The sequence below is a fragment of the Gopherus flavomarginatus genome, chromosome 2 (assembly GCF_025201925.1).
Source record: "Gopherus flavomarginatus isolate rGopFla2 chromosome 2, rGopFla2.mat.asm, whole genome shotgun sequence".
NCBI classification, from domain to species: Eukaryota; Metazoa; Chordata; order Testudines; family Testudinidae; genus Gopherus; species Gopherus flavomarginatus.
The window spans coordinates 256,779,644-256,851,732 of NC_066618.1; the positions used below are offsets into that span (position 1 = coordinate 256,779,644).

Sequence of the window (72,089 nt, forward strand, 5' to 3'; positions counted from 1 at the left end):
GTGGTACGGGTCGGGGGAGGAGTCGCACGGCCCTTTCCTCCCACGTGCAGCTCCCTGCAATTCCTAAGAGGAAGAACCCGCCGTGAACTGTTTCGGCCCCTCTGGCTGGCCGTAGCCGGGACTGTTCTTTATTCGTCGGGGAGGCGGGGCTAGCCAATCATCGCGGGGGGGCGGGGTCGGGAGGTTGCTGGGAGCTGAGTAGCCATGGCGACGATGGGGCGCTGTGGCGCCGCTGCTCTGCTGCTGCTGCTCAGCGTGCGATTCTCGGCTGGGCAAAGCTTCTCCCTGCCTCTGCGCCAGCCGCAGGACTGCGGCGGTGCCCGTTACTTCGATATCTCCAGCCTGGCGTGCGGCCAGTGCGGGCCACACCAGGAGCGGAGCGCCTGGGGTGAGAGCGAGCGAGGGGCCCAGCCGCGATGCGGGCCGGGGGAGTCCTGCCTCCTAGCGGGCGGGGTGGGGTGTGCAAGGAGCCTGACCTGTCCCCCGCGCTCTCTGACTAGGCTCAGGGGGTGGGGAGCTGTTCTGGGAGGCTCCGCTCCGTCACGGGCTGGCAGAGCCCCTGGGCTGAGGGGGCTGCGCCGTGTTACGGCCCGCCCCTGCCTGCGGGCTGCGTTCACAAAGTCCCTTTAGAGCCGTGGTTGTGGTAGTCCTTGGGAGCTGAGCGGTGCGTCACCCCAATCAGGGACAGACCGGGGGGGTGTTCAACCTGTGGCTCTTACGACACTGAAGCGTTTGTTTTAATTCATCTTTTGCATGTCAGAAACCGGGATGTTCGCTCATTGCACGTGAACTATCTGCGAAATGCTGGCATGTCTCCAGCGATCAAACATGGCTAGTGGGGCACTGATGCTGCCAGGGGGAAGTGGTGATGTAGAGAATTTTGTCCTAAGACTTTCTGTTTTTTTTTCAGAATAGCATAGGTGGGTTGAATTTGCAGTACGTTCACCATCCCAGGGCAACAACTTCACCTTGTGGAAACTTTGCAAGACAAATTTCTCATTTCTGTAGTGGTTAGTTTGTTGGTGGTTTGGGGTTTGTTTTTAAGAATAGGATTAAACCTGAAATGAAGGTCTTATTTTTATTGACTAGTTCTACTACAATAAGACTGCTAAGGTAGAAATTCAGTCTCCTTGGCTTGTGTGAATCTTGGACAGATATGAGGCAGAGAAAGGTTAAAATATATATATATATTTTGACCAGCTAAATGTCATTCTGACATGATCAGCTTTTTCATTTCATGTAACAATTGCCCCAAGCCACAGCCTAGAAATGAGAGAACAATGTTTATTTGGGCTAGTCTACAGTCGCAATGTTGTGCTTTAATGTGGCTTGGGTGGTTGCGGCACAGTGCTGTAAAAAAACCCACTTCCACGAAGGGTGTAGCTACCAGCACTGGGAGCATGGTCTATACTGGCACTTTACAGTGCTGAAACTTGCTGCTCTCGGGGGGTGTTTTTTCACACCCTTGAGTTGGAAAGTTGCAGTGCTGTAAATTGCCGGTGTAGACAAGCCCGTAGTCTTTTTTCTTTGTGTGTTAAATATAGATGAATGTGCTGCTCATTAACTGAAGAGTTAATAACCTTGATTAAAAACTCTTTCCACAATGCGTGGCTGATATATGATAATGTTTATAAGTATTTCTGGGTCTTTGACGTTTGTAAATTTCTACAAACATTTACTTGATCAGATAGGTCTAGTACAGTAAAGACTCAAATATATGAACATCACAGTTACTGACTAAATGGTCAACTGGACAGTATGGGGAATTGGAAGTAACCAATCAGGCAGCAGCAGAGACTAAAAGAAAAAAGCAAATACTGTACTGTGCCTGTATCTTAAAGGTAGGCACATATGGACTGCCTGTCCCCCACCACCGGGCAGCCACTTACGAGTGTTGGTTTTCCTGTCTCCTTCCCCTTCAGGTGGGAATGTAAGCTGCTGGAGATAAAGCCTGAGCTCTGGAGAAGCAGCTCAGTTTTAAAAGACCACAGCCTGCACCACGCACCCACTGGCACTGCAGTGCCCCAGGGTGCCTCACTCATCACCTTTGCAGCTGGGGACAAAAAACCAGCTACCTGTCGCCTCCCTCACTAACTGGGCAGCCACTTAGGGTGACCAGACAGCAAGTGTGAAAAATTGAGACGGGGTGGGGGGTAATAGGAGCCTATATAAGAAAAAGACCTAAAAAATCAGGACTGTCCCTATAAAACCATGATATCTGGTCACCCTGCAGCCACTGCAGAGCTGTGAGCCCCTGCTCTGAGCAGTCTGCTCTTAGGAGCATCCAATAAAGGCTTCTTCAGCTTTTGTTTTGTAATAGAAATAGCAAAAAATGTAAACAATTAGTGGCCCATTCCTGTGTGGCATGGTGTGCCCTGAACTTTCACAGCTGAAACCAGTGGAAGTTGCAAGCACTACACACTTCACAGCATCAAGCCCATGGAATAGTATAGGTTATTTTACTATTCATGTTTGAATAAAGGAAAAAGTATTAAAAGTATTGAATTTAAAATAGCTTATAAAATAACTTTGAAGCTCTTTGCACACAAAAAAGACAGTTTTCCTTGGTTATTTAATCTATCAGAGTAATTCTACTTTTGAAGGGTAAAAAGTAAACTCTAGCATGAACATTCTAAAAGGAATGTTTTTACTGTGGTTCTTATTCAAACATCGTACTTGTTTAAGCAGGAGATTGAGTGTCTTCATTTAAGAGCTGCAGCCATTGCTCTACAATAGAGTTGGGTTTTTTTATTTGTATAAATTGAGGTGAAAAACAAAATATTTACTTTTTAGGTATTTCATGTGCATGTCTACCAGGATTCAAGATGGTTTCTAATAATGGTGGACCTTCTGTTATTTGTGAAAAATGCCCAGAGAATATGGTAGGTATAAGCTTTACATGTTGTGATGTGATGATACATTTTTGCAGTTTTATAGGTCTTCATGTTTCGATTTAAAAAATTACAAAAAAGTTTAATTTACTGTTTTATCAGCTGTATTTTTTATTTAGAACTATTCAAAATTTGTATTCAGGTATAGGTAAAAGTGCCATTTATGAAGCTTGTAATTCATCTTACAACAGTTTTAGCTGTCTATGACAAATGTGGGGAGCTTCCTTTGAATGCAAGATGGAAAAAAAATGTTCAGTTTTTGTGGGAAAATTTGACTTTAAAGGCTGTAAATTTTTTGTTTGCAAAAGTGAGCTATTGCCAAGAAATTTTCAAGTGAGGCTAGAATAAGGATAATGAAATAAACAGTAATAACGAATGTAAATAAGTCGATAGGCAAGTGTAAATCTGCCTAGAATAACTTCTTGGTTTGCTCGAGCTCATACAACCAAATACTTTTCTAATCAAACAAGTTGTAGAACACACAGGTTGTTTAAAAGCTGACCAATTTAAGCATGATTCAAGAAAAAAAAAAATCTATAAAATGTCATGAGTGAGCAAACAACTTAAAGGTATTCTAAATATTGGTTTAATCTCTTATTAGTCCTCGCTTTCTTCCATTTATGTTATATTCTTATCTTTATGGCTATGTCTACACCGCACTTTCATCGATAAAACTTTTGTTGGTCAGGGGTTGGGGGAGGGGGGAAACACACCCCAACAGACAAAAGTTTTACAGACAAAAAGCACCATTGTGGACAGTGCAAGATGCTCTGCTGACAACAAAGTTACCATCCTTTGTGGGGGCGGAGGGTGGTTTTATTTTTTTGGCAGGAGAGCAGCTACACTGCATACCTTACAACAGCAGGGTAAGGTGTGCAGTGTAGACATAGCTATCAGTCACTTAGGCTCTCTCTCTACACAAAGACTACTCCTTTATGAAGTCCCTGGGCTCAGTTGTTTTGCTTCTTTTTTCTTGCCTATTTTTTAGTATTTGGTTGGAAGCCTATGGGGGGGAGGGTCATGGTATTGCCACACTTACTTCTATGCTGCCTTCAGAGCTGTGCAGCTGGAGAGCAGTGGCTGCTGGCCAGGAGCTCAGCTCTGAAAGCAGAGCCACCGCCAGCAGTAGCGCAGAAGTAAGGGTGGCATGGTATGGTATTGCCATCCTTCGGTGCTGCTGCATGAAGAGCTGGGCCTTCAGTCAGCAGTCACTACTCTCCAACCCCCCAGTTCTGAAGGCAGCAGCCCAGAAGAAAGAGGTATGGTATTGCCAACCTTACTTCTGCGCTGCTGCTGGCAGGGTGCTGCCCTCAGAACTGGGTGCCTGGCTAACGGCTGCCGCTCTTCTGCTAGCAGCAGTGCAGAAGTAATAACAATTATAGCATTGTGAAATTTCACATTTAAATAGCTGAAATTTATTATTTTTAAAATCCAGTGACTGTGAAATTGACCAAAATGGACCATGAATTTGGTAGGGCCCTACCTATAGTCACTTCTGCATTGATGATAAGTTGTCAAAATCCATAGCATTTTTTTTATGTTGTTAGATGTTACTCCATTTCTATTGTAAAACAAGCACTTTTAAACAGTTTAGTTCCAAGATGGCATAAATGGATTTCAACTAATGCTTTAAAAAAAAAAAAACAACTAACTAAAAAATCCTCTTATACTCTAACTAGGTACTGTATTGTGGCCCCAAACCTCTGAAAAGATCAGTCAGATCTTTAAGTCTGAATGAAGCCCCACTGAATATATTGATGGTTCTCCTTGCTACGGACTTTAGTATGTTCTTCAGACAGCTTTGTGAATGTTACGCATTTTAGAATACCTGAATAATTTCTATTTTAAATAATGTATTTCAGTTTTAGAGCACTTTTATGAAGGATTTTACAAATATTTTAAACTTTAGAGTGGCGTTACTGAAGATGGGTGGAGTTGTATTACTTGTCCTAAAGGCTTAACTACAGAAGGAAAATGTAAATGCACCATTAATGAAATTTTAGGTAAGTAATCTATAAGCAATATGAAATTATGTTCTTAAATATCTGAGTTTATCATAACAACATTGTGTATTACCACAGCAAGCCAAAGTTATCAAAGTATTGATGTTTATAGTTCTAATGTAAAAAAGTATTCTTGTTTTTTAAACCCATCTTCCCCCCACCCCTACCCCACAAACCTGTAGCAGACAAAACTGTGTCCTCTAGCCATAATTCCTTGCATTTGAAAGTAGCAAAAACCAAAAGACAGATTATTCTTACCGGACCCCTTCTGCCTACTCCTGGCAAGCGTAGAATGATCTCTGTATATCCTGATTTTTATAGACCTGCTTGAAGCATAAAAGGCTTCTGTCAATTTGGTATATTTAAGATCTTTCTCATTGCTGCAAGGTAGCACAGTTCTGAAAAAACTATTAACAGGAATTATTGTAACTGAATCATATGTCTCCCATTTCAAACCCTTTTGGATGTAGAGAAGCCAGATTATTATTCATCTTACTCTGAAAATAAGAGCAATACAAGATGCAATGTTATCCTCATCTCATAGCTTGCTTTCTGGCTACATACAGGCTCAGGAACTTGCTGTAGAAATGTTTTACTATTGGTTATCCAAAATGTTTAAAAACAAACAAACAAACAGAAACCAGATGTCTTTGTACTAGGTTCATTCTTCCTGATCATTGCTTTAAGTCTTAAAAAATGTGACCGAAGGTGACTTTAAGATACATCCAACTGTCATTTAACGTTAGAAAAAGAATACCAGTTTAAGAACCAGAATGTTTTTAAGCTGAAACATCTCCCTTTAAGCATCATGAGAGTTAAAAGATACATTTCTTATCCCCATAGCAAATAATCTAAAGTGTTTATTAAAAAAAAAAAAACCAATCCCAAAGAGCTTTGGAGGAAAAAAAAAACTTGCATTTGTGATATGTTCACATGTGCATCATCTTTGCACAGCATCTGTAATTTAGTTCTTTAACACTATTAATCTGTGGTTTTATTAGTTGCTTTAGAAAAGCTTAAATTTCAAAATTTAAGCTATCTTGTGCCATAAAAATCATAATTACTGCTGTTCAAAAAGAATTACTACTTATGCCAAAGTTTTGCAATTTAGTTACAAATATCCTGTTGTTTTGAATATAAATTCCTCTTTAACACAAGTGCAGAGAAACTTGCTTCATTTTTGCCCCTAGCTTATAATTAAAACTACTAGGGTGTATGTATTACTTACACAGGATATTTGTCAGTTGTGACTCAGGAGTTTTAGAAAATGCAGACTGATTTTGTATTAATGTCTGAGCCAGATTTTCCTAGATATGTCCTTACAAACATAATGCTTTAAAATCAGCTTTATAACCTATGCGAAATACTCTATAGCATGTTATTGTTCACATTTACATTCCCCCCCCCCCCCCCTTAGTGGAAAGAGATGTTAATGGCAAGTTGTTGAATGAAGCATTGTGTATACGCTGTGATGCAAATGAACCATCATTCTCTGCTTCAAATGTCTTGGGAGATAGGTAAGTATTCTTGCTTCTTCTAAATTTATGTATTCAGATCTGCTTTGTATGGGTCCTGATGATGATGTGATTTAAATGGAACGCTCCCCGGGAACAAACTATCTGTTGAATAAAATATGAATACTTCTAGTTAATTAAGGCATTCTCTCTTGCATATACTATAGATGTCCCTATTGCTTTGTGGCAATCTAAATAGCAGTAAGACCAGAGGTTTCAACTCATGTTCAAGTCAGCAGGAGTAGAGGTTGCTAAGCTAACGCCACCCCCCCCACGGCAGCTAACTCAGCCCCCCACCTGGGGGGCCCCTCCACCCCCGGCAGCAGCTACCCCCCACCACCACCACGACAGCTAACCCCTCTCCACCCCATCCCCCCACTGCAACTAATCCTGCCTGGGGAGACTCTCCCCCATCCCCCCGTGGCAACTAACCCTGATTGGGGAGACCTGACCTCCCCCGCCACGGCAGCTGACCTTGCCTGGGGTGTCATAAACAGATAGTTAAGGGTTAATGTCTCTTTTACCTGTAAAGGGTTAACAAACAGGGAACCAAACACCTGACCAGGGAATCAATCAGGAGACAAGATACTTTCAAATCTCGGTGAAGGGAAGCCTTTGTGTTTTTTGGGTTTGGCTTTGTTCTCTCTGGGTCCTGGAAGGGACTAGACGTGCAACCAGGTTTCTTGCCAATCTCCCTGCCACAGTCTCTTATATATTCAGAATAGTGAGTATTTAGTAAGAAAGGCGGTTATAGTCTTTTGATTGTTTTCTGTATTTGCAAATGTGTATTTGGCTGGAAGTATTTTAAATTGTATTTTTGCTGGAGGAGGCTTTTTCTCCAGTTTCTATAAGCTGACAGACCCTGTAACTTTTACCATCTAAATTACAGAGAACTTTTACCTTTTTCCTTTTTTTTTTATTAAAAGTTTTGTTTTTAAGACCTGTTTGATTTTTTCCCCTTGTTGAGGCTCAAGGGAATTGAGTCTGTACTTAACAGGGAAGGGGAAGGGAGAGGAGAAGGGGGAATCCCTTTGTTTTAAGATTCAAGGGGTTGGAATCACTGTAATCTTCCAGGGTAACCCAGGGAGGGGAGGTCTGGGAGAGGCAACGGTAAGGAAAGGGGTTTACTTTCCTTGTGTTAAGATCCAGGGGGTCTGGGTCTTGGGGGTCCCCAGGGAAGGTTTTGGGGGGACCAGAGTGTATCAGGCACTGGAATTCCTGATTGGTGGCAGCTTATCAGATCTAAGCAGGTAATTAAGCTTAGAGGAATTCATGCTGGTACCGCAACTTTTGGACTCTAAGGTTCAGATTGGGGAAAGATACGATGACATGGGGAGACTCCCCACCGCCACGGCAGCTAACCCTGCCTGGGTTTTCCCCCATCCAGCTCACCTCGGCTCCGCCTCCTCCACTGAGCACACTGGCACCGCTCTAATTGTCCTCCCCGCGCAGGCGTGCGGCGCCAATTGAAGGAGACTTAGAGTGGGGGCTGTGCGCTCAGTGGAGGAGGCAGAGTGGAGGTGAGCTGGGGCGGGAAGTTGTTCCCCTGTGCGCCTCCCCCGCCCCCCGTTACTGCAGGCAGCCCTCCCCATGCGCCCCCCCCCAGCTCACCTCCACTCCATCTACTTGCCTCAGGAGACTTTTAGGCGCCCCCAATCACTAGGCGCCCTAAGCGGCCGCCTAGTTTGCCTAAATGGTTGCACCAGCCCTGAGGGCCAGTATCCTAAATTTGCAACTCCAGTCTTTCTTCTGACTGATGGTAGAGTAGGAATATCGTGTTCTTATATTAATATGTACTGCTTTATTTGTTGCTAATTGAATAATAGTGGAAATGAGCTGGTAAAACTAATTTTTGTCCAGCTCCTATTAGTCTCAGGCCTCTAATAAACATTGTGTTATGAACACAGAAGGGAAAAAAACCTCTGTGTACTTGAGCTGAAATGTGATCCCAGGACTTAATTTGAAGTTTTGAACATAAGAATAGCCATACTGGATTAGACCAATGGTCCATCTAGCTCAGTATCCTGTCTTCCAACTGTGACAAGTGCTAGATGCTTCAGAGAGAAAGAAGAGAATAGGACAATTGTTGAGTGATCCATTCGCTGTCATCTACTCTGAGCTTCTATCAGTCCCAGATTTAGGAACAACCAGAGCATGGGGTTGTGTTTCTGACCATCTTGGCTAATAGCAATTGATGGACCTGCAGTGTTGTAGCTCTGTTTGTCCCAGGATATTAGAGAGACATGATGAGTGAGGCAATATCTTCTGTTGGATCAACTTCTGTTGGTGAGAAAGACAAGCTTTCAAGCTTACACAGAGCTGAAGGAGAGCTTTGTGTAAGCTTGTCTTTCTCACCAACTGAAGTTGGTCTCTCTTCTAGGGTTAACAGCCTTAGTCTTTTCTTAATCTCTCCTCATATGCAGTCTGTTCCACACCCCCACCCATTTTTGTTGCCCTTCTCTGTACCTCTTCCAATATATCTTTTTTGAGATGGGTGACCAAATCCGCATGCAGTATTCAAGATGTGGGCATACCATGAATTTATATAATTGCATTATAGTATTTTCTGTTTTATTATCTATCCCTTTCCTAATGGTTCCTAACATTGTTAGCTTTTTTTTCTTTTTTTTTTTTTGACACTGCTCATTGCGTGGATGTTTTCAGAGAACTATTTACAGCTGACTGCAAGATCTTTGAGTGGTAGCAGCTAATTTAGAACCCATCCATTTTCTATGTATAGTTTAGGATTTTTTTCTAGTGTGCATTAAACAGCACTTACCAACAATGAATTTAATCAGGCATTTTGTTGCCCAATCACCCAGTTTTGTGAGATCCCTTTGTATTTCTTCATGACTGGCTTTTGACTAAACCAGTGTTTTTGAAACCATGGGTCGCGACCCAGTACTGAGTCACAGCGTGTAAGGCACTGAGTTGCCTTCCTCTGGTCAGCGCCACCAACCAGGACATTAAAAGTCCCATCAGCAGTGCTGCCCAGCTAAGACAGGCTAGTGTCTACCTTCTCTAACACCATGCTGCGCCCTGGAAGTGGCCAGTAGTGGGTCTGGCTTGTAGGCAGGGTGGCCACAGGGCTCTGCCTCCTGCCCCCTGCCCCCCCACCTTGAGCACCCGCTCTGCATTCCCATTGGCAAGAAACTGGCCAATGGGAGCTGTGATAGAGGAGCATGGTGCCTGTGGGTGAGAGTTGTGCCTCCGCCTAGGAGCCAGACCTGTTGCTGACTGCTTCCGGGGTGCAGCATGGTCTCTGGTGCCGGGACAGGCAGGAAGCCTGCCTCTGCACCGCTGACTGGGAGCCACTGGGCCCTAATCCTTGCCCCAGCCCTGAGCCCCCCCCCAAACCCAGAACCCCTTCCTGCACCCCAGCCCCCCAAGCCCCACCCCAGAGCCTATGCCCTCATCCCAGAGCCCTGACTCCCTCCTGCACCCAACACCCTGCCTCAGCCCAAAGCCCCCTCCACACCCTGAACCCCTAATTCCCAGCACCACTCCGCAAGCCCTCACCCTTGCACCCCAACCCTTTGCCCCAGCCCTGAGCCTCTCCCAAATCCCTCATCCCCAGCACTGTTGGGTTGCGGGCATCAATAATTTTCTTCAGATGGGTTCCCAGAAAAAAAAATTTGAAAGCTACTGGACTAAACTATCTTGAGTAATTTTGTATTGTCTGCAAATGTTGCAACTGACTGCACCGCTCCTAAAGGAGGGGGAATGTTGTCTGGGCTTGTCGAGGGAAGGCAGCTGTGCTTTATGGTTGGGGCGGGGGATGAGGTTGGAAACTGCAGCAAAATATGAACGGTGGTCAGTTTTGCCGTGCTGACTCACCCCCCAGGAATGTCAGGTCTGATGGCTAATAAAGGTAGGCATTGGAAGCCCCTTTTTCCAAGCAGCAGACAAGGCAGCACCTACCCTCCTTCCCCTAGAGATGGCAAATATCTGATGGGGTTAGGACCTGCTGTGGGCATTGTGCTAGTCACTCCTTTTTAAGCGGGGCTGGAAAGGAATTTTTCCTGCACCAGATTGGCTTCAGTGAAATGGGTGTTTTTTCCTCCAACCTTCCCCACAGCAGGTGTCAGGGAGGACCTTTTCTGGTAAGAAGAAAAGGTGGTAGGCCATATGTCACAACTTATTTTGTAAGTGTGAGGCAGATGTCCAGTGCAGGTACTCCATAGGGAAGGCATCAAGTGATCAGATAAATGACCTGGTAAAGCACTTAAAAGAAGGTGCAGGATAAAGGAACAGAACAGGGGAAAGGGGTTGGAGTCTCCTATGATTAGTACAGCAGGGAACCAACCATGCTCCCCCTCCCCCTCATTCTTATAGTCTACCTTAATCATACTATGAGGGGGGTGGATGGTAAGGTCCGAGCCATGGGTTGGCTGGGAGCACGTAGGTGGAAAATGAAATGGGGCTGATGGAAGCCCTGGGTAATGATTTGAAGCAGCATGAATTTGCCTGCACTGTACAGTTTCTGCTGGGTAGTCCCAGACATCTATATAATAAAGTTGCAGCCTGATTAAAATCCATATCAGGTGTCTCCTGTCCTCTTTTCAGTATACCCAGACAACTGTTTTACTCCTTTTTCCATATCATTTAATAATATGTTGAACAGCACTGGTCCCAATACAGATCCCTGCTATTTACCATTTTCCATTATGAAATTGGACCATTTATTCCTACTCTTTGTTTCCTACTTCAACTACTTACTGATCCATGAGAGGACCTTCCCTTTTATCTCATGTCTGCTTACTTTGCTTAAGAGCCTTTGGTGAGGGACCTGGTCAAAGGCTTTCTGAAAATCCAAGTAAACTATATCCACTGGATCACTCTTGTCCATATGCTTGTTGATCCCCTCAAATAATTCTAATAGATGGGCGAGGCATGATTTCTCTTTACAAAAGCTGTGCTGATTCTTCCCCAACATATCATATTAATCTTTTGTGGTTCTTGCTACACGTTACACTCTCTGTAATTGAACAAACTTGTTCTAATCTAATGTTTGAAGAGAATAGCTTGCTTAACATTATAAAGTCTTATAGTTAATGCAATTTTAAGTGTTTTCTTCATGTTTATATATTCATGTGTGTGCAATTCATAGGTGTATAAGATGTGAACAAACATTCATCAATATAAGCGAGTCTTGTGACTGTTCGGACCCAAATATTTTGGTAAGTGAAACAGTTTATTTCAGAGCGTAAAGGAAAAAAGTTATGTTGTAAAGTGGGTTTTTTGTGTGTGTATGTATGTGTGATAAAAATTTAACTGGAATTGGTCTTAATTTTATCTTTTCAGACTGGAGGGTTATGCTTCAGTAACAGCAGAAACTTCCCCTCAAAGGCAGTTGCAACTGTACGTTATGGACAGCTAGTAAGTGTTTTTGTTCTTAACATTATCAAGCTTCATGTTATATATTATGAATAGGTTTTTTGTACTGAAATGTTTTAAGAGCATTTTCTCATACCTGGTATTATTTCAGTTTTTCCATTTACTTATGTATCTTGCAAGTCAGATTCTTATCTTCCATGCTTTACCCCAATCTGCTGCACATACAGTAGTCTCTCAGTGAGATGGCTTATGTGAGGAAGTACTTATCTATCAAGGAAATAGCATGGTCAATTGGTTTAATTAGGGCCTGAAGTCTAGAGGCCAGGGTAGTAGTCCTGATTCTGTAAATAACTTGGTGTGACCTTGGACAAATCACCTAAATTTTCAATGGCTCCATTTCTCTGTGTTTATTAAAAGAAAATACAAAACAAAACTTGCTTACCTTTTGAAAAGTACTTTGAAATGCTGGGATATAAAGCACTACATAAATGAAGGGTAGTGTAGACATGCAGACTCACCCCTGCAGCGCCTCCTGCTGGTGCCTTCTGGGAATTAGCTCTTTTTCCAGCCAGGAGCGCCCTCTGCTGTCCGGTGATCCGCCTGTCCTGTGGCCGTATCCCTCCCTGGACTTGATGCCCTTTTACCTGGGGTGCTGCCCCCTGGCAGTAACCCCTTTAGCTTCAGGGTCTCCTCCTCCCAAGGGAACCCCCACCCACTATCCTCACCTCACCTCAGTATATGGCTACTGCCAGTCATGGTCTAGCCCCTGTGCCCTGGGGCAGACTGCAGTACCAGCCTGCTCATCACTGGCAAGGTTGGGTTTGGACCTGCTGCTTTGACCTACCCCAGGGCTGCCCTCTGCAACCCCCAGTACCTGTTGACCTTGTGCTAGGCCACAGCCTGGGGCTTTCCAGGCTGGAGCTCCCCAGCTCCTCTGCCTTTCCCCTGCCCTGCTTCACTCAGGTACCCGGTCTCTAGCTCCCTGCAGCCAGGCCTTTCTCCCTCTACAGCCAGAGGGAGACTGACTAGGCTTCTGGCTCCCAGTCTCTTATAGGGGCCAGCTGGGCCTGATTGGGGCATGGCCCCAGCTAAGCCTACTTTCCCCAATCAGCCCAGGCTTCTTGCCCCACCTACAGCCCTCTCCTGGGCTGTTTTAAGCCCTTCAGGGCAGGAGCGGGGGACCACCCCGCTACAGGTAGTTTTCCAGCATCACTCAATACTGAGCGTCAAGGAGTGTTTAAAGTCAGCCAGGAAACCCCTCTCTAACTTAGAGAAGAAGAAGAAGAAGAAAAGATCTTTAAGCTTTAGTGATAGTTATAATGACCAGCAAAACTACTTTGACTGGTGCAGTTGGACATCAGCCCACTAATAAGAAAGTGCTAGAGACAACAGATCTATGCAGACTTGATAACAAAACAAGTCTGAGTAAAACTGAATTGAGTGTTGATCTCTCTCCAATAGGCTTTAAAAGTGTATGTTTGTGTGAACACAAAATAGGTTTCAGCCTGAAGTCAGTGCCAATGTTTGAGGGCAATTATCGAGTAATTCACTATGTCATCTACTAGCTCCTGGCCATCACTGGTCTAGGGAGACAGACCATGGGGTTGCATCCTGACTATCTTGGTTAATAGACATTGACGGATGTATCCTCCATGAACTTGTCTAATTCTTTTTTGAACCTAAGTTATACTTTTGGCCTTCATAACATCCTCTGGCAAAGAGTTCCACAGGTTGACTGTGCATTGTTTGCAGTACCTCCTTATGTTTTTATTAAATCTGCTGCCTATTAAATTTCATTGGGTGACACCTAGTTCTTGGGTTATGTGAAGAGGTAAATAACATTTCCCTATTCACTTTCTCCATACCAGTCATGGTTTTATAGACCTCTGTTGTATCCTTCCCCCTTTAGGTAGTCTCTTTTCTAAGATGACCAATCCCTGTTTTGTTTTTTTTTAAACTCTCCTCATATGGATGCTGTTCCATATCCCTAATTTTGTTGCCCTTCTCTGTGCCTTTTCCAATTAATACATCTTTTGAGATGGGGGACCAGATATGCACACAGTATTAAAGGTATGAATAGACCATGGATTTATACAGTGGCATATATTTCTATTCCTTTTTTAATGGTTGCTATATTGTTAGCTTTTTTGACTGCCACTGCATACTGTGCAGGTGTTTTCAGAGAACTATCCACAATGAGTCCAAGGGTTTTCTTGAATGGTAACAGCTAATTTAGACCCCATCACTTTATATGTATCGTTGGGATGTTTTCCAATGTACATCATTTTGCATTTATCAACATAAAAATTTCATTGCCCGGTCACCCAGTTTTGTGAGATCCCTTTGTAATTCTTTGCAGTCAGCTTTGAACATAACTATCTTAAGTTATTTTGTATCATCTGCAAGCTCTGCCTACCCCTTTTTCCAGATAATTTATGAATATTCTGAACAGCATATGTCCCAGTACAGATCTTTGGGGGACTCTGCTGTTTACCTATCGCCACTGCAAAAACAAACCATTTATTCCTATCCTTTGTTTTAACCAGATCCATGAGAGGACCTTCTCTCATCCCATGACTGCTTACTTTGCTTAAGAGCCTTTGGTGAGGAACTTTGTCAAAAGCTTTCTGAAAGTCCAAGTACACTATATCTGCCGGATCACTCATGTCCATATACTTGCTGACACTCTCAAAGAATTCTAACAGATTGAGGTATAATTTCCCTTCACAAAAACCACATTGACTCTAACCCAAAAAACAGTATCTCTCATCCTAGTTCTCCTTTTAAGGCTTTGTAGGCTGGTTATCAACATCACCATGTAGATCAGTGCAGAATTGGTTCAAGGCATCTGCAAGATTTGTCAGATTGATTATCGCATCATGAGGATAAAGTTTGTCACTTTTTACCCTTTCTGTGGCCCTGCACCCAGTAGCTACCTTTTACCTGTGCAGAGATGTGAGCTAATTCATATACAATTACACTAAACAGATGATAGCCACTCCACCCTCAAACAGTTGAGGGTTAACTCAGTTTTCTTTAGGTTGGAGGAAGATACACGTAAGAACTATTTGCAAGATTATTGCAAATATCATTAGAAATATGCAGATTAAATACTGTATTGCTTCAGTTGGAAGCAGGCTTCAAAAAAGCTGTTAGTGTCAATTTGTATCCAAGATTGGAAAGGGTTGCAGACTATGTTGAAATTGTACCAACATTCTGTGTAATATGATTTGTCAGCTGTGGATTCATACAAATAGTTGAAGTGATTTTTAAAATATACTTTCAAACAATTGCTACACTAAGTTTTTCACTCTGAGTCTGGCCTGGTAATTCAAGGGGATAAGTGTGTGCCATAGTTCAGGGACTTGGACACCTAGGTGCTGCAAGCATAAACTGAGGTAGCATGTTCAGCTTTCATTTTCTCCAATTCCCCCTTATCCCTACTGAACTCATGTGATATCCTTGATAGTCTTCTGTTGAGGGAAGATTGATACAACACAGGTCTTGCAAAGGAGTGATGCAGTAAAATGGTAGTTTGCGTTATAACAGGGGAAGGCAACCTATGGCACATGTGCGGAAGGCGGCACGCGAGCTGATTTTCAGTGACACTCACACTGCCCGGGTCCTGGCCACTGGTCTGGGGGGCTCTGCATTTTAATTTAATTTTAAATAAAGCTTCTTAAAACATTTTAAAAATCTTATTTACTTTACATACAACAATAGTTTAGTTATATATTATAGACTCATAGACTTTAGGGTCAGAAGGGACCAATATGATCATCTAGTCTGACCTCCTGCACAAAGCAGGCCACAGAATCCTACCCATCCACTTCTATAACAAACCCCTAACCTATGTCTGAGTTATTGAAGTCTTCAAATTGTGGTTTGAAGACCTCAAGCTGCAGAGAATCCACCAGCAAGTGACCCATGAACCACGCTGCAGAGGAAGGCAAAAAACCTCCAGGGCCTCTGCCAATCTGCCCCGGAGGAAAATTCCTTCCCGACCCCAAATATGGCGATCAGCTAAACCCTGAGCATGTGGGCAAGACTCACCAGCCAGCACTCAGGAAAGAATTCTCTGCAGTAACTCAGATCCCATCCCATCTAACATCCCATCACAGACCACTGATTATCAGCAGGTAAGTATGCCCAAAGATCAGTTGCCAAAATTAAGCTATCCCATCATACCATCCCTTCCATAAACTTATCAAGCTTAGTCTTAAAGCCAGATATGTCTTTTGCCCCCAATGCTCCCCTTGGAAGGCTGTTCCAGAACTTCACTCCTCTAATGGTTAAAAACTTTGGTCTAATTTCAAGTCTAAACTTCCTAGTGTCCAGTTTATACCCATTTGTTCTTGTGTCTACATTGGTACTAAGCTTAAATAATTCCTCTCCCTCCCTAATATTAATCCCTCTGATATATTTATAAAGAGCAAGCATATCCCCCCTCAACCTTCTTTTGGTTAGGCTAAACAAGACAAGCTCTTTGAGTCTCCTTTCATAAGACAGGTTTTCCATTTCTCGGATCATCCTAGTAGCCCGTCTCTGAACCTGTTCCAATTTGAATTCATCCTTCTTAAACATGGGAGACCAGAACTGCACACAGTATTCCAGATGAGGTCTCACCTGTGCCTTATATAACGGTACTAACACCTCCTTATCTTTGCTGAAAATACCTCACCTGATGCATCCTAAAACTGCATTAGCCTTTTTAACGGCCATATCACATTGGCGGCTCAAAGTCATCCTGTGATCAACCAATACTCCAAGGTCCTTCTCCTCCTCTGTTGCTTCCAACTGATGTGTCCCCAATTTATAACTAAAATTCTTATTATTAATCCCTAAATGCATGATCTTGCACTTTTCACTATTAAATTTCATCCTATTACTATTACTCCAGTTTACAAGGTTTAGTTTATATAGGTTTAGTTATATATTATAAACTTATAGAAAGAGCCCTTCTAAAAACAATAAAATGTATTAGTGGCACACGAAACCTTTAATTAGAGTGAATAAATGAAGACTCGGCACACCACTTCCGAAAGGTTGCCGACCCCTGGGTTATAAGAAGGGTTTGGAGACACCATTTGGGGAACACTTATTCTCACTCTTCCAGAAAACAGTAAAATAAAACTATAATTAAAAAGAGAGGGCCAGGCTTCAAAACTGTGTTCACTTTCTTCTCTTATAAACCACAGAGATTTTGTAATTCAGTTGCCCTCTTTCTACATCAGTCTTTATCCTTTTCTAGACTGTGTACACTGAGATGTCCAACTTTTCCTGGAGAAACATGTATTCTTCTCTAAATTATGATCTATGGGCAAATTAAGCATTTAAGACTGTATACTTCCCTGAATCCAAAGTGGATCTCCCACTGATATAAGTTGGAAGTTTGAACAAAGATCCAGAGTAGAATGCTTTTCTGTGGTAACTAAAAATTGTTATCACTATTTGTTCAGTGCATTATTTAGCGTCATTCAGTGAGAAAATTTAAGACTAACATTATCCTATCTTCCTGTCTCCGTTTTTATCTCCATCTCCTCTTTGTGCTTCCTCTCTGTCCTTCCCTCCTTATTTCTTTCATGTACTAATGTGTAATTACCCTTTCCATGTGCTTAAATCCTGACTAGAACTGAATGAATTACTGATTTTTTTTGTTTAGTAGTTGAACTGAAACTGAATTGTCATCTTGATAAAATTATTTCAGTTTTTAGTTTTATTTCAGTCAAACAAAATGTTTAGAATGTTGATTCAAAACAAAATATCAAACCAAAAATGTTGATTCAAAATGAAATGTCAAAATGGTTCGTTGACATTTCTGAAGTAGTAAACTTTTCGTCTGAAACTAATGTAGGGTGACCAGATGTCCCGATTTTATAGGAACAGTCCCGATTTTTGGGTCTTTCTTATATAGGCTCCTATTAACCCCTACCCTCTGTCTCAGTTTTTTATGTTTGCTGTTTGGTCACCCTAAACTAATGTCAAATTTGACCTGATTTCACAAATTTTGATACCCCAAAAGTTACATTTTTAGCAAGTTTATAATTTGCTAAAAAAGCCTGCATATTCTCCTAACCCTTTCTCAATCCATTAGCAGCTGTGTAGTTAGTTTACTTAATTCTCATCATTAGTCTTTAGCATTAAGACTTCAATAAAATTAATGAGCAGTGGAGGAGTTCACACCTCTCAGCTCTTTTTTTCAGGCTGTCTGCAGGCTCAATATCAGCTCTATTTACACTCAATTCATGTTTGGAAGATTTCTTGCAACCATGAGGGTAGAAACTTAAACATTTAAAAAAATATGAAATGAAAAACTAGAGTGTGAAAACTGAATGAGTCATGAAAACCACAAATATATCAGGGTGACCACGTATTGACTATGTGATAAATGTTAAGGTAAACTACATGGAACATCAGCTGCTTGTCAGAAGCTGCTGTGAAATCAGATATTCTATAAATGGCTGTATGATAGACTATAGTGTTGGTAATCTCCACATTTTCAGTTTTTAATATGTTTAAGTATATACAAGAATAAATATGTACTGTAATAATTGTAATATTTATTAAATTTTTTTTTTCAATTTAAATGAGGCTGCTGCAGAATTTCTAAGCTGCTACACCAATGCACCACAGAAACCAGAGGCCTTCCAAAGAGTTTATAGCCAATTTGCTGCAGAGTTCATGGGGAGCCTTGGACTTCTTGGTCTAATATTTAATAGTTTAAGACAACTAGCTGACAGGGTCTAGAAGGATCAAAGGGCACTGATTAACCATGTCCATCATCAGTCTATTAGTGTGACTAAAGGGAAATGGGCACAAATAAGATTTGAAGTTTTCTGCAAAAATGCTGGATATACACACAAAGATGTGGTTAATGATGGAAGAAAAATCTTTTTTGTGCATGAATCATTGAATATCAGGGTTGGAAGGGACCTCAGGAAGTCATCTAGTCCAACCCCCTGCTCAAAGCAGGACCAATTCTCAACTAAATTATCCCAGCTAGGGCTTTGTCAAGCCTGACCTTAAAAACCTCATGAGAATATATGCTTCCTCAAAATGCCAAAGCTAGTGAATGTATATTATTGGTGGAAACCTGCTCAAATTTTAGCTGTTTGAAAAAGCAGCAGTAGGATCCAGACTTGAAACTAAGGAATGTTGCCAGTTGGTTGACTTAGTTTTTCATAGATTAAAGCATAGATTAATGTCAATAGACATTTTGGAACAAATTGACAAATTAAATAGTCATAAGTCAACAGGACCAGATGGTATTCAGCCAAGAGTTCTGAAGGAACTCAAACTCAAAATTGGAACTACTAGCTGTGATATATAACCTATCATTTAAATCAGCTTCTGTACCAGATGATTGGAGGAAGCTAATGTGAAGCCACTTTTTAAAAAAAAGGCTCCAGAGGTGATCCTGGCAATTACAGGCCAGTAAACTAACTTCAGTACCAGGAAAATTGTTTGAAACTATAGTAAAAAAACCCAACAGAATTATAAGAAAGATGAACACAATTTGTTAGGATGTAGAGGGGGAGAGTAAGAATGGCTTTTGTAATCATGCCTCACTAATCTATTAGAATTCTTTGAGGGAGTCATCAAACATGTGGACATGGTGGTCCAGTTAATATAGTGTACTTGGACTTTCAGAAAGCTTTCACAAGCTTTTCACCAAAGGCTCTGAAAGTAAGCAGACCTGATATAAGCAGGAAGTTTCTCTCATGGATCAGTAACTGGTTAAGACAGGTGTGACAGCATGACCTACCACTGCAGTGCCTCCTGCTGGCTGTCCTAGGAATTAGCACTGTACCCTCTCCTGGTGGTGTCTCGCCCACAGTCATCTCTGGTCCTGGACTCACATCACTCCCAGGATTGCAATGTCCTCTTCAGTGACACTGCCCTCCAGCTGTGCCACATTTATGTTCCCCCACCCCCTTCCTGGGGGACTTGCAGTCTATTGTCCAGCCAGTCCCTTCAGTAGCAGACTGCAGTACACGGTCTAGCCACTTCCCACATGGCACGAGCACCTTCTTTGCCTTTGCATCAGGGCCTCAGTCTGCAGATCCCTGCAGCCTGCCAGGAGCTGCCTTTAGCTCTCTGGGTATCTGCCTGCAGCACTGCGCTGTCCAGGGTGCTTGCTGTCCTTTGCCTGCAGGGCAGCCTGTCTTCATCCCTTCTCAAACTCTGGGAAGTGACTGAAACTGCTCAGTTCTGGAGCCTTTCTTATATGGGCCAGTCCAGCCCTGTTTGGCTGTTCCTATAAGCCCTTCTGTGATTGGCTGCCTCCTGCAAAGCCTCCCTATGGCTGCCTTTAACCCCTTTTCTGCAAGTGTGGGGCAGACACCCCATCACAACAGGAAACAAAGGGTAGGAATAAATGGTCAGTTTTTAGAATGGAGAGAAGTAAGTGGTGGTGTCACCCAGGGATCTGTATTGGGACCAGTGCTGTTGAACATATTCCTAAATGATCTGGAAAAGGGGTAAATGGTGAGGTGACACAGTTTGCAGTCAGTACTAAATTACTGAAGATAGTTATGTCCAAAGCATACTGTGAAAAGTTAAGAAGAGATCTCACAAATCTGGGTGACTGGGCAGATGAAATTCAATATTGATAAATGTGAAGTAGTGCATACTTGAAAATTATAATTCCAAGTATACATACAAAATGATGGTCTTGTAGCAGTTCAGACTCACCGCTGTGGCTGGTTGTACTGGGAAATAGCTCTCTTGGACCAACAAGGTGCCTTTTCTTAGCGGTGTCTCACTCCCCATTACTCCCACTGTCTCAACCCACACTTCTCCTGGACCACAGAGTCCTCTTCAGGATACAGCCCTCCAGCTGTGCCCCAGCCTGCTATCTCCCCCCTTTCAGGGGACAGGCAGTCCTGAGTCCTTCCACTTACCTCAGCAGCCAGCTGCAGTCACTAGTATAGCCTCTGGGGCAAATTGCAGTCTGGACTAGGCCACTCTCCTTATTGGCAAGTAGGGGTAAAAGAGAGCAGGGGGGACCAGACCCACCTGCTACCCTGGGTCCCATACGAGGGACCCTGTAGCTGGCAGCCACTTACTGTCCCTCTTCCTATTCCCTCTGCCTACGTTCCCTAGGCCTCTTCCCCTGTAGCCCTAGCACCTTCCCTGCCCTTGCTTCCAGGCCTCAGTCTGGCCATGGTCAGCCAGGAGCTCCCCTATTGCTCTGCTACTCTGCCCAGCACTGCAGTATCTCCAGTGCTCCTCAGCAGACAGTCCTTCTCCTTTGCCCTCCAGGGAAAGACTTCTCCTTGCTCTGCTGAGCAGCCGTTTATATATGTGCTGCTCCAGCAAGCCTTCTCCTGATTGGCTCTCCCAATAAACCCTTTCCTGATTGGCTGAGTTCTGTGCCACCTCTCCAAGGCTGCCTTAAACCCTTCCCCTGCCTGTGTGGGGCAGCTGCCCCACCACAGGTCTAAATCAGTGGTCACCACTCAAGAAAGAGATCTTGGTGTTATTGTGGATAGTTCTCTGAAAACATCTTTTCAGTATGCAGCAACAGTCAGAATGTTAGGAACTGTTAGGAAAGGCATAGATAAAACAGAAAATAAAATACCACTATATAAATCAATGATATGTACACATCTTGAGTACTCTGTGCAGTTTTGGTCACCCCATCTCAAAGAAGAAATATTAGAAATGGAAAAAGTGCAGAGGAGGACAACAAAAATGATTAAGGATATGAAACAATTTCCATATGAAGAGAGATTTAAAAGACTGGGACTGTTCAGCCTCAAAAATAAATGACTAAGGGAGGATATGATAGAGGTCTATAAAGTCATCAATGATGTGGAGAAAGTGAATTGGGAAATGTTATTTACCCCTTCACATAATGCAAGAACCAGGGATCACCCAATGAAATTAATAGGCAGCAGGTTTAAAAGAGCCAACAGGAAATATTTCCTCACACAAATCAGCCAACCCATGGAACTCATTGCCAGGAGATATTGTGAAGGCCAAAACTATAACTGTATTAAAAAAACAATTAGATAAGTTCATCAATGGCTGTTATGCAAGAGGGTCAGGGATGCAATCCCATGCTCTGGGTGTCCCTATGCCTCTGACTGCCAAATGCCTGGACTAGAAGGCAGGGGATAGATTACTTGATGATTGCCCTGTTTTGTTCATTCCCTCTGAAGCACTTGGCACTGGCCACTGTTAGAAGACAGGATACTGAGCTAGGTGGACCATTGGGCTGATCAAGAATGGCCTTTCTTTTGTTCTTCTGTTCAGAATTGAAGAGTGCTTTATGAAAGAGAGAAGGAGAAAAGTAGTGTGTTTTAAAGCAAGATTAGTCACACTTTCTAAATAGTTTCAGTTACTGGAAACAGATCTTCAGTTTGTATTTCATAGACAAAAGATACTTTTTTTCATTTTAGATCTGTCTAGTTGCATTATTTCCCTTTTTATTACTGTTATCAAACTCAGTGAGTATTAGCAAAGAAAGCCCTGAAGCTGTTGCACATACATGGACCCTTGTACCTGCCCAGAACCCCTTTGAAGTTACTGGCACCCCTCAAGGGCAGTACGATATGCCCATTTGTGGCAGCATGCAGGTTCAAAGCTTAAGTCTTTCTTTTTTGGTTCAGGCATTAATATCTTGGAGAAAATATATTTTACTGAAGCAGCACAAACTTTTCCTTTGCTATAGTTTACCTGTTTTGTACCAATCTGTAGCTCTGAGTGATAGATCAATTCCAAGGGGACATTATTTTTCAAGGAAGAAACCTTTTAGAAAAGTTAGAAAAATAGTCCCAAGTCTTTCAATTGGCATGCTATATTATTTTCCAGACTCTGATATATTGAGTTAATTGACATTCTATTTACGGCTGAAAACAGATACTGTGGGTTTGTCTACACTACAGAATTATTCCGAATTTACAGAAACCGTTTTTTAAAACAGATTGTATAAAGTTGAGTGCACGCGGCCACACTGAGCACATTAATTCGGCAGTGTGCGTCCATGTACCAAGCCTAGAGTCAATTTCCGGGGCATTGCACTGTGGGTAGCTATCCCGTAGCTATCCAATAGTTCCCGCAGTCTCCCCCGTCCACTGGAATTCTGGGTTGAGATCCCAATGCATGATGGGGCAAAAATAGTGTTGCGGGTGATTCTGGGTAAATGTCGTCACTCAATCCTTCCTCCGTGAAAGCAACGGCAGACAATCATTTCGTGCCCTTTTTCCCTGGGTTACCCTGGCAGATGCCGTAGCATGGCAACCATGGAGCCTGTTTTGCCTTTTGTCACTGTCACCGTATGTGTACTGAATGCTGCTGACAGAGGCAGTACTGCAGTGCTACACAGCAGCGCTACACAGCAGCATTCATTTGCCTTTGCACGGTAGCAGAGACGGTTACCATCCCTACTGCACCGTCTGCCATTGTAAATTGGCAATGAGATGATGGTTATCAGTCATTTTGCACCGTTTGCAGTTGGAAATTGGCGATGACAGTTATCAATCCTTTTGTACCGTCTGCTGCTGTCATGGGTGCTCCCGGCTGGCCTCGCTGAGATCAGCCGGGGGCGCATGGACAAAAATAGGAATGACTCCCCGGGTCATTCCCTTCTTTATGTTTTGTCTAAAAATAGAGTCAGTCCTGCCTAGAATATGGAGTAAGTGTACTAGAGAACCAGAGAGCACAGCTGCTCTGGGTCCGAGCCCCAGAGATCCCACAGAAATGATGAGCTGCATGCCATTCTAGGGGGTGCCCCTGCAACAACCCCACCCGTTCCTTCCCTCCCCGCCTAACCCTCCTGGGCTACCGTGGCAATGTCCCCCCATTTGTGTGATGAAGTAATAAAGAATGCAGGAATAAGAAACACTGAGTTTTTAGTGAGATAAAATGAGAGGAAGGCAGCCTCCAGCTGCTATGATAGTCCAGGGAGTACAGAATCTTCTTTAGACATGAAGGAGCAGGGGGCTGATGGAGCTCAGTCTCCAGCTGCTATGATGAGGATGGTTACCAAGCCTTTTTTACCGTCTGCCGGGAATGACCGGGAGTCATTCCCATTTTTACTCAGGCCCCCCCCGGCCGACCTCACCGAGGCCAGCCAGGAGCACTCACGGGCTGATGATGACGATGGCTACCAGTCATTTTGCACCATCTGCCACCGGGAAGGGGATGCTGGTGTTCAGCACTGCAGCACTCCGTCTACCAGCAGCATGCAGTAGACATAGGGTGACATTGAAAAAAGGTGAGAAGCGATTTTTTTCCCTTTTCTTTCGGGGGGCGGGAGAAGGGTGTAAATTGACAACATACACCCTGAAACCCCCGAGAAAATTTTTTGACCCTTCAGGCATTGGGAGCTCAGCCAAGAATGCAAATGCTTTTCGGAGACTGCGGGGACTGTGGGATAGCTGGAGTCCTCAGTACCCCCCTCCCTCCCTCCGTGACTGTCCATTTGATTCTTTGGCTTTCCGTTACGCTTGTCATGCAGCACGGTGCTGAGTCCCTGCTGTGGCCTCTGTCTATCATAGCCTGGAGATTTTTTCAAATGCTTTGTCATTTTGTCTTCTGTAATGGAGCTCTGATAGAACAGATTTGTCTCCCCATACAGCGATCAGATCCAGTATCTCCCGTACGGTCCATGCTGGAGCTCTTTTTGGATTTGGGACTGCATCGCCACCCGTGCTGATCAGAGCTCCACGCTGGGCAAACAGGAAATGAAATTCAAAAGTTCGCGGGGCTTTTCCTGTCTACCTGGCCAGTGCATCCGAGTTCAGATTGCTTTCCAGAGCGGTCACAATGGTGCACTGTGGGATACTGCCTGGAGGCCAATACTGTCGAATTGCGGCCACGCTAACCCTAATCCGACATGGCAATACCGATTTCAGCGCTACTCCCCTCGTCGGGGAGGAGTACAGAAATCGGTTTAAAGAGCCCTTTATATCGATTTAAAGGGCTTCGTTGTGTGGACGGGTGCAGGATTAATTAGGTTTAACGCTGCTAAATTTGGTTTAAACCATAGTGTAGACCAGGCCGGTGATGCCATGGTTCCTTATTTACAGGGTATAACAGTGGTATCAGCATGGTTTCTGAAAAACCTACAAGCATCAGCAGCTGCTTGTTGGGTAAGTTTTGAGCATGTTTTGAATTTGTATCTTGTATTTTACTAGTAGAAATATTAATCTGATAAATCTGAAATACATAATGCATGGCAACTTAATTTTTGAAACTTGATGTATTCAATTTATTTTTAAAGAAAACTTATTTTGAGATAACAGTATACATAGGAGAGAAAATAGATAGTGTGTTTTTAAAAAGAACATTAGACAATAATCAATGCTTGTGGGAGTTATAGTATAGGAGAATCTTCACTTCTTTGGGAATTAATCTTATTAGAAAGACTACCCCGCTCCCAAGAAGGGGGGGAAAAAAGACTAAAAGGTTATGAGAATGTATAGGTTTTTAGTTTGATTGATCCTAAAGGGGAAGCTTTTCATTAATTTATAAAGAGTAAATTTGTTTTATTGAAAATTTAAATTTAAATTTGATTTTTTTACAAATATTTTGTTACTTGAGTTTGCTTTTTATTTTATTAGCTCAGATTTGGTTAATTGGAGCCTTTTCTGACCACAGAGAAGAGAGCATTTACGGTTAAGACACTAGACTGGGACTGAGAAGATCAGAGTTCATTTTCCTGCTCTGCCACGGATTTCTTGTGTGATCTTGGGCAAATCACTTAGTCTCTTTGTACCTCAATCAACCATCTACAGTATTAAGTAGGGATGGTATTAGTTCAATTTTTTTTAGGATTAATCCATTTAATGTTTAAGAAATGCTTGGACTCTAAGAGGGTAGGGACCACATAAATACCTACATATAGATTTGTGTCTTGTATAAGTCACAGCAAGTGACTAGAACAAAAGGAATTCAAGAAAGAGAGAGATAACGTGTAAACAAGGGTTTATTTGAGAACCTAGAAATCTGATATACTTAAAATTAAAATAAAAAATCCTGCATGACCAGCAGTCATCTTACCTTGGATGTTTGATGATATTCATCATTGGTTCAAATTTTCAGTGATAATTGGCTGCTGGCTTTACCAGCTGGCTTTCAATTAATCATTGAGCTTCAATGTCTACAAACAGAAATAATCACCACAGAATCTGCCTTCTCTGCTTTCTCCTATGTTATGTAAATCTTCAGTATGATGGAACATGCGCTGAAGATGAAGTAGGTGATGCTTGTCAACTTACTCAACTTAGATATGTATTGATCTTAGATCTTTGGGGAAATCATCTTTGACATAAAACCTAAGCAACCTGAATTTGAAAATCAGGATTTTTTTTACCCCCAAACTTTGAAATTACTATTCCATTGTATCATCTGTTTGCTTTAACCCAAAATTAAAAAAAACATATAAAATCTGAAAATCAAGGTGGCCTGTGTATAAAAAGGTGATAATACTGACTCTGTGTTGCCATGCATAATCTAAATATAACTGTAGAGTGTGTGCTTGGAGGAAGACATTAGATGTAAACAAAGCAATAAACTTCAGAGTAAAAGTAATGCTTTAGAGATGAATTGTTAAGGTTTAAAACTACCTCATTTTTGCCATACCAACAAGATGTGGCTATCAGCAATAGTTTTCTTTACTGTTTTTCTCTTTGTAGCTGTACTCCAATCTAACATCGTGCCAAGCACTTGGAAATATGTGTGTGATGAACATGAACTCATTAAGCTCTACCACTAGTGATGCATGTGGTCTGTTTCAGTATGTCTATGCAAATACAGCAGGGCTAGGCACTGTTCATTCAGTATCCTTCTGGTATGTTACATCTTCTATAATTTTATCAATTCACACATTTTTTTCAATATTAATGTTTACATAGAAATTACTACAAATTTTTAGTTTTGCATAAAATATTAAGGCTCTGTGAAGAAAACAAAATATAACTGTTTGCAGGAGACAGACTCTTCCATGGCTGTACTATGGTGACCAGCCAGGATTAGCATCTCAAGTACTTGAAACAACCCAGTTCCCTACAAGCTTCAGTTTTAAAGGAACAAACAAGGTAGGCATTGTGAGGTACCAGACATGATGATATTTTAAGGGGCCAAATTCATCTCTGGTATAACTCCATTAAAGCTGATTGAGTTGCACAAGGCATGGATTTAGCTAACATTTTAATACAGAATGTCCTTTTTTCCCAGGATATTCAACTAATCCCTAATTTTGCACACAATCCTCATAAATTTGTTTAAGTTAAATGATCTCTAAAATTTGAATGGAGTACCAAAAAAGGGTGCTGGTTATAATAAGCTGTCTAGCAATTACATTTTCAAGTTCATCATAAGTTGTCTTATAGTTGAATTCAGAAATAACAACCATCGTTAAGTTTTCACATACAGTTTAGTCAGTGGTTTTTTAACTAACATTGCAATGCTTTGATTTGTGTTTGTTTTGTTTGTTTTTGTTTTAATGATTAAACCATTATTTTCATGTTATGGCTAAGTGTGTATTGGTCATAATTTATTTAATTCTTCAAAGGGACAATCATTTGTTGTGGAAATATCCTTTGGATGCTAACTACCTATTTAGAAAATATGCCCTTCTCTGCATTCTGTTGCTGAGAAATTAAAAAAAAAACAACTAGCTACTGTTTGTAGAACCTAGCCAAAACAATGTTGTCCTCCTTATGCTTATTCTTCACCAGCAGCCACCTTGGATATACCTTGAGGAATGTATTAGTCCATTGATTATTAAGCAGATCCTCTCTTAATTTCTCTGGAGCGTTGTGTTTAGAAATCCATGGCATAATATGGCACCCAATATTTAGGGAATAACCAAACTAATGTCTCACTAGAGCTGAGTGGAGAAAAGTATTCTGTTTCATGAGGGATTTCACTCCTTTGAAAACTAGTTTCATTCTGATTTGGAACAAAAACCAAAAATTTTGAAATTCTTCACAAAATGGAGTCCTCGCCTGAGGCAATCTGTCTGGCGAGTTGCCCTAGCACTACAGACCCTGGAAACCCTGAGGTTTCTGGCCTTGAGTATGTTGGAACCCTGCCTGGTTTCTAAAAGAACTTCATCAAAATCAAACTGTCTCCCTGGAACATTTTGATTTCAACAAATCAACAAATTCTTATGGAAAAAAGTTTTAGTACATATTTTTCTTACCACGTTTTCTTTTCACATCACACTGATGATGATGCTGATACTAGAAAAGTTAGAAAGTAAATTAAAAAAGCGTGGAAGTAAGATTAATATTTATATTTACAAATAGAAAATGAAATGTTATATCCAAGGTTGTAGTAAACTATTGAAAAAATGGGATGGATGTGCCTAAAATTTATTATTCAGTTTTTTAAAACAGTCTTGCCTTCTATTGTCAGAATATAAAACTGCAGCTTATCGCAGCTTCATATGATGCAGAGGGAAACTTTCTTAAATGGCAAAATTTGGAAGGAGGTGTCTTGCAGGTGAGTGTGATTTTTAATTACATTGTTCCTACACTATCAAAATATTGGTTGCCTTTTAGAGAAGAGATCAAAATGGAGAGGAGCACAAACACAGCACCTGAGTGTTCAGATAACTACAGTTACTTTAGTGCAACCTTATTCTGATCATGGAATTGCCTATTTAATAAAAATAGCTTTTTAGAGGTGATTTCTTGTTCAAGGTGGTTTCCCATTCATACCAATGTAATTCCTGAGCACCTAGAAACCTTTTAGAAGGAACGGCTTGCTGGCCTCTCGTGGCATCAGTCACTCAGAGCCAAGGTCCCAGCCAACTCAGTTCTTTCCCTTCCCTAAGCAGCTGTGTGTGCATGGCCCATGATTCCTCCTCTTCCATTTGTGCTTGTTGTGTACAATATATGGTTGGGCTCTCAGGTGCATACTCTTCTGGAGAACGTTCAATGGGTCTGGCTCTGTTGGATCCTCACAGTGGGAAGGCATTTTTAGTAGGGCCTTAGGTCTGTGAGTTGTCATCAAGTGTGCTGGTAGGCTCATCAGGACAGCTGTTGGAGAGTCTCAAACTCTACTGTCACTGTGGAAGAGTAAGTCAGTTGCAGGTTTCAATATCTTTATCCTCTTTTACAATATTTCCTCAGGATAAGACTGTGCTGCTACTGCCTCACAAATTTACTGCAAGTGTGGTGTCTGAGTTTCTTCTGAATCAGATCACTAACCTCCAAATCTCATTATCACCCATGGGAAACTAGACTGTCTGTCCTAGGTACTAAGAAGTATTTGAGTTTTCATTTGGATAAGACTGTTCATTTCCGAATTACAAAATGTTTTGTAGTCTTTGGGAACCAGTTCAAGGGAACGCAATACCTGTCTTAATGTATTACATTATGCATGTAGGGACTAAGACAATATCAATAATATGTCTGTAATGATTCCTGGGGTTCTAGTCACATTTACACAGTTCTGTTCTCTCTAAATTTGGTGCTTACTTTGGGAAGATGATTCTGCAGTCCTCATTTAATCAGAACTCAAGTAATCTTCCTGAGAGTTGCATTGCTTGCTATATTCCCCAAATGGGGGAAATGAAGAGGCCACCTTGAGGGAGAAATAATAGTTTCTTGCTAGGGTAATTCTGGTGCTTTGAGAGTGTCACATCTGCTTATTCATATGATCCACTTACCTTCCTCTCTCCCTTGGAGTTCTTTTCTTATAGGACTCTGGGGTTTAGCCGCAGGAACTGATGCAGTGAGGCTGCATAGTTTTTGTAATCCCAGGTCTGAACATTCAGTGCCATGAGAGAATGTTCATGCAGTCCTGTTGGACATTGCTTTCCATACGGTTGAGAAGTTTGGTGGTGGAACAAAGAGCATCCCACAAGTGTGAATAAGCAGCGGCAATACTCAAAGTACCATGGTACATCATTGGTTTTATTCTGTTCTCAGAATTTAAAAGGAGTATCTCCTTTTACACTAAATAAATCTTAATTAGAACTGCAGGTTTATAAACTACGTAGGTATTGTGTATTCTACAAGTTGAGAAAGTTGTGCCTTTGAATTAATGTACATAAAAATGTCAAAACTAATGATTTTTTTTTGTGCAGCTTTGTCCTGACACACCGACTAGGCTGAATGCTGCTTATATTTTTGGAACAACTTATCAACAAAGTGTAAGCATGAAGTAAAATTTTATTTTGGAGCTTTTATCTGAGTAATTTTTAAATCTTGTCAGTGAAGGTGTATGTGTGAAAAGAAATGAGTAAGTTGAGCCAGGAGCTGTGGCACTGGCTTTTCTCTTGTGAAACTGTTGACTATCCTATCTTTTAGCATACTGACTGAAATGAGTTTATTTGTTAATTATCAGATACAGTCACATCACAAAACAATGCAGCATTACATACCATACAGCCAGTGAAGGCTGGAGAAATAAGCATGAGACTTGGAACAATGAGGGATTCTTTTTCTTTAAATATCTGCTCTGCTGTTGCCTCACTATTAATAGAAAGACACAATATGCCTGACATCCCTACACTCAGATTCTTTGCATTTCACATAAGAACGGACGTACTGAGTCAGACCAAAGGTCCATCTAACCAATTATCAGGTCTTCCGACAGTGGTCAATGCCAGGTACTTCAGAGGGAGTGAACAGAACAGGTAATCATCAAGTGATCCATCCTGTCACCCATTCCCAGCTTCTGGCAAACACAGGCTAGGGACACAATCCCTGCCCATCCTGGCTAGTAGTCATTGGTGGACCTTTCCTCCATGAACTTATTTAGTTCTTTTTCACCTTTAACTTGTCTCACTCTCCCTTTTTATAAAATGGAGATAAAAATTATTTACCTCATGGTGGGAGGGTTTCTTAGGTACATCGCTTAACATTTGTAAAGTTATGTGGAACTGTGTAGCACCTAGCACAGGTTTATTTATTCATTGTTGTTATAATTATTGTTAATTAATTTATCTGCACTTGGAAAATTTTCCTAACTGAAGTAGCAAAGAAAGTGCATTATTTATTGCTGTATAATAGCAGATCTGTTCTAGCTGCTTTTTGGGTGATGTGAAAATCTTACAGTACATCACTTTAGTTTTCACATAAATATTTGCCCAGGTATTTATGTAAATGTCTCTGATCTTTAAATAGTCTTTACTATTTTTACACATATATAAATATAATAGAGTTCACTTTTATCTGTATTCCGATGTTGAAAATAGAAATGGAAAGCTGTTGGCCATTCAGTGTGGATCATTGAATTATGCCAGCTTGGCTCACCCCTCTGTGGTGCTGGGTTTGTTTTGTTTTGTTTTCATGTTTTAGTCCATAGTTACTGAAGTTGCTTTCTTTGTCTGTGAGTAGGCAATGCATATAACCACATGAATCCCTTTGTTGGATGTAAATTTAATAAACAAAGGGTATGTCTACACTACAGCTGGAACTGTGCTTCCTGGTGCAGGTAGACAGACATGCTCTAGCTTGACCAGAGTTAGCACTTATGCTTGGGGTATGGACAGATTTGTACTCAGGCAGCCAGCTTGAGTTGCCACCTGCGTAACCCCTGTTTACACTGCTATAGCGTTGACATATCCTTAGACATAGATTCAGAAGTTGAAACTGGATTATAAAGATTGTATCCCCATCTAATTAGTACCTTACATATTAAGCTGCATTCAAAACTATCCAATGATTAAAACAGGCTAAAGTTCTGTGATAGAACAGAAAAAAATGGTTAAATGCCACAATATTTGTTCCATATGTTTCTTTAAGTATGTTTCTTTTTCCTTCTTGATATAAAAACAAGAAGGGAGGAAACAGCTTGAGGCTTACTTTCCGAATTTGAAGTCTGTGCATGTGCATTAAACTACAAGTGGCTTAGTTAAAAATTATCGCTTTTCTACAACTTAATTGCTGAAATGTCTTGTTGCATGCTCTTTGTAAGAGACAGGTTTCTTAGTTTGGTTGGGGAAGGAATTCAAAATTTGAAAATAAAAAAGGTCACTTTTGTCATCTAATTAATTCATTACATATTTTGTTCACATTTTTTCCATAGTGTACAATTTCTGTTTCCAAGATGTTATCGGATTTTGCTAATCCGATATTTTATGATGTGTATCTTGAATATCATGATGATGATAGTGGACAGCAATATCTGTGGGCTGTGCCAGTTTTAAACTTAAATCTTCAATACAATGAAATGTCTGTGAATCAAGGTAGGAATATCATACTGACTACACTTTCTGTGAATTGAATTACATTACATACCATCAGTAAAAATATAAATGAACATGAGTATACCAATAGTTTTTATTGCTCCTAAAAATCACTCCTCCATTTTAAATATGTCACAATTTACCATAGTTGTAAAAATCTTCTTGAATTTTAGAGCCAAAAGCTGACCCTCGTTCTGTACAGGAGTAAGAGGCTTTGGCTGCATATGCTTGGTTTACACTGGCATGACTGATATTATATACAGTCATGCCAGTGCATAAAGGCTCATGGAGAATCTCTGGAATCTGGGAAGTGAAGAAGGAGCTGGCAAGAATTCAGATCTATGGGGGCTCCCTCCACCTTAATATACGGGTGGATTTTCATTTTATTTTTGGAGGGGAGCGAAATAGATGAAGTATTGTCATTGACAGGGATCCACCATCCGTTCTCTTACATAGGTGGGGATGGTATAGTAGGAATGTGAGCTGATCCAGACCTGAGGTGGCAGTAGAGCAACAGGAACAATGGACTGATTCTGCTGCTTTTCTGGTGATCAGGGAGAAAGCATTACTCCCTACCGCCACCCTTGCCACTTCCTACAGAGTTCCTCAGTATACTACCTGGTTACTTGAGAGACACACTGAATATGGGATTTGGCCCCTAATACAGCTATCCAGATGAATGAGCATGCATTTGTTGAAAAGTGTGAGCCCATGTACGTGAGAAACTAGATACAGGAATCTTGCATAGCTCATTAACATCCTATGGAAACTAATAATACAGAATACCATGTGGAAGAAAGAAGGTTGCATGCATTTGTGTAGAGGAGGCAAATTTCATTTGAGTGTGTAAAATATTAACCATAATGGGTACATGAGCTTATGTTGTTTTTAATTTAATACATAGCCTTTCACCTCAAGCTCATGATTGTATTACTGCAAATGTAGATATCCCACTGCTTCTTTTATTCAAGCACAATAGTACCATTCATTTACCATGTTGCTTGAATAATGCATGTGCTAATAAATTTGGATCAGATACACTGGCTTGTTAAATCAGTGTTGTTCTGCTCTGGAAGCACAAAGGAGATTTTTAAAGCCAGTTTAACCAGCTACCTGTGGATTCCCCTCACACAGTGAAAGTGTAGCTATGGAGCAGCTGCCTTTGCCTGATTCCCAGCTGCCAAAACATGTAATGGCCCAGATTTCAGACATACAGAACAGTTCTGAGGTTTTCACTCTTATGCCAAGAATCAGGTCTGGTGTTTGTTGGCCCCAGGTTTAATGCCACTTTTGCTCTTGTTCTCCCCTCCCCTAGATACACCAGCATTGAAGCAGAGTAGAGCATAGCCAATCCACTGAATTTAGGCCATTATATAAAGTGTATGTTTTTATCATAGACCATTACACACAATATTATATATGTGAGTATGTATAAAAAATTCCAGTTTTCTGTTCATTTTCCTGAAAATAGTAATTTAATTGAAACCTACAAAAGCCAAGGAAATCCATAGATAAGATGTCTTTCACACTTCCTAATGCCCATTGACATTCCAAAGGTCTCCAAACATACATCCCTTATGCAGATCTTGTATCAAAACTAACATTGGCAGAACTATCTGCATTTAGTGTCTTACCACTAAATTAGCATCAGTTGCTTCTTTGCACTCTCCTCTCCTTTTTCTCTCATTCTGGATGGAGCCTAGCTTTAGGTACACATGTAAAGGTAGGCCTGTAGACCTATTAGCCTGGGCTCAGAGACCATCTTTAAGAGCAGCTTTTCAATGGATCTGAGAGGGAAGACGCTAAAGTGCACACTAGCTGCCTTTTCAGCAGTGCTGGCTGGAAGTTGCATATGATTTATTCTGTACTACAGTGAACACTGGGAAGTGGACCAAACCCAGTAGAGAGAGATCAGGAGAAGCTAAGCAGTGAGAGAAGGAGAGCTTGTTGGGAAGGAGATGGTGGAAAGGAAAGTGTGTACTTACAAGTAAAAGAGATGGAAAAGGAGAAAAATAATTTAAGGCAGGGGGAAAATAAAAAACAAAAAGTAGGAAGAGATGGGTGAGAGATGGAAGGAAACAAAGAAATGGAAAGAGAGAACCAAGGAAGAAATAAAGAAAAGGTAAGAAAAGTTAATACACCACTACATCTAATTGTATTGTCCTGACAGATAGGGCAAAGGCAAAAGGAGAGTGAAAACCACTAAACCCAAGGTGGGGGACTCCAGGCTGACTACATCCCCAGCCATAAATCTGAATTTCCTTGGTTTTGTAGCTGTTGTACATTCAGGGGCAGGGGTGAGGAGTGGGGCAGAGGGATTTGAGTCAGAGATTTGAGGTTAAATGAACATATATGGTAATTAACAAAGAATCATCTAAAGAATTTCTTAATACAATCCTTTACAAATAATAGCAATAAATATGTATAATCATTAATACAATAATGTAAATCACTTCAGTTTTAGTCAGACTTATTTCATTCCTGTTGTAGTTTTGAACTACTATTTTTAAAGCATTATATGGTTTACCATTTCTTTTTCATAGGCAGCAATATGAACAATTGGCTTTTGACTCGTCGGATGTTTTTGGTGGATAGTTTAAGTGGACAAGAGAATGACTTGGGAAAACAACCAAGAATAATTCGAATTGCTAGCAAAATAACCATCAGGTAAATAAATGACAATGTAGGTTGTACATACATACAAGATGAGGCTGACCATATGAAATGCAGTTGTACTGTTTCTGCCAAGCCTACAGATTGCATCTCTGGAACCAGAAGACTCTCTCAGTGTATCCTTTGCTACTTTTCTTATTGCATAAGCAGAAGGAAGTAGGCAAAATTTCTGTAGGACATTTTGAGAGCACTCTGTCTCTCTTATCAAAATCAGAATGTTCAAAACTGGACTTGCTGGTGCTGAAGTTACTCTGGTTCTTGTCCACCATTTAAGACTGAGGACAGGATTCTACAGTCTAAGTCAATTTTTCACCCATAAGCTGTGCACAAAGTGAACTTAAAATGGTAGGAGATGGCCAGTGGAGAATTCCCCTGTGTAGGGGAATGCAGATTTGAGGGGTCTGAGGCTGACACCTTGGCTTCTGGATAGCTGGAATCATTAGATCCAAAAGATCCTATTGGAAAAAAGGAAGCCTTTGACATGCTAGACCTAGTTGGTAGAGTGGTAGAGATTCTCCATGCGGACAGTTCAAACTGTAGTAGATTCAAGAGAATAAAATGCTTTTATCATAGACTGTATGTTACTTTTAAACAGTTAAAACTGTCTTGAGCTTTCAGGGTCCACTTTGTTATCTAATCTTTCCACCCTAAGGTACACAGATGAAAGGCTTTTTCCATGTACTTCCTCTGGTACAATGAACCACCTCTGCCTTGGGATGTGGATCATAAGATTCTTGCAAAGCTCATGAACTCTCTTTAGTCTGTTCTTTTTACCAGGTCTCTGTGTAGACACTGTTTTTAAAGTCATAACATAGCCTGGAGAATCAGAGCTATAATACTGAGAGCTGATGTGCTATGATTCATAAGGAAAATGTGTTCCTGTGCGCCACACACACATACATACACACCATTCCTGTGTCAAGTGATCTCTGATTTCCATCTCAAACAGGCCTGTAACCTGCCTATAGTGTTTTATCTTTTCTCCCAAGCCTCAGTTGTATCGAGGAAGGTCATGCTCCAATATTTTAGATGTTATGGAGGGCTTAAATTTGTTACCTAAATTGAGCCAAACCTCTCCCCAGGTTCCCCAGACATGTTGTGGCATGTGAAGGTAGGGACCCAGGAGTTAGTCCATCTCAGCTCAAAGGCTGTCCAGATTGATCAGACTATGCATAATTGCTACGAGCTGGGAGACATTCAGCTACCTATGCATACCAGAAGACATAAGGACAACCATACTGAGTCAGACCAATGGTCAGTCTAGTATTCTGTCTTCTGAGAGTGGTCATTGCGTATGCTTCAGAGGGAATGACAAAACAGGGCAATTTTGAGTGATCCATTCTCTGTCCAGTTCCAGCTTCTGGCAGTTGAAGGTTTAGGACACCTGGAGCATGGGGTTGCGTCCCCATTAGCCATTGATGGACCTATTCTCAAGGAACTTACCTAATTTTTTTCTGAACTCAGTTATACTTTTGACTTTCACAACATCCCATGGCAATGAGTTCCACAGGCTGACTATGCATTGTGTGAAGAAGTAAATTAAATTAATCAGAAGCATGTTAAAAACAAACAAAGGGAAGTACTTCTTCACACTTCCCTTTGTTTGTTTTTAACATGCTCCTGATTAATTTAATTGTGTAACCCCTAGTTTTTGTGGTACTGTATGTGATGGGATAAATAACACTTCCCTATTCACTTTCTCCATACCATTCATGATTTTATAGACCTCTGTCATATCCCCACTTAGTTGTCACTTTTCTAAGATGAACAATTCCTGTCTTTTTAATCTCTCCTCGTATGGATCTGTTCCATACCTCTAACATTCAAAAAGATCTAAGGCAGCCTCTGTTAAATATATGTGCATTGTGTCTGTCAGTGAAATATGAAGTGTGCTGCTTGGAGGTGTATAAGTTCTTATGTAACATTATTTTGTCAACTTTTGTCTGTAGTTCTCATGCCCAGTCTGAGGCCACGTCTATACTACAGCATAAAATCGAAATTATTAAAACCAGTTTTATAAAACTGGTTTTATAAAATCGATTTTACGCGTCCACACTAGGGCACATTAATTCGGTGGTGTGCATCCATGGTCCTAGGCTACCATCGATTTCCGGAGCGGTGCACTCTGGGTAGCTCAGTAAAAGAATGAGACCAATAACTTCGATTTCCGTCCACACTAACCCTAAATCGATATAGTAATATCGATTTTAGGGTTATTCCTCTCGTTGGGGAGGAGTACAGAAATCTATTTTAAGAGCCCTTAAAATCGATTTAAAGTGCCTTGTAGTGTGGATGGGTACAGCGTTAAATCGATTTAACGCTGTTTAAATCGATTTAACGCTGTAGTGTGGACCAGGCCTGAAAGAGCAGTCTTGTAGTTGCTTTAACTACAGCCTTTGGAGATTAACTGCTTGTTAATCTGTTAAGAGTGGGGCAAGTTTTGAAAGGAAAAAATGGTTACTTAACCACATTTAGTACGTTATCTTGGATGATTGCACGTATGGAATCAACACTTCATCCCATACCTTCCCCACTTCTTTAGAGTCCCCTGAATTAAAGGAAGAAACTGAAAGGCAATGGGGGGTTACTCCCACTTGTGTACTCTCAGAATTCTAAAAAGCAGGAGTAAGTGGATATCTAGAAGATTCTAAGCTTGAGTGTTAAGAGCATATCGATATGAAGAATCACCTTGGAGAATCAGTTACTATGGTAAACTTTTTTTTGTAGAGAGAGTGAAAGTACACCTTTGTATTCCAGTCACTTCTTAATTGCGATATAGTGTTATTTCTAAATCCAATTTTATTGATCAGATTTTTTTGTTTTATATTTACTATTTTACTTTCCAATCAGTTTGTGTTTTCCAGCTAAAAATATTTTTTTTGTATTTCTGCAGTATTCGTCTTATTCCCAATACTCAGAGAGGAACTATCTATCCCCCTCTAATTACCATTGCCTACAAGGATGTTCTTGTCCAAAACCCAGATACCCAGAGTGTGATGGTGAGTTCTTCTCTGTTGTTGTCCTAACAGGACAGAATTATCAGCGGTGCTCACAGTTCTTTGACAGTTACATTTGAGTTTGCACTTTACAAATTTAAAGATGAAATAAGCAGAATTTCTAAATCTGTTCAGTATTAAGATAGTATATATCAATAAAATATAATGCATTTTTAAAACAAAACAGTTGAAAATGTTTTCCTCTTCCACTTCCCTTATTTGAACCTTCTATAAATTAAAAAACAAGTCATCTAAGATTGTGTATTTGATTTATAGTGGTATAGCATGCTGAAGTACAAATTAAAAAATAGAAACAAATGTATGAAGAATTGCAAGAAAAAGCAATTCTTATGAAGTAAATATAATATTTTGATCAAGAAATGGCATATTTTCCTCTAAAATCCATGCATTAACAGGAAGCAAATATGGCGTTAGTGTTCTGGCTTAATCAAATTCAAGTATTGGTAAAAGATCAAAAACCTACAGTGCAGTATCTTTTCCTTTAGTATTATGTCACTTGCAACAGATGACTGTGCATTAAAGAATTTTTAAAAAGTGAGATTTCATGTAATAGAATAGCTGTTCTACAGTGAATAAACATTCACAAACTGCTGATATCAAAATATCCTTCTATTCTTTCTTTGTATGAACCCTTCTTAGCAACTGAGGCCTCCGATACTGATAGGCTTCTGTTTGGAAGTATTTGGTGCTGAAAGTGTTCGCTGCGCTGAATGCTAGAGCTGCTCAGGCTGGAGTGGCATGACGGAAAAGAAGTGGGAGACAGCACATGTAGAAAAATAAGAGAGAAGGTGTAGGGGTGTGTGTGTGTGTGTGTGTGTGTGTGTGTGTGTGTGTGTGTGTGTGTAAAAAAAACAGTGCCTCCCATCAGACAAGAAAACTGCCATTTGGAATCAGCTGGAAGTGACAGGAACAGTAGGGTGGGCCAAATCATCTGACACCAGAAAGTAGGGAAAGTTTAAAAAAAAAATTGTGGGGTGGAGACCTGGCGCACCTACAATTTTGTCCTCTCGTCTGTCAGTTGTGATGGAGCACTCTCCCATTTAGACAAATTTGACATGTGACCTGCTCTGTCAACAAAATCACTTATGAAAGTATATCGGCCTTTTATGAACTCTTGTCTTCCTGCAGCTAAATATTTTTAATCTCAAATCCAGTTAAAGTGACCATATTGGTTTTCTTGGCAGCAGCCACACGTTTTCAGAAAACCAAGGCAATAATCATTAGCCTCAGTCTTTTATTGAATTGAATGTGCTATCCATTTCCAACTACTTCTGGACTTTAGAGCTTCCAAAAGTCACAAAGTTAAACTTAGGGAGATTCAGTCTGAAATCACAGGACAAAGATTTACTATCCTCTTTACGTATTCTTTTGACCTCAGTCAATTTTTTTTAAGAGCAGGTGTACAGTCTGAGGAGAGCTATTTTAGATCCTTTAATGTTTTTGGTTTCCTTTACACTGATGGAAAATCATATGTGACTGAGCAAACTAATTATTAAGGGCTTGCTTTTTTTCCCCTTACATCAGTGTAACTCAGTCTCTTTCCAGTGAAATTATCCCTGATTCATGTTGATGAAGGAGCAATATCAAGCACTCAGTAATTTCTCTGGGGAATGTGAAAGATATACATCATTATGAGGATAGCTGGAACATTGGTTGTAGCAGCTGATTTAAGTTAGATTGTTATATGTATTTATTTACTTTTTGTATCCTAATGTTTAGGTTTCCTTCTCAGTTAATTATGAAATGAACCAATCAGAGGCTCAAATTCAGACAGATGTAAGTCTTGCCTCCCTTAATCTGTCAGCGTATTTGTTAATTTTTATATAAAAAAGACAAAACAAACCTGCAAACAATTTGTTTTCATTCTCTTTAGATTGCATTGGGTGTGCTTGGTGGACTGGCAGTTTTATGGTCTCTTCTGAAGACTGCTGGCTGGAAGAGGCGGATAGGGAGCCCTATAATTGACTTGCAGGTATGAAAACAGGTTGTAATGGAAACCAATTTTCAACTATAGTATTAGCTACAACTGAACTATATAATGTATTAAGTATTACAGTATATATATATACACACATGTATAAAGTAATTTTCCCGTTTTAGAGCTCTGTGTAATACACTTTTATAATTACAGACAGTTTTGAAGTTCTTGCTGTTTTATGCTGGAGACCTTGCCAATGTTTTCTTTATCATCACAGTGGGAACAGGGCTTTTCTGGCTTATTTTCTTCAAAGTAAGTAGAATTTTCAGATTTGGGATACAGATATTATTTTCTGAGTAAATGCATTGCATTCATATTTTACACACAACTTTATTTTCCTTTTTTTGCCATTTCTGTCAGACTGCCAAGGCAAGTTATATACATAATACTCTGTGTTTTGTGCCTACTCTTTGTGTTCACCTCTTCCCCTCCCTTGAGACTTCATAGTGCCTGCAGTGTATTTAATAAAGTTAGTCAAAATGTTTCAAAAATTCAAAATTATTACATGAGAAATTTCAACAAAATCTATTCCAAAAATGTTCACTGTTTTTCAACCAACTCTGGTATTTAGTATGATATTACGCATGCAGCCTATATTATTTAATTGTAGCTCTTCACTTACAGGCACAGCAGTTTGTCTCAGTTCTTTTACCACTTCCATCTCAAGAAGAGGTTTTCGTTACATATGTTGGATGTGCTTTTGCTCTAAAGGTAGATGTTTTGCTCTAATGGCAATCATGACATTTTAATGGATGTTGTTTTTCATTATACCTGTTTACTAATATCTTGAATATTATATTTTTTTAATATATGGAAGAAAGAATTGTTTTAAGTTTTATCCTTTTGGGCAAAATCATTTTTCCTTGAAAATTGATTTTTCCTGTCTTTTGAAGGAAAACAGATGAATAATCACCTATAGGAAGTCTTTCATATTCATTTAAGAGTACCAGGTGGAAAGAGACTTGAGTAAAATAACAGTCAAAACTGTATCAGAAACCAAAACATTGAATTCTAAAGAGAAGAATAAACATACCTATATTAAATCATGGCCAAAAAACGTTCCTAACCATCGAGTAGAATTCATTAACCGCTCCCTTTGTAGAGTGGCAACTTGTTTGTAGACTTCAGAATTTAGTGGTTTCCCTACATGGGGAAAGTATTTCAATTATGCTGAATACTATTTTGTACTAAAAGTAGTAATATGCCCTATTGAGCCATCACTTTCATCAGCTTTTCCTCCCTAGTAAGGTGACTGGAACAAGTTGATTTTTGTCATGCATTTTACATTGCTTACATTTTCTTGATAACACTAGACATTGCACATATCACTATTGTACCAATTAAGTATGAGGTCCCATAGAGGAGCTGTACTGATGATTTACAATAATACATAACTCTTGAAAAATTTCAAATGCTTTCCAAATTAGTTCATGATGTCACCAGAGCTTCATAGTGAAGTTATAACCTGGTGTACAGTTGGGAGTATTATTTATAGTTTTGTTACATTAAAGTAAGAGGATCTGTTTGTTATTACTTTATCTTTTCTTAAATGCTACTGCAAGTTTATTTTTATTTACATTTCATTGTATGATTTTCTTAGGCTCTGCAATTTTTGCATAAGCTATTTTCACAACTTACTGTAGATGTTTTCTTTATTGACTGGGAGCGTCCTAAAGGCAAAATCCTTAAAGCCGTTGAAGGTAACTGAAAACATTCTTGTTTATGTAACTTCAGACATTACTTTCTCAAAGAATAACATTTTGAAAGCTATACTCTTTGTATTTTTTCTAGGTGAAGGTGGTATAAAAAGTGTCGCTGCACCTGTGAGCATATGGAGGACATATTTTATAGCAAATGAATGGAATGAAATTCAGACTGTGAGGAAGATAAATCCACTCTTTCAAGTGCTTGCAGTTCTTTTCTTCTTGGAGGTATTTTTTAAATCAAATTTTGATGTAGCATTAGGGCCAGCTTTTGATGTTTGCTGTAGGGATTGCAATGTGAGGCAACCTTCAAAGATTTATCTGGAAAAGTTGTCTTAAAGGAAGAAACCAGTGTTTTGGTATGCTGCTTTATATGCCATTGCTATAGTCCATTATGTGAATCCAAAAAATCTACTATTAGGGCATGTCAACACAGAGCAGCAATTCCCATTAGAGCAGTGTGATTTCTAAAGCTCACCATGTGTTCTGCATGCATTGTCCCTAGTAGATCCTGCTTTCCCAGTCCCTGCTTTATATTAATTTTTATTATTTACTGAAACTCTCTAGAAGAAGAAATTAGAATGAAAATAATGGATTTTCTTTTTAAGCAATGCTGTTCATTGCTGTATTATGTACAGGTGCCTGATTTAAGAATAAGCTTTTTCTTTTCTCTCTCTTCAGGTTGTTGGATTTTCAAACCTGGCATTAATGGATTCTTCTTCGAGTCTTATAAGAAGCAGTGAGAGTTACATAGCTCCCTGGAGCCGCATTCTGAGATTTGGTGTGTCTACTGTCCTCTGGCTAGTCATTGCCATGTTACAGGTACAGCTCTGAAATATGTAACTCTGAATCATCATTATGACCCTAGTTGACCAAATCACTTAACTTGAAGGACATCAGTAACTTCTCTTTCAGCAAAGCTTTAAATGTCTGTTTAAGTGTTTTGCTGAATCAGGACCTATAGCTTATTTAGCACGTCATCACTTCAAAATTTTGTCCAAGTCACATCTCATGGCTTGCATAAGATCTTGCCTTTCAGTCACCATCTTGAATTTCCTTTCTGAGAAGTCTTCCCTTATCTGCTTTATTTTGTTCTTAAATAGTCATAGAGTGTCCTCAAATTTTAAACCAAGCCTTTTAAGTGATTGCTGAAACTCTCCTCCTTGGAGGAGAGACTCAGAAAGGGCAGCCAGGTTTTACTGAGCCCAATGTGAAGCTGACAATTCCTGCAGTTTGTCATTTGCGACGGCTACATTTTAAGCTAGCTGTACTATAGTTATGAAAAGAAAGTCAAAGCTGATGAACTAATAAAAAAAATCTGTTTTGTTTCAGATCATATTCTTTGCTGCATTTTATGAGAGATTTGTAGAAGATAAGATAAGACAATTTGTTGATTTGTGCTCTATGAGCAATGTAAGTAATTTTGATTTAATCACTGTAATTGCTATCTTTTAAAATGGATTAATATATTAGAAATTATTAGGAGGTTCCATTTTTTTTAGCTTTAAATATAATGTTGTACTACCTAATATCCAAAGCTAATGTTCTATACCATTGTGTGCATCCTCAGCAGGTTTGGGGTTCTTGCTGTGGTGTACAAGAAGGCTTCAAATTGCCTGTAATATGGGTTAGGTTCTAAAGAGTAAACTGTCATAAACGTCATACAGGGTTTCAGGCATACGACTAATTCTTCATGCTTTTATTTGAGAATGAAGCAATAACAAATCAGGACAGAAGGAAGGCATGCAGTCCAGTTATTGTAGGCCTTTCTATTTGTTTGTATTATAGCTTTTTCCTCTTAGAAGCTTCTCTGTTTTAATATGTTCATGGTTACAGTTTCTACTTGCTACTTTTGGTTATCCATTGATTTCCTTTACTCTTAATTTAAAAACCCCTTACTGTGATGTCATCATTCTCTTGTAACCCCACTTACTGATTGCCATCTGGATCCACCCCAGATTTCTTCCAGTTTAAATTCTCACCCTTGAGACTTTGTAGCTTTCCTCTTATCAACAAAGATAGAACACAACCAGAACCAGTCAATTCAGCTCATTTATTTAACCAGAAAAAGTGTTTGTTTTTTTTTTTAATATCATTCAGCATTTTTTCTGTTTGAGCCCTCCCGGGCTAAACCTGCCGCTTCCACAAAGCTTCTGGATCTTGTTACCCTGTGGAATTAAAGACCTGAACCCATGTCTGTTGTGTAAGTTAGGTTGGAGAGCTAAACTCAAGTCTACTGCATGGTGGTGACCCAGCTAGCTTTAAGAAACCATGTTTAGTATGACGGACAAGTGATGTTCCTTACTGAGTAGATTTCTGTTATATATATAAAAAATTGCTAGGAGTTGAACTGAAACCATTGAACTTATTTATTCTACTTCACTGAATGACTTTTGAATTTTTTTCATTAGGATAAAAGCTATAGGTTTTTTGTTTTTTTTTCTCTAGAGTCCTTGACTTAGATTTTTCTACTCAGGAGAACAGCTAGTGACTCTTGCTGTTAATAATCTGAACTCTAGGACTGGCAAAAGGGGTTTTGTGGCCCTAGGTAAATTAAATTATATGTATTGCACATAAATCATTACTAAACATTTTTCTGACACACACATTTTGATATTTTAGGACCTATTTTATCCAAGTAGTAGAGCTGGCTCTGCTGGTATCCATTAGTAACTTTTTAGTTTGAATCCATGTATTAAATGAACTATTTTCCCCTTTTTGTTTTTTAGATTTCAGTATTTCTCTTGTCACACAGATGCTTTGGGTATTATATCCATGGTCGGTCTGTACATGGACACGCAGATACCAATATGGAAGAAATGAATATGAACCTAAAGAGAGAAGCGGTATGCAAAGAAAATACAAATATACGTCTTTTGATTCCCTTTTTTGTAACTGAATGTAGAGAGTTTGGTGCATAACAGGTGCACAGTTGTATGCCATATTGGACTCTGAGTTTGTTCTCTCCTTATGGAGAGAAGGAAGAATTGTAAGAGTTGGTCCTGGAATAGCAATCGCTTATTAGTTCTTCTACTCCAAAGACTGATTCCCTGGATTCTGTCTTTCTAAAATATGAATTATTTCTCATGTAGTTAAATATTATTGTTTTGATACTGCAGATTTTAGACTCTCTTAACACTCTGTAAAGAGGTGTCTACTAAGAAACCTTCATAAAGAGGCAAATCTGAAAAACACTTGTACAGAAAACAGTTTATTCTGTCTGCATTCTTCAATTCCAAATGCAGCTGTCTGGTGGCATTACTAATTTATTGTAGAAATCAGCTTAAATAGATGTTTTCATCCTCATCAGAAAATATGCATCTGCTTAATCCTGCAGTGAAGTTAATTTGATATTAGTGACGTGTCATTACATTTTGGTTTTCCTGCATCACTGCAGGATGAAGTAGGGAGAAAAGGTGAGTATCATAAAGATACAAATAACTTTGACATTCTAGTAAATAAGATAAGGAAAAACTTAATTTTGAAATGTAGCTTTTTTATCCCTAAAAAGTTCACTTTAAATTGATTCTCCTCTCCCCACTTCAATAGCTTAATTTAAAGTAATTTAGAGAGAAGTATTTTCATTCTGTGGGAACATCCGTTTTTGAAACATCAGTCTTTCCTCCTTTGCTGTTAGGTTTTCTTGGGATTGTTTTTTAAGTAGGAACAAAGGAAAAGATGGAGAGAGTTGGGAATTTAAAGGAGGAGGGTGAGGGAAAGCAAAAAAATAAGGGAAAAGAACTGAATAAATTGTAAACGCTTAACAATAAGTCAAGAGTGTGTGTGTGTGAAGATCAAAGATGTTCTAAAACTAACAAACTGTGTTCTGGTCTAAAGTAGGAAATAGCCTCACAACAACTGGGATCGGGGGTTCTTGTCCTAAAATACTTTTGCTATCATAGACTTAACAGTGCCAAAGGATTCAAATATTCAGCTATATCTAATCTGTACTTGCATGAGAAAAAAGAGATGGAAAAACTCTTGACTTTCCTGGCTTGTAAATGCATATTTCCATTTCTTTATGCTATTTTATGTTGTTTCAATTGTGCAGGAAAATTTGTGTAGTCAAAGAGGTTTGTTACCCAACACAGATGGCCAGACATTTCAGATTTCCATTTCAAGCAAGATGAGACAGCAGTATGATAGGATTCATGAAACCCTAACAAGGGTATGATATTTTTTACACTGGCATTTTTCTATGTTTATATTTAAAACATCACAGACCAAGGATGTGTGCAGTCTTTAAATTAATGTTCACATCATAATATTTTTCAGAAACATGGTCCTGCTAGACTTTTAAATTCATCTGCAACTACTTTTGAACAGAGTACTAAGGCATACCATACCATGAACAAATTTCTTGGCTCCTTTATTGATCATGTACGTATACAGACTTTATTTATCAGGCTAAATAGAATGAAAGTATGAGAGATAAGAGATTGTCATTTACCTTTTGGGATGTAAGGTTAGAGATTGGTCATTGGAGATTGTATTGTCACTACAATACTACTTTGTAGAAGGCAAAAAATAACTGTACGGCCCAGTGATGCCAACACACTTTTCACTTACATCTATTCCCTAGATAGTATGAATTCATTGTATAACAGATACTCCTGGGGGCAGAATTCATGGCCCATGCAGATTCTTTTGCTTCTCCGCAGAAAAATGAGTTTCTGGCGGGGAAGCAAAGGGAAGCCACAAGAGTGGGTCACGTGCCCTTTGGAACAACAGGCAGAGAGGTAAATCACTGTGGCGGGGCTGGGGACACCCCAGCCAATGCCAGGTCAGACTCACTCCCGATGCATCCGGAACCCCCAATATCCAGAATCTCCCGCTGAGTTCTCTGCACCCAAACCCCCACCCTGCTGAGCCCCACTCCCTTCATCCGGAGCCCCCCTGAGCCCAGACCATCCCCATCCCCCGAACCCCCTACTCCTGCACCAAGCCCTTGCCAGCCTCATCCCGGCCGGGGGGCCCTACCCTGAGCTGGGCTCAGCTGCTAGTCCCTGCAAGGCTGCAGTTGGGGAAGAAGGACACTTCCCCTGCACAGAGTGGTTGGGCCAGGGCCGGGTCAGACCTACCCCCAGAAACCTCCTCAGGCTCTGCACCTCCCCCTCGCTTCCTGCCCCCATCACTCCTCACGTGGGGAGCTGCTCCTCTGTCTTACCAACCCTCCTGCATCTGGACCCCCATCTCTGCACCCAGACCTCCCCTTAAACTTAAAGCCCCACCCCCTATACACTTGGACCATCCCATGAGCCCCCCACACCTGGATCCCAACCCCTCTGAGCCCCAACCAGCTCTGCCCAGACCCCCCTGCTGAGCTCTCCAGATTCCCCACCACCAAGCCCCATGTCCACACACTCAGAACCCCCCCCGTGAACCCCAGCTACGTTCACCTGGAGCCCCTTGCAGAGTCCCATTGCCCCTGAACCCAGAAACCCCCCAATGAGCCTCTATGCATCCAGATGCCCTCTGCACCCAGACCTTGCCCCACAGAGCTGCCAGTGCTCAGATTGGCTCACACAGACCCCTCTAACCCACATCTGGATCCCCCCACATTAAGTCACTCCACACTTGTATCCTGCCGCACTGAGCCTGGCTGCCCATACCTGGTGTGCCTGGCACAGTTTTGCTCACCCTGGTGAGTTGCTTCACCCGCTACTCTTGAGACAATAAATAAATATGGAGGTTCCAGCACTGACTGTGGCAAGCCTGGCCCTCGTGCTGTGTCAGGGTCAGGTGCAGCCTCACCGCTCAGTTGGTGTCCTGGGGACGAGTTGCAGGGTGATCTCTCACCTCCGTGCAGCCATCGGCTTGTGTTCCCTGCTGCTATGCTGGAGCCTCCACATCTATTTATTGACAAATAAAATTTGCAGAATTTTAAAATATTGTGCACAGAATTTTTAAATTTTGGCTCAGAATTCCCTCAGGAGTAAACAGAGTGGACAGTAGTCTTTTCATTCATACTGCTATTTTAAGTAGTTATTCTCCACCTTTTGTAAAATGTGCTTTTTGCATTTTTTATCCTGAGAATCTCAGAGCTAAGTATTAGGGATTTTTTTCTTCTTCTAGGTTCATAAAGATATGGATTATATTGTAAAGGACAAGTTGCTGCTTGAACGAATTATTGGCATGGAGTTCATGGAACCAATGGAAAAAAGTATCTTTTACAATGGTATCAGTTTGGTCTCTTTGACTTAATATTTATTTCACTATAAATGTGCAGGGTGCTATTCAAACAATAAAATGTCATGTCCCTGCCCTTGGGGTTTACACTGTAAATTGGAGTTTACAGCAGAGAGGTGTGACGATGAGAATTGTCAGGATATGGGAGATAGCTGCTGTTCGTTAGCCAGGGTTACAATATCTTGGATCATGAGGGTTGTTTGTCAGTGGCATGCCTTTGTAACAAGTCTTAGGTATCTGAAGGGTTGCTACTTGGAGCTGTGTACACGTTTACACAGTACTCTTTATGACTTGACATCTAGGTCTGATACTGGCCAGCAGTCCTTGTTTAATTAGAATGCCTCTTGCCATAGTTGGTGATTGTATTGCTTGTTAAACTGCCTGAAGTGGGGAATTTTCAGAAGCCATTTTCTGAAGGAAAAGCAAGGTTATTCATCAGGAACTATCATAATTTGAGACTCTTGCCTATGCATATTCACAATATCCACTCACCTTCCCATCTTTCTTGGAGTTCTGTTTCCAAGGTTTAGTGGAAGAAAATGAGGAAGTTGAGTCTGCACAGCCTTTTTTATAGCCTCTCCTCCAAATACTCAGTGCTGGGAAACAGCACTTGTGCAACCCCAACAAGCACTGCTTTCTAGAAAGTTCCTGTGGTGCCAACGGTGTGTATCTCACAGACGTACAAAGCCACACTTGAATTACATTTAATGAGCAGTAACTTTTCTTAGGGGGAACAAGAAAAAACAATTTCAGAGGAACAGGGGAAATTACAGGATTTCAGCTGCACTTATTGATAAATCCTGCACTGCATCAATTAAACTAGAGCAGAGAGACTTAATGTGTTCCCTCATTTAACTTGCATAATATAGGGATAACCACATGTCACTTCATGTGGTGATCTGGTCAGTATTATATTAGCTGTATTTTGTGGAGTCTGTGCTATATCTGGAATCTGCAGCTGTATGATAGTTTAAAGATGACATAAACAGTTGAATGTTACTACCTAGGGGAACAAAATGGCAGAGGAGGTTGGGATGCTAATCACAGCCAGTATAAGTTGAGTTTGGGCCTTTTTTGGCTAGCTCTTGAGAGAATAAAATGGAGATAAGGCTCCATGAAATGTGCCAAGCCACAATTAGGAGATATTTACCTTAAAATATATGGAAATTGGCTAACCATTAGGAAACCAGATTAGACACATGCCTCTTTGAAGCTGTGGAAAAATTGGGAGAGGATTTCTCTTTTCCAATTACTTATATTCAGGTAGATCTGTTACTGGATTTTATGCTTCCTGGTCAAAATGTTTTCTGATATTTTTATATTGTTCCTTTTTCTTTGCTATTATTATTATTATTGTGTATAAATTCATGTTTCTCTGTAGGGAATGTTACATATTGATAAAAGACATAGAAGAGGATAAGTGATCTGAACTTGAAAACATACTATATTAAAACAAAGGGATTTCTCTGTCCTGAAAACCAAATGAGGAGACATAACTAAAGACCTCCTGTTACTGAGGCCCTGATTCAGCAAAGCATTTAAGCACATTTAATTGCTTTGCTGATTCAGGGCCAGAGTCAGCACTTGCTCAAGATGTTAGTGACAAGGAACTCAGACGTGTATATGACATTAAAATGGCTAAATTTACCATCAATCTGGACAATCTGGTTTAGACTTTCAGATTAGATACATGTAGGTATATGAATGTAGTTGCGAATGTGGCACACCTCTTTTTTGAAAATCTAGCACTTTGTCAGGAAAGCTATATTGTAGATTATATTTAAAAGCTATTATGTTATTTTTGGTTGAAAACAATATCATGATTATGCTTCTGTGGTGTATTTCCTTGTCCTAAATTTCCATTATTGTTTTATCAATCATAGAATATCAGGGTTGGAAGGGACTTTAGGAGGTCATCTAATCTAACCCCCTGCTCAAAGCAGGGCCAGTCCCAGACAGATTTTTGCCCGAGCTCCTTAAATGGCCCCCTCAAGGATTGAACTCACAACCCTGGGTTTAAGCAGGCTATTTTCAAACCACTGAGCTATCCCTCTCCCCCTAAAATCTTATTATCTTAGGTGTGCTGATCTGTTAGGGGACTTCACAAATTATCATCACAGAAATTCAGATTTAATTTATATTTTTTTACAAGAAGTTATTTTCTTTCTATAGATGAAGGACATTCTTTCAGCGATGTTCTCTTTTACGGCAATGAGGCCACGCTTCTCATCTTCGATATACTGTTTTTCTCTGTTGTGGATTTGGCTTCCCAAAGTTTTGTCCTAGCAGCTGTTCTCACATATTTGCAACAGGAGGTAAATTTTCATTTTTTTAAACCCCATATTTTAAAAATAAGGTAGTTTATCTAATCTATGTATTTAATAGGATGTGCTCACAGAAAACTATACTAACAAACTATTTTTAAAAATACTGGATTTTCTCATAAAATAAGAAAAGAAAAATAAGAAAACACTTATGAACCAAAAATTTACATTGCATGTTTATGCACCATGTATGTATAGGACACAAATAACAGCACCTAAAAGAAAATACACAGAGCAATGAAGATTAATCAGAGTCCGAGAATAGCTAATGCTGGGACTTTCAAAGGGGCCAAAGGGAGTTAAGTACCCAAATCCCATTGAAATCTAATGAGCTGAGCACCTAACTCTCTTAGGCCCCTTTTGGAAATTTCCACCAAAATGAATGTATTTCCATTAATGTGTAGTTTCTTCCTCTTTCTCCTTCACACAATTCCATATGTAATCAACTAGATCATGTTTGTAAATGTCACCAATAGTAAAGATTTTTCGAATATAAACTGTTTAAGATATGAATAGAAAGTTCTGATGTAATAAGTACAAATATCAAAAATATTTGAAGGGTTCAGTCTCTTCCTCAGAAGGGAAGGGATGCTACAAATATAATTAAAGGATTCTTATTTTGGAAATGATAAATTGCTTGACTCTCCACTCTTGGAAAAACATCTTGGATTATAGTATCATTAGTGTGACACACAGACAATCCAGGTCATATGTTATTACCATTATCACAATCATAGTTTACAGGTTTTTAGAGTCCCTGGGCTCAGCCTCTTAGCTGTTGAGATGTAATAATATCTGTCATTTAACATTTGATTCCTAAATTAAAAAGCCCAGTGTTAGTATAGGAACTTGTCTAATGCAGGTGTACTGTTGTGGAAAGTCCCGACATTTGACAGAGTACATAACTGATTTGATTATTTTGTATCATGTACAGAAACTGAATTATTTAAAATATTTCTTCCATTGTTATGAAACTTGTTTAATATTATATTTAGATTTTTAGGTTTATTCGTAACACTGCTGGGCAGAAGAATTTGGCATCCAAAACCTTGGTGGATGAAAGATTTCTTATTTAATTGACTCAAAAGATGAAATACTTTGTACAAGAACTAATCATGGAATGAAACCTTCCTGAGCTACAGATTAGTCTGCAGTGCTATGTAAATATTAATGTAAATCTTTTGACTTTTTTCTTTTTATATTGTGCGCTATAAAGTTTTGTTTTTGTATAACTTTCAGATGTTTTTGTGTTATGAATAGTAAACCATATGTCTTGATACGTGACACCAAGACAGTCAGAAATTAAGCTGAGTACTGTCATTATCAGAAGATAAAATCAATTTATTGCCTTCAGTGAGGGTATATGCCATTTCTTTTTAAGAGATAATTTCAGTGCTTCTGCTGCTGAGTGGAGTTATAATTTTCCTCATATGTACGTGTTTCCAAAATAGCTCAAAGAAATTAGACCTTATTTTCGGAATTTACTGTGAAATACAATCAAATGTATTTCAGGTTCACCACAAGTGAGGATCTGCCATGAATTCCTAACTAGTATTTAAACAAATACTTAGAAGACCATTGAGACTAAGTAGTTGAATCTTTCTCACTTATCTAAAATAACTTCAGCGTGAAAGTTTAAATTGTGTGATTGCTGATGCGGTTTGATCCACTTGAGCCCACTTTGGGTTTGTCTAATTTATCGTTGGGTCAGTATTGCTTTTTTTTTTCTGCATTGATTGCATATAACATAGCACATGTGTATTTGAACATTGCTAGTCTTACAACTATATAGCTGTGTGGCCCAGTGAATAGGGCAAAGGAAGGAGATGCAGGAGGCCTTGATTCCTTGTTCCTGATGTTCTGTGGAATTAATGTGACCTTGAGCAGGGCACTTAACTGCTCTGGACTTGTTTTCATAGACGTGAATTTGGAGCACTGATACTTACCTTTTTAAAATGCACTGAGATGCTCTGTGGATGGAAAGGGCTGTGCAAGTGCCTATTCTTATATTATTGTTTTAATATATTCCCTGATTATCCCATTTTCTGACATCATTTCCTCATGATTTAAAATAATGACCATATCCCACATACATTACTTCAGCCATTGGAATGTAAACAGCTGAATAGTTGTTAAAATGCTACTTACTAAGGGTTCAGAGAGATTTTCAAAGGCTAAAGGGGCAGGTGAGTGCCTAATCCCCAATCGTGCCTTTGAAAAGTCTCCCTGCTCAAGTGTGTTTTAATATAACATTTGTTTTTCAGTAAATGATTACTCCACTGCATGGTGTCACGGTTTCATAGCCATACCACTTGTCTTAAGATTATTCAGCAGGGAACAATCAGCAAAAAACGTAAAGATCCCAGTTCAGAAAAGCATCTCTATTTAAGAATAGCACTTAAGTCCCATTTAAGACAATGAGACTTAAGCAGATGTTTAATTTTAAATGTGCTTATCTGACCCAGGGCCAACATATCTGATAGAGGTATTATATTTGAGATTCTTCTTAGCTACATAAAGAGGAAGATGTCTATTATGGTGCCATATCATGTCTTTAAGCTGTGGTTACCCTCTATTTCAGTCTCAAAGCCATTACAGATCCAGTATACTTACTTCTGGTTTGCAAAACAATTGCTACTTGCTAATTCAGAATAGTTACCATTAACTGGTAAAATGTTGTGACTCTCCTGAGGTCATGGTGAAGTTAGATGGCATAATCTGAGGGCCTGACTTTCAGTGGGGCATCCATTTATTTACATGCAGCTTATCACAAGACTATATTTCCATACATGGTTCCTGTGCACTAAAACCTGTTCACACAGATACTAATCCTGTATGTGTACACACAGTACTTTGTTTAGGCAAGTTTTGTCGTAAAGAGTTTTCAGTGCAAAAATTCCAGTATCTGTGTGAACAAGTGTTAGTTCACAAAACTGTGTATGCTGGTGTGAACAAATTAGATGCCATAGCCTGGAAATCAGGTGCAGTAAATAGGGATCACTATAGCTTGGTTCATTGGTAGGGTAGGAATTAATGGTAAATTCTCAGAATGGAGAGGGGTAACTAGTGGTGTTCCCCAGGGGTCAGTCCTAGGACCAATCCTATTCAATTTATTCGTAAATGATCTGGAGAAACGGGTAAATAGTGAGGTGGCAAAGTTTGCAGATGATACTAAACTACTCAAGATAGTTAAGACCAAAGCAGATTGTGAAGAACTTCAAAAAGATCTCACAAAACTAAGTGATTGGGCAACAAAATGGCAAATGAAATTTAATGTGGATAAATGTAAAGTAATGCACATTGGAAAAAATAACCCCAACTACACATACAATATGATGGGAGCTAATTTGGCTACAACGAGTCAGGAAAAAGATCTTGGCGTCATCGTGGATAGTTCTCTGAAGATGTCCCCGCAGTGCGCAGAGGCGGTCAAAAACGCAAACAGGATGTTAGGAATCATTAAAAAGGGGATAGAGAATAAGACAGAGAATATCTTATTGCTCTTATATAAATCCATGGTAGGCCCACATCTCGAATACTGTGTACAGATGTGGTCTCCTCACCTCAAAAAAGATATTCTAGCACTAGAAAAGGTTCAGAAAAGGGCAATTAAAATGATTAGGGGTTTGAAGAGGGTCCCATACGAGGAAAGATTAAAGAGGCTAGGCCTCTTCAGCTTGGAAAAGAGGAGACTAAGGGGGTGGGGGATATGATAGAGGTATATAAAATCATGAGTGATGTAGAGAAAGTGGATAAGGAAAAGTTATTTACTTATTCCCATAATACAAGAACTAGGGGTCACCAAATGAAATTAATAGGTAGCAGGTTTAAAACAAATAAAAGGAAGTTCTTCTTCACACAGCGCACAGTCAACTTGTGGAACTCCTTACCTGAGGAGGTTGTGAAGGCTGGGACTATAACAGTGTTTAAAAGGGAACTGGATAAATTCATGGTGGCTAAGTCCATAAATGGCTATTAGCCAGGAAGGGTAAAGAATGGTGTCCCTAGCCTCTATTTATCAGAGGATGGAGATGGATGGCAGGAGAGAGATCACTTGATTATTGCCTGTTAGCTTCACTCCCTCTGGGGCACCTGGCATTGGCCACTGTCGGTAGACAGATACTGGGCTAGATGGACCTTTGATCTGACCCGGTACAGCTGTTCTTATGTTCTTATTGTTATTGTTATGATTACTTTAAAGCATGGTTCTCCTCTGAATAGTGGCTGTATAAATGACATTGTAGTGTTCTGCGCTGGTGTCTCTCAATTATTTCTTTATCAAATGTGCTCTATTGAAAATTATAAAGATTTTTTTTTCTAACTGCCAGCTCTGCAAACTGAGCCTTTTGCCATCTTATGCATCATGGCCAGTAATAAAAATTCTGCAACCTAAATTTATGCCCTCATGAGACCTGTGCAGCCCCATTGCCTTGAATGCCTTTGCACATGTATAACTCAGCAGATCTTCATAAACAATTCTGTTGCTGAGGTACAAAATGGTCTTGTACAAGATGGTAGCTCACTGAGTCTTGATTAACGCAAGACTAACCACAGGCTAACAGGCGTGAAAAGCTCTAGGAACTAATTTTTGTCACTTAAATGAGCAAATAGACCTTGAATGCATGCAATGGAGATGATCTGTTGTATAAGCAAGTGCTGTTTTTATATAGTCACTTTTCAGAGTAGAACCACTCTTTAAACATACCTTCTCAAAAATATTTTGATTTATTGCTTACTTGAGTTAATTCAATTATATTGCCTCTTAATTTGTACTTAGTAAGCTTAATCAATTAAGATTTATTACACTAGTATAATCTGGAAATAATTCAGTGGGGAGGTACTGCATAACAGTGTTTGTGTGTATCACACAGTAGTCACAACTCAGGTGCATAATGAAGCATCTAAAAAGTATGCTCTCATAGTGTTAATTTGCTTACAATAAAGTTAGCTTTCTATATAATTTCTGAAGTTCTGGTGTGTCTCATTATGAATTTGGTTTGTAAATTAGCCCTCCTTACTTTTTAGCATTTTTTTCAAGATTTCTACCACGTTATAGTCATTTTAGTAACTTTAGATTTAAGAGAGTCATTAGGTACTAGTAGAACCATCAATACTGTCCCTGAGTGGATGTGTTGCCTAGCATTTTCATCTCTGTAATTGGCTCTCAGTGACCAGGTAAAAGAGCTGTTCAAAGAAATTTGCCTATGTGAGGGAATGGATGGGGGTTCTATCCACAGCTTAGTTTTGACCTGAACACCTCTCTCTGAATAGGAAATAACCTTTTCCCTTTCATTCTTCCTGAATGGTCAGTTCCTCTTTGAAAAGCAGCTTGCACTCGTTCATTGTTAATTTTGAGATTGGATTCAGAGAAGACACTGGTAACTTAAATACCACTTTTGGTCCAATAAAAGATATTACCTCACCCACCTTGTCTCTCTGATATCATGGAACCAACATGGCTACAACAACACTGCATACAACTTTTGGGCAGAGCACACAAAAGCTTTGGAATCCATACAGTTTGGAGGGATTTTATTGAGGGGAAGGTTTCACTTGTTAAAAACGAATTCTAAGTAAATACAAAAATGTTCTTTCAGGGTTAGTTAAATATCTCTGCTCCTGTGTATTTTCTTTGTATGGGCATCTAGGTAAGAAAGAGGCACTACAACTACCAAGATGAAAGAGCTTTATGTAAGCTCTAAAGCTTCGCTCTCACCAACAGAAGTTGGTCCAATAAAAGATGTTACCTCACCCACTTTGTGTGGTTTCAACTGAGAGAGACATTTATGAAATAATTGCAGAGGATGAAACCTCCATTAGGCAGTTGAATTTTTCTTTCATACTTGCTTTATAATGGCTACGTGAAAAGCATCGGTTGTGCTTTGTTCTCATTTTGGTGGACATTTGTTCAAGAAATAACACTTTTGATTGAATTTCCCAATTACATATTTTTACTAATTAATTATAGTGGATCTTTTTCATATTCAGTTTGTTGATTTCTACTTTATGCTTGTAAACATTTTATAATGAATCATAATATTTCTGTCTTTCTATTGTACGTGTCTCTCTGAGGAATAAGGGAATTTTTAAGGATTTGGGGATTTTTTTGGTCAATGATAATTGTTATATCATGATGATTGAGGGTTGTGTCATTCCTCCTACTTCAAGGAGCTTGAGAGGAGCTGATTTATGGGAGAGGAATGCTGCCTCTGTGATATCGTCCTTGTCCCTCAACCTGCAGAAGGTCTTTCATAGGTGCATCATGGGAACTGGGCTTTGTAGATGGTGAGTGGATAGCAAAATGGCTGCTCTGCTATGCAGTATTGTGCATCACCACACCTGCTGGATGAACTAGCTTATTGCTGGGTGCTGATGCCCTATGATAACAGTGCTAAAAAAAAGTCAATGTAAAGTAAAAATAACTTACAATGACTGGGTTTTAGGCCACGATACATTTTAGAAAAGGGACTGAATGTGCGGAAAGGAAAATTGAAATCCATATATAAATACTAAAAAACAGCAAAAAGGAAAAGTCTCTAGTTTTTTTTACATACATCAAAAGGGAAGAATGAATGAAAAAAAACAAAAAAACCCCACCACCAAATTCCTTATATGTAGTCAGTTCTGATGCTGCTGGCTTTAAATAATGCTAGTAAGATTTTTACATATGCTTGCTTAACTGCAGAGAGTGTCTGTCTCAGAGCCTGGGTGCTACCAGTTCTTTCAGGCACAGGCCTTTGAGCAGTAGTGCTACTGTTTTCTGACACAGAAGGTTGTTCCAAGTAAAGCACCGTACAGCAAGTCAGTCTGTGGATTACAAAGGACTAGTGAGATCAATGTCCTCAGGAAAAGCTGCAGCTTCCAAATATTGAAAAGATGGAATAATGATTCCTGATTGCTACTGAAAACTTAATTTTCATAATTAAGTCATGGACTAAAATCAGCTCCTAGTTACCCATCCTTTTGCCTTCCTCCATAGATAGGGTCGTCACCACCAAATAAACTATTTCCATCCCTCCTAAGAAAAATATCTCTATCGTATCCATGTGGACCTTCAACAAGCTATCATCTGTGACTGGGTGAGACAGCAATGTAGATTAGGCCTTCACATATTGTTCACACTGAGATCTTACTACCCTATCACTTCTCCTAGTGACTTCACTTACATCAACAATGTCTATAAATCTGACCGTGGGGAATTAAGGTGACAAATACAGGGTCAATTGCTTAAAAGAAATATGAATAAACAGCCTTATTCAAAAAGAATACAATTCAAAGCACTCCAGCAACTACACACATGTAAATACAAAAAAACAAACCTATCTTTTTGTACTTACAACTGGGAAACAGGAGATTAGAAAGGCAGGAAACAGAAATCCTCTCATAGCCGAGAGAGAGACAGGCACAAGACCAGAACAAAGGACTCACACACAAACTTCCCTCCACCCAGATTTGAAAAAGTCTTGTTTCCTGATTGGTCCTCTGGTCAGGTGTTTCAGGTTACTTCTTTCCAGGTGAAAGAGACATTAACCCTTAGCTATCTGTTTATGACACGCCCCCCAAATTGCAGACAGTGGGGAAGCTCACTGGCGGCGATTTCCTCCTAGAACTTTAAAATAAACAGATTAATACAACACATGCACCTTTACATATACCACTAAGTATATAACTAACAGACTTGTACATTTTAAAAACACTTTTTAACTACTGGATTCCGGGATCGATTAGAAGAGCTGAGAGGCGGTGGGGTGCTCCGTGCTGCCGCCCAAGCTTTGTGAAGGCTGTCATCTGCTTCCTGTTCAGTCTGGAACTGTTCCCTTGAGGCTGAGGTCACCAGTTTTTCCTCAGACTGTGGACTTGGGCTTGGTCCCTCTGGAAGCGATGTAGGTGATGGGGTTGTTTCCGTTGCTGGTGAACCGCTCTCCACTGGTGCACCTGAAGGTATTTCAGGCTCTGGCTGAGCCTTTTGGGTATGGCTGACTGTTGCTTCTGCCAGTTCTGGCTCGCTGGTGCCCTCTGGCGTTGAGTTTGAAGATGTGGTTGCAATTGCTGGTGCTCGTTGCTGTTCCAGTTCCGGGCCTGGGACTGGAGGTGCTGTGGCTGTTTCAGTGGTTGGCATGGTATCCGGGTCCACTACCTCTGTCTGGGTCTCTGGTAACACAGACGAGGCGTCTGTGGACGGCTCAGGAACAGGAATGGGTCTGGAAGCTTGCCTGGTTTGGCTACGTGTAACCATTCCCACTCGCTTGGCCCGCTTCACCTGGTTGGCCAAGTCTTCCCCCAGTAGCATGGGGATAGGATAATTGTCATAGACTGCAAAAGTCCACATTCCTGACCAGCCTTTGTACTGGACAGGCAGTTCAGCTGTAGGCAAGTCTACAGCTTGTGACATGTAGAGGTAAATTGTTACTTGGGCCTTTGGGTTGATGAATTTGGGGTCTACGAAGGATTGGTGGATAGCTGACACTTGTGCCCCCGTGTCTCTCCACGCAGTAACCTTCTTTTCGCCCACTCTCAAATTTTCCCTTCGCTCCAAGGGTATTTGAGAGGTATCTGGGCCTGGGGATCTTTGGTGTGATGGTGGTGTAATGAACTGCACTCGGTTGGCGGTCTTTGGGGAGTTGGCCTTGATATGTCCCAGTTCATTACACTTGAAGCATCTTCCATCTGACTGGTCACTGGGTCGAGGTGGGTTACTGGAAACTGGTGAGGTGGAAGAATAGTGTGTGGCTTTCCTTGGGTTGTAGGTGGGGTCTTTGGTTGTCCTCGGTTGTAGGGTTTATGGTCGGTGTGCCCTCTGGGGTATTCCTTCCCCTTGACAGTAGCTTTCTTGCTTTCTGCCACTTCCATACATCTGGCTCCAATCTCCCCCGCCTCAGCAAGATTTTTGGGTTTTCCATCTTGTATGTACCGTGTTATGTCCTCAGGAACACCATCCAAGAACTGCTCCATTTGTATGAGGAGGTGCAGTTCTTCCAAGGATTTAATATTGTGTCCTGATATCCAGGCCTCATAATTTTTCCCAACGTAGTAGGCGTGTTTGGGAAACGACACATCTGGTTTCCACTTTTGGGTTCTGAAACGCCGACGGGCATAATCCGGGGTTCTTCTTCGAGTGATTGCTCACATCCATTCCAGTTAGGTGTGCGCGCCGCGCGTGCACGTTCGTCGGAAACTTTTTACCCTAGCAACTCCAGTGGGCCGGCAGGTCGCCCCCTGGAGTGGCGCCGCCATGGCGCCCAATATATATCTCTGCCGGCCCGCCCGCTCCTCAGTTCCTTCTTACCGCCGTGTCGGTCGTTGGAACTGTGGAGCGCGGCATAGCTGTCCTCCACGTCCCTAGCTCTCCTCGTTATCTATCGTTTATCTCTAGTACTATTGTAGTTGTTAATTAGATTGTTAAGTGTAGATAGTAGTAGTTAAGTTAAGTAGTTTGTAAATAGTTCTTCGCCGGGGGCTTAGCCCTTCCCGGCACCCGACACCGGGCTCATGCCTGGTTCGCCGGGCTTCAAGCAGTGTGCGGCCTGCAAGAAGCCCATGCCTACTAGCGATCCCCACGACGCGTGCCTGAAGTGCCTGGGGGAATCACACAGATCCGACAAGTGCCGCATCTGCAAGGCTTTTAAGCCAAGGACAAAGAAGGAGAGGGATCAAAGACTCCAAACTCTCCTTATGGAGGCGGCACTTGACCCGGCGGCTTCGCAGGCCGTGATCTCAGCGCCGGCACCGGATCACGCCGGCACCGAGAAGACTCCCCGGCACCGACCTTCTCCGGCACCGGGGACAGAGCCAAGGCCGTCGAAGTCTGCTACTCCGGCCAGGCAGACCCGACTGGAGCGCCCGGCCTCAACATCGGCCGCGGCGCCGCCGGCACCGTCGACTCCGGGCCCGGCGGGTCCGTCGAGTCCGGTGCCGCCGAGCTCCCCCATGAGATCTGGGGTTGAGATAGTGGTCCCATCCACACCGGAGACCTTCGCCTCGGCTCGGGACCTCATAGCCCTGACTGAGCCCACTCAGCTGCCACCCCCGGTACCTCCGGTGCGGGTCGTGTCCAGAGGCAAGCCCATGATGTCGGCACCGTCTCGGGACTCACGTTCACGATCCAGGTCCCGACGCCACGGTCGCTCCAGATCCCGCCGCCGCTCGCAGTCCCGGCACCGCTCCCCTCAGCGGTACCGGTCGCACTCGCGGCGCCGGTCGACATCAAGACGATCGCGGTCGGACTCCAGCCGCCGATACCGGCACCGCGATTCCAGGAGCCGGTCCCGACGTTACTCGCCGCACCGGTCGACCTCCCGGCACCGAGCTGGTGGCAGGTCCCGGTCCCGGTCGACCTCCCGGCACCGAGCTGGTGGCAGGTCCCGGTCCCGGTCGACCTCCCGGCACCGAGCTGGTGGCAGGTCCCGATCCCGGCACCGAAGCAGCGCCCGGTCCCGGTCCCGATCCCGGCACCGATATGACTCCCGGCACCGGTCCCCGGCACCAAGACGATCGTCCGTGCCGACCCGCGCAGACCCTTACCATCCAGGGTCAGCCCCGCCATGGCCCTCTAGACAGCCATCCGTATCTTCACAAACGGACAGCGGGTATGCGCTGGGCACCGACCGGCAGGCGGCGCTGTTCAGCGATCCGCCACAGCAGGACCAAGGCCCGCAACAATGGGGATTCTGGACACCCTGGGCATACCATCAGGCCCAGGGCCCCCAGCAGCTCCCTGCTAGGCCGGCGACTGCGGAGCGCAGGGCACCTGAAGCCTCGTTGTCTCGCCCCCCTCCCTCCCCGGATGGGGAGGAAGGGTCCAAGCAACAAGACTCCGCTTTGGCCCCTGAGGCAGAGGCGAGGACCGAAGGAGACCCGCCGTTAGACACTCTCTTGCCGGGGGTCTCCTCATCCTCCTCCCCGGATGAAGCGGTGGCTGGTACCTCCTCCAACAGCCCCCCCCCCCGCTGGATCTCAGGGCGCACCAAGACCTCCTCAGGCGAGTAGCTCAAAATCTGAGTCTGCAAGCCGAGGAGGTCTCGGAGATAGAGGATCCAATTGTCACCATCCTCTCAGCAGATGCTCCCACCAGGGTCGCCCTACCCTTCATACGAACCATCCAGGCCAACGCCAACACCATCTGGCAGTCTCCGGCCTCCATCCCTCCTACGGCGAAGGGCATCGAGAGGAAGTACATGGCTCCTTCTAAGGGCTACGAGTACCTCCATGTGCACCCGACTCCGTGTTCCCTGGTGGTTCAATCAGTGAACGATAAGGAGCGTCATGGCCAGGAGGCTCCAGCCCCCAAATCCAGAGAGGCCAGGCGGATGGACCTCCTCGGCCGTAAGGTGTACTCGGCTGGGGCGCTGCAGCTCAGGGTCTCCAACCAGCAAGCCCTGCTGAGCAGATACGCCTTCAACTCCTGGGTGGCAGCAGACAAATTCAAGGAGCTGCTGCCACAAGATGCTCGCCAAGAGTTTACGGCCATCTTGGATGAAGGCAAGAAGGTCGCACGCACGTCCTTGCAAGCCTCTTTGGACGCTGCAGACTCGGCTGCCCGTACCCTCGCGTCGGGAGTAACGATGCGTCGCATCTCCTGGCTGCAGGTTTCCGGCCTTCCGCCGGAGCTCCAGCATACTATACAGGACCTTCCTTTCGAAGGCCAGGGCTTGTTCTCTGAAAAGACAGACCCCAGACTCAAGAGTCTGAAAGATAACCGAGTCATTATGCGGTCCCTCGGGATGCACACACCCGTGACCCAACGCAGACCCTTCCGGCCACAGCAACAACAACAGCACAGGCCGTATTCCCAGTTCCGCCAGCGGCAGGACCTTAACAGGCGCCGCGGCAGGAATGGAAGGCGCAGGCATTCGGGGAACCAAGGGGGGCAGAACCAAGGCTCCTCTAAGCCCCCGCCTGGACCTAAGCCTTCATTTTGAAGGTGCGCCCGAGGGCGCAGTAACAGTTTCCCCAATGGATCCTTCCCCCCCGTTTTCCAACCGCCTTTCGTTTTTCCTCCCGGCGTGGTCCCAAATAACATCGGACCGCTGGGTCTTAAGCACGGTGCAGACGGGATACCGCCTGCAGTTTGTTTCATTTCCTCCTTCCCGCCCCCCTTCCTCGTCCCTCTTCAGGGACCCCTCTCACGAGCAATTCCTTCGACAGGAGGTGCAGACGCTCCTCGGCAAAGGAGCTATAGAGGCGGTGCCGGAGAACGAGAAAGGCAAGGGGTTTTATTCCCGCTACTTTCTGATCCCCAAGGCCAAGGGGGGCCTCAGGCCTATCCTCGACCTGCGAGAGCTCAACAAGTACCTGGTGAAGTTGAAGTTCCGCATGGTATCCCTGGGGACCATTATCCCATCCCTGGATCCGGGAGACTGGTACGCCGCCCTCGACATGCAGGACGCGTATTTTCACATTGCCATTTGGCCACGCCACAGACGTTTCCTTCGCTTCGTTGTGGGGCCTCTTCATTATCAATTTGCAGTCCTCCCATTTGGCCTGTCCACGGCCCCGAGGGTGTTTACAAAATGCATGGCAGTTGTTGTGGCGCATCTTCGGCGCAATCGTATCCACGTGTTTCCTTATCTGGACGATTGGTTGATTCGGGGCACGTCGGAACAACAAGTCTGCAGCCATGTCCGCGTGATCACCGGCATGTTCGCCACTCTGGGCCTCTTGGTAAACACGGACAAGTCCACCCTGATTCCCACACAGAGGGTGGAATTCATCGGGGCCGTCCTGGACGCCACTGTGGGCAGGGCCTTGCTGCCATTGCAGCGGTTCCAGGCCTTGTCGGCGATCGTTCAACGACTGCGGACAGCCCCATTGACGTCAGTGCGGACATGTCTAACCCTGTTAGGCCACATGGCGGCTTGCACCTTTGTGACCGATTACGCTCGGCTCCGCATGAGGCCCCTCCAGTTATGGCTCATCAATCATTACAGGCCGACAAGACAGCCGCTAGATATGTTAATCACAATCCCCCAGAGGGTATTAGATTCTCTCGGCTGGTGGCTAGACCAGTCCGTGTTATGTGCGGGTCTCCCTTTCCAACCACCTCAGCCCTCGGTGTCCCTAACAACGGATGCCTCAGATCTAGGCTGGGGGGCCCACCTAGGGACCCTGAGGACGCAGGGCCTGTGGTCCCAGGAGGAGGTGGGGCTACACATCAACATGCGGGAGTTGAGAGCGGTCCGCCTTGCTTGTCAAACGTTCTGTCATCAGCTTCAGGGTCGCTGTGTCGCGGTGTTCACCGACAACACGACGACCATGTATTATATCAACAAGCAGGGCGGCACCAGATCCTCCTCCCTGTGCCACGAGGCGATACGACTCTGGGACTTTTGTGTAGCCCACTCCATTCACCTCATGGCTTCCTTCCTCCCCGGAGTACGGAACACGCTGGCGGATCGATTGAGCAGATCCTTCCTGTCACACGAGTGGTCCCTTCGCCCGGACGTCGCCCTCTCCATCTTCCGGAGGTGGGGTTATCCCCGGGTGGACCTCTTCGCGTCCAAGGGGGACAGGAAGTGCCAAGCGTTCTGCTCCTTTCAGGGCAGGGAGCCCGGGTCGATAGCGGATGCCTTCCTCATCCAGTGGTCGACCCACCTGTTCTATGCGTTTCCCCCATTCCCTCTGGTCCACAGGGTCCTTCTGAAGGTGCGCAGGGACAGGGCTCACGTGATCATGGTAGCCCCGGCATGGCCCAGACAGCACTGGTACCCCATGCTGCTGGACCTGACCATAGCCGACCCAGTTCCCCTGCCCCTTCATCCGGACCTGATTACCCAGGAGCACGGGTCCCTCTGTCACCCGGACCTGCAGTCGCTGCACCTAGCGGCGTGGCTCCTGCGTGGCTGACTGGCTCTGAGCTGCGCTGCTCCACGCCGGTGAGGGAGGTGCTCTTGGGCAGCAGGAAGCCGTCCACAAGAGCGACATATTCGGCCAAATGGAAGCGCTTCTCCTGTTGGTGCGTGGAGAGAAATCTCCGCCCTATGGAAGTTTCGGTAGCCGACATCTTAGACTACATTTGGTCCCTCAAAGGGCAAGGTCTGGCCATATCGTCGTTGCGAGTCCACCTAGCAGCTATCTCCACCTTTCACCCGGGTGCGGATGGTCGCTCTGTTTTTTCTCACCCAACGGTGTCTAGATTCCTTAAGGGGCTGGAACGTTTATTCCCTAACGTCCGTCCCCCTGCTCCAACCTGGGATCTTAACCTGGTGTTGTCCCGGCTCATGGGGCCCCCCTTTGAGCCGTTAGCTACTTGCTCCCTGCTTTACCTCTCTTGGAAGACTGCCTTTCTAGTAGCTATCACCTCAGCTAGACGGGTGTCGGAACTCTGGGCTCTTGTGGTAGACCCCCCATATACGGTCTTCCACAAGGACAAGGTGCAGCTGAGACCACACCCTGCCTTTCTCCCCAAGGTGATCTCAGCCTTCCACGTCAACCAAGAGATATTCCTCCCGGTTTTTTTCCCGAAACCTCACTCCTCAGGCAGGGAGCAGCAGCTCCACTCGCTTGATGTCCGTAGGGCTCTCGCGTTCTACGTGGAGAGGACCAAGCCCTTCCGCAAATCCCCCCAGCTTTTCGTGGCAGTAGCGGACCGCATGAAAGGGCTTCCTATCTCCTCCCAGAGGTTATCCTCTTGGGTAACGGCCTGCATCAGGACCTGTTATGACTTGGCCCATGTCCCTACGGGCCGTGTGACTGCGCATTCTACCAGGGCGCAGGCGTCGTCGCTGGCTTTCCTCGCCCGTGTGCCCATCCAGGAAATCTGTCGGGCAGCGACCTGGTCATCGGTCCACACCTTTGCTTCCCACTACGCCCTGGTCCAGCAGTCAAGAGAGGATGCGGCCTTCGGAACTGCAGTGCTCCATGCCGCGACTTCTCACTCCGACCCCACCGCCTAGGTATGGCTTGGGATTCACCTAACTGGAATGGATGTGAGCAATCACTCGAAGAAGAAAAGACGGTTACTCACCTTTGTAACTGTTGTTCTTCGAGATGTGTTGCTCACATCCATTCCACACCCGCCCTCCTTCCCCACTGTCGGAGTAGCCGGCAAGAAGGAACTGAGGAGCGGGCGGGCCGGCAGAGATATATATTGGGCGCCATGGCGGCGCCACTCCAGGGGGCGACCTGCCGGCCCACTGGAGTTGCTAGGGTAAAAAGTTTCCGACGAACGTGCACGCGCGGCGCGCACACCTAACTGGAATGGATGTGAGCAACACATCTCGAAGAACAACAGTTACAAAGGTGAGTAACCGTCTTTTATCCCCATTCTGTATCTGGCCTTGGTTTGAAAAAGTTTATAGTCGTTCATTTGCTCCTTAGGCATTTCAGCCGCCACCTCTGCTAAAGGTCCACTGAGCTGTGGCCTCAATTCTACCATGTACTGGTTTTCAGGGATGCTGTACCCAAGACAGGCTCTTTCACAATTTTCCAAGAAGGCCTCAGTGTCATCACCTGCCTTGTAGGTGGGAAATTTCCTGTGCTGTGGAACAAGTACTGGCGAAGGGTTGTTAGGATTGGCTGGAGCCTGTTGCTTCTAATTCCAGGGCCTGTCGGTGGGCTTCCCTCTGGAGTTCCCACTCTTTCTCTTTTATTTCCAGCTGTTTTTGGTGGTCTGCATCTTTGGCTGCTTGCTCTCTTTTGTAGGCTGCCTCTCTGTCTTCTTGTTCTCTTCTGTGGGCCGCCTCTCTTTCTCTTTCTCTTAGTTCCATCTCTTGTAGGTTTTTTCCCATATCTCGCCTGTGCTCGGCTTCTTTGATTTGTTCTTCGGCTTCCATTTTTGTCTTGTTCGGCATGGTTCCTGTTTTTTTGTGTTGGGGTGCCCTCCGGTGTTTATCTTCTGAACTGCAGGTTCTCTGTTGCCTCCTGGGGTCTGCCTAGCAACAGTGCCTTTTTCCCTTTCTTCCTCTAGCTAATCTTTTAAATGTAAAGTAAACCAGAAAAACCACTTTATTTGCATGTGTATAGTGCTGGTATTTGACTCCTAATGGGAGTGCTATTGTATGACAAAAGACCCTTAATAGCTCCTTAATGGTTCCTTGCTTAATATGCAAGCCACAACTGCCAGAGAGAGCAGAAAAAAAAATTCTCTCTGGTTCCTTTTAAAACCAAACTGTTTCTCTCTGCTTAAAAGCCCCTAGCAGAGAAAAGAAAAATATAATATTCCTACTGGCTTCTGGATTCTATCTATCCCACCACTGCCACCATGTCATAACCTATTCCCAGATTTGGACCTTAGCGTCCAAAATATGGGGGTTAGCATGAAAACCTCCAAGCTTAGTTACCAGCTTGGACCTGGTAAAGCTGCCACCACCCAAAAAATTAGAGTGTTTTGGGGCACTCTGGTCCCGCCAAAAACCTTCCCTAGGGACCCCAAGACCCAAATTCCTTGAGTCTCACAACAAAGGGGAATAAACCATTTCCCTTCCCTTCTCCCTTCCAGGTGTTCCCTGCCTGGGTTCCTGGAGAGATACACAGAAGCAAGCTCCGTGAATCTAAACAGAGGGACTCCACCCTCTCTATTTCCAGTCCTGGAAACACAAGGAGAGAGAGCCAATCTCTCCCCCACCCCCCTCCTTCACCCAGAGGGAATCCAAAGTCAGGCTAGTAAATCTAACACACACAGATTTCCCCCTGACTTCTTCCTCCCACCAATTCCCTGGTGAGCACAGACTCAATTCCCTGGAGTTCCCCACTAAAGAAAAACTCCAACAGTTCATAAAAAGAAAGAAAAAATACATAAAATGGTCTCTCTTAGCTATCTGTTTATGACAAGGCCTTCACATATTGTTGACACTGAGATCTTACTACCCTATCACTTCTCCTAGTGACTTCACTTACATCAACAATGTCTATAAATCTGACCGTGGGGAACTCCATAGGAGGAAGTATTTGGGGCTGATTAGAAATTACCCAGCAGCACCAGCTAAAAAGTACCTGTCAGGAATGAACAAAGCCACCCAGCCACTATTTTGGCCAATCTGCAGCCACACCAAACAAATTAGTTGGAACTATAGTAGGGACAGAATTGTCAGACACATAGATGAACGTGATTTGTTGGGGAAGATTCAACATGGTTTTTGTAAAGGGAAATCGTGTCTCATCAATCTAAGTGCCTACTTAGCGGTCTTTCTTCGAATAGTTGTAAATAGTTACCCATTAATGTTAATTAGTTGACTAGTACTTAGCTAGGGATCTTCCCTGATTCCCTTTCCCCTGGCCCAGGGCATGCCTCGGTTCCAGGGCTTTAAGCCCTTTGAGATGTGCCTGAAGCCTATGCCACCTGGCAATCCGCACCACTCCTGCCTCAGGTGCCTCGGAGAGGGCCATCAGGCGGATAGATGCAAGATTTTCTGGGGCTTTAAGCCCAGAACAAAGAAGGAGAGAGATTCTCTCCTGAAGCTCCTCCTAATAAAATCTGCACTTTGCCCACAGCCAGCACTGGCAGCCTCAGTGTGCAGCGCGCTGGCATCAGTGCAGGAACCCTCAGCACAGAGGAAGGACTCAGTAAGGACCATCAGCACTGCTCCTCAGCCCCAAGGCCCAGCTCCACCTTGCAGTACCGTTCACAATCGCCGGTGCCGCATAAGAAGAAGGCGGCAGACAGGAGCCACTCGCTGGCTTGGCACACCAGTGGGGTGTGTCCTGTGTTAGGGACACCCCTGACCTGGCCTGTAAGTCGCACAGCTGGCCTGTAAGTCCCACAGCTGTTGACTCCGGCCGTGACGGGGGCCGTCGAGTCTGGTGCGGGTGTACTCTCTGGTGCTGGAGGACTTGGAGAAGCCCTCGATCTTCCCTCCACACTGGACACATTTGAAGCAGCACGGTATCTGATCGCCATGACTGCTCAATCCCCAGGCCCATGCCCCGACACCGACACCTACCACGGCACCGACATCGATGGTGCCGACAATGATGGCACTGATGTTGGCAGCACCGATGGTGGCACCGCCCACCATCAGACATAGGGGCAAGCCCACGATGGTGGGTCATCACTTATCCTCGCCGCAGCACCGATCTCCGGAATTGTCAGGTTCTCCTCCGCCTTGGTCTGCATCTGAGTACTTCTCTGAGTTGGAGATGGAATCCTACATCTCCAGGCAGAGCCAGTACCTCTCTAGATCCCGGCACCGCTTGAGAAGCGATGCGCCCCAACCGGCGCCAACAGTGTCATGGCCTCCCCAGTGGCAGGGGCTGGTTCAGTGGCCCTTCTGGACCCCATGGGCCTACCATCAGGCCTAGGAGCCAGGATCAAGGGTGACTTGGGGTCCTGTGGTGTCCCAAGGTCACCAATCGGCCACATCGGTCTCAAGGGATCCAGGAGTGCAGGCTGCGTCCCGAGAGGAAGATCGATCTGACTCTCAGGTGGGAGCTGTTGCCCCACCCTTGGTGCAGGGAAAGACACCTATAGCAGATGCACCTGAAACTGTCCTGGTGACCACCAGGGAACTGGAAGGGCAAGAGGACCCAATCCCTCCCAGGCATCTTCCTCCTCCTCGCCCAATGAGGCAGTGGCAGGGACGACTACCTCTCTGCCATCAATGGACACCAGGGCCCATCAGGACCTCCTTCACCAAGTGGCACAGAACTGTAACACACATGCTGAGGAGGTCACAGAGGATTCAGACTCAATGGTTGATATCCTGGCTTCTGAGGGGCCCTCTAGGGTGGCCCTTCCTCTTATTAAGACTATTGTAAATACAGCTAAGGTGCTCTGGCAGACTCCAGCCTCTATGCCACTAACAGCTAGAGGGTAGAATGCCAATATTTTGTTCCACAGAAAGGGTATGAGGCACCTCTTCACCCATACCCAGCTGGGCACATTGGTGGTGGACGCTACCAATCACAAGGAGCAGCAAGGACAGCCCGGTCCCACTCCCACCCAAGGAGGACAAGAAACTGGACCTCTTCGGTCACAGGGTGTATTTGACCAGGGGAGCTCCAGCTTCGCATCTCCAATCAGCATGTGGTGCTTAGCCAGTATGCTTACAACTCTTGGGCCTCCCTGTCCAAGTTCCAGGAGTTGTTGCCCATGGACTCCTGTTTGGCGTTCACCACGATACTCGAGGAGGGCAAAGTCATGGCCCAGACCTCCCTCCAAACGGGCCTGGACTTTGCAGACTTGGCTACATGGACCATGGCCACTGCGATTACTATACACAGAAGCTCATGACTTTGGGTGTCGGGCCTTCCAGTGGAGGTCCAGAATACCATCCAGAACCTCCCCTTCGACTTTGCTGGTCTTTTTTCAGGACAGACTGACTCATGGCTGCACAGTCTGAAGGATTCTAGGGCAACCCTTAAGTCCCTGGGAATCCACACCCCTGCTCCACAGAGGAAGCCCTTCAAGACCCTGCCTCGCCAGTGCCTCTACTCGGGGAGCACGAGGCAGGACTTCAACAGAAAATGGAGCAGGAACAATAGGAGGAGGCCATCGAGGTCCTAGTCCCACCAGGGCTATGGTTTGTCCAAACAGCCTCCTGGCCCTAACCCTAATTTTTGAATGTGCGCCCAAGAATGGAGCACCGGTCTATCTCCCAGATCCTTCTCCCCCGTTTTGCGAACTGTCTATCCCTCTTCTACCATACCGGGGCCCAGATTACCTCAGATTGCTAGGTAGTGAGCATGGTAGAGGTGGGATATTCTATCCAATTCTGTTCCCTCCCATCCCCTTTCCCTGTGCCTCTTCAGGGACCCCTCTCACAAGCAACCCCTTTTACAGGAGGAAGTGCAATCGCTCCTCGTTCTTGGAGCAATAGAGAAGGTTCCTCAGGAGTTCAGGGGGTCTACTCCCTATACTTCGTCATGCCCAAGGCCAAGAGCGGACTCAGACCTATCTTAGATCTGCAAGACATCAACATATTCATAAAGAAAGCAAAGTTTTGCATGGTCTCCCTGGCCTCCATCATTCCTTCCCTGGATCCAGGGGACTGGTATGCCACCCTCGACTTGAAGGACGTGTACTTCCACATCTCCATCATCCTGGTGAATAGATGATTTCTCTGGTTTGTGGTTAATGCCCAGCACTACCAGTTTACGGTACTTCTGTTCAGGCTCTCCGCGGACCCTCAGGTATTCGCAAAGTGCATGGGCATCGTGGCGGCCTTCCTCCGTAAATGTTGGGTCCAAGTCTTCCCATACTTAGATGACTGGCTCATCAAGGCCAGGTCGCAAGCACAAGTGGAGCACCTGGCCCTCACTCATGCCATCTTTCTCAGGTTGGGCCTCATGCTGAATTTGCCCAGTCCACACTGACCCCAGTGCAGAAGATAAAATTCATCGGGGCTCTCCTGGACTCCACACAAGCCAGGGCATCCCTGCCTGAGGCCCGCTTTCAAGCTCTCCGGGACAATATCAAGAACCTTTGCCGATTCCCCACAACCACTGCCAGAAACTGCATGAAACTGCTGGGGCATATGGTGGTCTGCACTTATGTGGTCCAGCATGCCAGGTTGTGTTTGTTCCCTACAAATGTGGCTGGCACAGGTGTACAAGCCCAGTCAGGATTCTCTAGACAGAATAGTCACACTCCCCCATCAGATTCTGGAGTCCCTTGGTTGGTGGTTGCAGGCTCAGGTGGTCTGCGGGGGAGTACCCTTTGTTAAACTGCAGCCCTCGCTAGAGTTAGTCACGGACGTCTCAGCACTCAGATGGGGAGCACACTTGGGCACTATCAGGCCAGAGGGCATGTGGTCCCCGGCAGAACTATCGCTGCATATCAACATCAGAGAGTTGAGGGTGGTCCATCTGGCATGCCAGGCATTCCAAGCTCATCTTCAAAGCAACTGTGTGTCGGTACTGATGGACAATGCCACAGTGATGTTTTATATAAACAAACAGGGTGGTGCTCTCTCCTCTCCCCTGTGCCAGGAAGCCCTCAACCTGTGGGACTTCTGCGTTGCCCATTCCATCCACCCAAAGGCGTCATTACCTGCCTGGAGCTCAGAATGAGCTAGGAGACCGGCTCAGCCACTCCTTCAATGGGCACGAATGGTCCCTCAGAGCAGATATCACCCTGGACATCTTCTGGAGGTGTGGCTTTCCCCACTTGGACCTATTCATGACACGGAGCAACAGGAAGTGTCAGCACTTCTGCTTCTTCCTGAACCTTAGCCCAGGTTTCATCACGGACGTGTTTCACCTGTCATGAGTGAGTTACCTACTCTGTGTTTCTGCCCTTCCCTCTCATACACAAGCTCTTCCTCAAAGTCTGCCTAGGCAGGGCCTCATTGATCCTTATAGCACCGTGGCCTCGCCAACCCTGGTTCATCACACTTTGGGCCTATCAGTGGACAGGCCTGTAGCCCTTCCTCTGTTCCCAGACCTCATCACACAAGACCACAGCAGTTATGACATCCCAACCTGGAGTCCCTCCACCTCACAGTGTGAAAACTCCATGGTTAAACCAGTCTGAACTTCAGTGCTGCGACTCAGTTCAGGACATCCTTCTCAGAAGCAGGAAATCCTTTACTTGAGCCACTTACCTTGCCAAGTGGAAGCAGTTCTCAATTTGGTCTATGCAGAAGGGTACTCATGCACCGTAAGCCTTGATCCCGTTTATTTTGGACTACCTGCTTGACTTTAAATGGCAGGAGTTGGCAACCTCTTCCATCAGGTTTCACTTGGCCATCATCTCTGCCTTTCACCCAGGAGTGGAGGGTAAGTCAGTCTTTGGAAACTCAATGGTAGGCCGCTTCCTCTAGGGGCTGCATAAACTGTATCCTCAGGTGAGGCAGCGTCTTCCTCCTTGGGACATCAGTCTAGTCCTCACCAGGTTTATGGGGCCCCCCTTTGAGCCCGTGGCAACGTTCCTTGCCCTGCCTGCCTTGGAAGGTAGCTTTCCTCATGGCCATCACCTCAGCTAGAAGAGTCCGAACTCAAGGCACTGACATCTGAGTCCCCTTACATTGTCTTTATAAAGACAAAGTGCAACTACACCCACACCTTGCGTTTCTTCCTAAGATAGTCTTTCAGTTCCATATAAATTAAGACATTTTCCTACCTGTGTTTTTTCCCAAGACTCATACCAATAACAGAGATCGCATGCTTCATTCCTTGGACATGAGACACGCCCTGGCTTTTTATATCGAGTGCACAAAGCCGTTATCCCACAGCTCTTCAGTGCTGTCGCAGAGAGGATGAAAAGACTTCCCATCTCCTCCCAACGCATATCATCCTGGATCATGTCATGCATCAGGACTTGCTATGACTTGGCCAAGATTCTGGCCCCAACATTGACAGCGCACTCTACAAGTATCATCTGCCACTTTCCTAGCTCAAGTGCCGATTCAGGATGTATGCAGTGCGGCCACA

At 43.0% G+C, this 72,089-nt stretch overlaps 1 protein-coding gene across 1 annotated transcript; it reads left to right on the forward strand.

The window, feature by feature from the left end:
* The first annotated feature begins 201 nt into the window (after positions 1-201).
* Positions 202-53,116, forward strand: TMEM67 (transmembrane protein 67). The gene is made up of 28 exons (XM_050940702.1): positions 202-388; positions 2,794-2,882; positions 4,801-4,894; positions 6,312-6,411; positions 11,519-11,588; positions 11,713-11,787; positions 24,783-24,845; positions 26,391-26,545; positions 26,684-26,792; positions 28,117-28,203; positions 29,795-29,860; positions 31,741-31,900; positions 34,444-34,567; positions 37,467-37,572; positions 39,310-39,366; positions 39,464-39,562; positions 39,722-39,820; positions 40,193-40,279; positions 41,169-41,268; positions 41,360-41,499; positions 41,953-42,093; positions 42,604-42,684; positions 44,001-44,117; positions 45,323-45,439; positions 45,547-45,651; positions 47,347-47,449; positions 49,633-49,775; positions 50,780-53,116. Exons 1-28 carry the CDS (start codon positions 205-207, stop codon positions 50,858-50,860), a joined length of 2,952 nt encoding a protein of 983 aa, XP_050796659.1. The 5' UTR covers positions 202-204; the 3' UTR covers positions 50,861-53,116.
* The last annotated feature ends 18,973 nt before the right edge of the window (positions 53,117-72,089 follow it).

What these genes read in the sequence shown, in the direction of transcription:
- TMEM67 (XM_050940702.1), top strand. Translation starts at nt 205, where the DNA reads ATGGCGACGATGGGGCGCTGTGGCGCCGCTGCTCTGCTGCTGCTGCTC. An exon ending in CAGTTCTTTTCTTCTTGGAG is followed by an intron (nt 41,500 to 41,952) that starts GTATTTTTTAAA and finishes CTCTCTCTTCAG; the next exon opens with GTTGTTGGATTTTCAAACCT. An exon ending in TTCATGAAACCCTAACAAGG is followed by an intron (nt 45,440 to 45,546) that starts GTATGATATTTT and finishes AATATTTTTCAG; the next exon opens with AAACATGGTCCTGCTAGACT.